General features: G+C 34.4%; 3 protein-coding genes, 3 non-coding genes and 3 pseudogenes across 10 annotated transcripts in view; 1 reads left to right on the top strand and 8 right to left on the bottom strand.

Annotated features, from left to right (window-relative positions):
• MSH4 (mutS homolog 4) overlaps window positions 1-19,503 on the bottom strand; it is a 67,723-nt gene extending 48,220 nt beyond the window's left edge. Inside the window, exons 1-6 of the mRNA XM_011355515.2 lie at window positions 18,570-19,503; window positions 12,250-12,432; window positions 5,489-5,652; window positions 4,094-4,204; window positions 1,233-1,348; window positions 197-370 (exon numbers count right to left, since the gene is read on the bottom strand). Of these exons, the coding sequence (XP_011353817.1) occupies window positions 197-370; window positions 1,233-1,348; window positions 4,094-4,204; window positions 5,489-5,652; window positions 12,250-12,432; window positions 18,570-18,801 (980 nt within the window). The 5' untranslated portion in view covers window positions 18,802-19,503. The remainder of the gene's footprint in view (window positions 1-196; window positions 371-1,232; window positions 1,349-4,093; window positions 4,205-5,488; window positions 5,653-12,249; window positions 12,433-18,569) is intronic.
• LOC111736845 lies at window positions 17,937-18,055 on the bottom strand (annotated as a pseudogene).
• Window positions 19,504-20,279: 776 nt separating the features above from the next.
• Window positions 20,280-28,097, bottom strand: RABGGTB (Rab geranylgeranyltransferase beta subunit). 5 transcript variants are annotated; one of them, XM_011355513.2, is made up of 9 exons: window positions 27,963-28,020; window positions 26,782-26,949; window positions 25,484-25,681; window positions 24,843-24,948; window positions 23,971-24,023; window positions 23,777-23,887; window positions 23,147-23,272; window positions 21,135-21,284; window positions 20,280-20,811 (listed from the first exon to the last, which is right to left on the bottom strand). In XM_011355513.2, the coding sequence occupies exons 3-9, from the start codon at window positions 25,670-25,672 to the stop codon at window positions 20,671-20,673; spliced, it is 876 nt and encodes a 291-aa protein (XP_011353815.1). In that variant the 5' UTR covers window positions 25,673-25,681; window positions 26,782-26,949; window positions 27,963-28,020; the 3' UTR covers window positions 20,280-20,670. The 5 variants fall into 5 exon arrangements, with proteins under 5 accessions (XP_011353815.1, XP_023383787.1, XP_023383786.1 ...); XM_023528019.1 differs by having other exon boundaries at window positions 26,778-26,949; window positions 27,963-28,019; XM_023528018.1 differs by having other exon boundaries at window positions 26,842-26,949; window positions 27,963-28,010.
• LOC111736883 lies at window positions 25,276-25,346 on the bottom strand. The gene has a single exon (XR_002779279.1). It is a non-coding gene; the product is annotated as a small nucleolar RNA SNORD45 (small nucleolar RNA).
• Window positions 26,444-26,525, bottom strand: LOC111736881. The gene has a single exon (XR_002779278.1). It is a non-coding gene; the product is annotated as a small nucleolar RNA SNORD45 (small nucleolar RNA).
• On the bottom strand, window positions 27,137-27,215 carry LOC111736884. Its single transcript, XR_002779280.1, has one exon. It is a non-coding gene; the product is annotated as a small nucleolar RNA SNORD45 (small nucleolar RNA).
• Window positions 28,098-36,046: 7,949 nt separating the features above from the next.
• Window positions 36,047-65,342, bottom strand: ACADM (acyl-CoA dehydrogenase medium chain). Its single transcript, XM_011355511.1, is given in 15 exon segments — window positions 36,047-36,118; window positions 37,419-37,667; window positions 44,725-44,820; window positions 45,373-45,513; window positions 48,974-49,082; window positions 51,278-51,408; window positions 56,187-56,267; window positions 56,899-56,999; window positions 59,216-59,255; window positions 59,257-59,286; window positions 59,288-59,316; window positions 59,447-59,516; window positions 59,633-59,730; window positions 62,036-62,123; window positions 65,313-65,342. Coding segments are annotated over 15 exon segments (1,365 nt in total).
• LOC111736861 lies at window positions 39,884-40,002 on the bottom strand (annotated as a pseudogene).
• Window positions 65,343-71,315: 5,973 nt separating the features above from the next.
• LOC111736818 lies at window positions 71,316-71,434 on the top strand (annotated as a pseudogene).
• The last annotated feature ends 655 nt before the right edge of the window (window positions 71,435-72,089 follow it).

The following is a 72,089-nucleotide window of genomic DNA, read 5'->3' as shown; positions in this document are numbered from 1 at the left end:
GATGCTTCTGTCATATCCATAAATATCTTTTTATAACCTGATTTTGATAAAATATCTGAGCAATTCAGTAACAATGATATGATGATTAAAAATATTTATTCAATCATTTTCCATTAAACATTTACAGAAATGTAAAGTAATTGTTCATAAAAAATATGACAATAAAATTTTGTAAGAAAAAAATGGGTGATCTTACCTACAGTCTTGATTATTAATTAGTAATTCAAGGTTTTGGGCTGATGATGAATCTATCATGGCTGTCTTTTCACTACCTTGGAATGAAATCTTCAGAGATTTTGGTGCATAAACTGAATTTTGAATAAATTCAACGTATTTTAATAAAGCTGCAACAGCTGCAAGGCAGTAATACCTGTAAGGTGACCAATGGTACATCACTATAAATCTTTAGAATAAAAAAAATTATTGCTATAAAAGATGTATTTTTATCTTAATATTAGGAAAATTATAAATATTTGCAGCATAGCACTGCTTAAGTTCAAAGAGAAAAAGAACACCAACTATTCCTAATTTTTAAATACTACATAAAGTACCTCTAAAAACATAAATTTTCTGAAGTCTGACATTTAAAGGATACTAGATTTCCAATAAATCAAGTGTTAAAAGTCAACATTCAATAGTAATTTGTGTCAATTTTTGATGTACCAGTCTAAGTATTCAAATAATGCTTAAAGAGTCTGAGGTTTAACAGTGGAGTCAGGAGGTCCTGAAGAACAGGAAAGTACATTATGATCTTGGTGAGGGTAGTCATTGTGATTAACTGAGTAAACAAGTGAGCCAACTTGGCTCAAAGAAAGTGACCTATTTAGCACATTCTAAGAGATATCTGTTTCAAAAATATCATTCCCTGTCTCATGTTGAATCTTTTAGAAATAATGGTATGAAGCAATAGGAACACAAGCTTTAACTGTTTCACTTCTGTGCCCTCACACTCCTAGTTTACTGTAGCTACTTGAGCTTTTCACTCCAAAGTAAGCAACAATCATTAGAGAAATAATTTATGATTAATTTGGAGAAATTCTATATAAATTAAGTTAGCTAGATATGCCCTGTGTATAAGTTTTAACTATTTTACTATTTCAATAATTATTCACTTGTATTATGAGCCAGGCACTTTTCTAGGTGGTAGGAATATAGCAGAGAACAAAACAGACAAAAGATCTTGTCCTTGTGGAACTCACACTAAATATTACTTCCCTTAAGTTATAACTTACTTGGACTGAATCTCCATTAGGACAGTGCTGAATTCTGCTACGCATAACTGTTCAATGTATTCTAATCCTTTTGTTTCATTGAAGTATTTCCTTTGGACAGTAGTGAAATTAACATACTGAAAAGAAATTTTAATTTCCAAATAAATTTTAAGTTTAATGCACTTGCCCAAAACTTTTTTTTTTTTTTTTTGAGTTAAAAAGGAAGTTTATTAGAAAAGGAATAACACTCAACAGACAGTGTGATCTCCTCTCGGAGGCAGAGAGTGAGAGGGACCAAAACTGCTTTCTTAAACACATAACTGAACATGAGCATGTGCCTTAAATATTATACAAAGTTTACTTTTTAATGTTCTCCAGAATTTAATAAAAACATTTCTAAGTTATTTACAAGAAAAAGAATAATTATCTGTCTTGTTAAGTGAACTAAATAGTATAGTCTGGAGCTCTTATTAGAACATGCTCACATGAAATTTAACTGACTATATTAGGAATGATAATAAAAAATAAACATAAGAGTCTCTGCCTTCTAGTAATTTTATTCTACAGCCAACAATATCACACAGGTTTTATAATCAGCCTGATATACTGTATCATAATTGAGAATGAGTAGATCCTTACAATGTGCTAGCTGAGGAAGATGAAAACATCAATTCCACCTATCGAATCTATGAAGTGATATAAACCTGAGGTGACTTAAAATAAAGAAAAAATAATGAAATTTTTTAAAAAGAGAAAAAAACATGAAGTTGTAGAGTAAAAGGTATAACTACTTTGAATAAAATAGGTAAGGTAATATAATAACACTAAACTGAAAAAGCTGTAAGACTGAGAAAAATCATAAACATAATTTGTCATATGCTAAGACTGTTTTAACCGTTATGTCATTTAATCTTCACAATAATCCTATGGCATAATTCTGAAAAGTCAAGTCACTTTTGATATCACACGGTTAGTATGTGACAAAGTTGAAACTTGAATTTAGAAGTTTTGACTTACAAATTCCATGTTCCTGCCATTTCATGCTGCTTCTAATTTAATGAAGGTCATTTTATTGTATGGTAATAATAACAGCAATATTGATTTTTCCTTCTGCTTGTCATACTTTTACCCCAAATACTTCCATGGCTTGCTATCTCACTCTATTCAGGAGCTTGGCCAAATGTAACCTTATTGGTGAGGTTATTTATGATTGCCCTCTATAAAATATCAGTCCTCTAAGAGATAAATACTATTATTGTCCCTATTGTACTGATGAAAAAAATTGAAGCTCAAAGAAGTTAACTTGCATAAGGTCACTGAAAATCAGAATTTGCAAAAAAAACAGTCCAACTCCTCTATTCTTAAGCCCTATCCTATATTGCCTTACATCTCAAGTGTAGTAAATATATATTGTTTTTACCTCTGGAGGATTCATCTATCCCACATTCTACATGGTTCTGGTAGGACTGTCATTTATAGTATTCTGTGACCCACAGTGAAAAGCACATGTCCTGGAGTTAATCAATTATAGTGTCTCTATCCCTAGAAAGAGTGATTAGCCTAACATCTGGGAACATGAACAAAAAAGAACCAGTTAGGATCCTTCCCTGGAATTTATATATGGACATTAGAAGAAAGAAGTTCTTTTTTCTCAGAGTTGGGTTAGCTGACATGACTTTAGCCTGGAACAATCAGCAATTGCCTTCTTTAAGCCTCATCGAGATAATCCACTGGCAAGTAGAAACGAAGATGAAGGTGGAGATGAGAGAAGGAATAGCATCTATCCAACCATTTGACTTTCCATTTACATAAGCCAATAAATTTCCTTTTTTACTTAAGCTAGTTTAAGATGAATTTCTATTATTTACAACCAAAAACTTAGAATGCTTAATCAGAACAAAATAACAGAAGTTGGAGAACTATACATTAATAAGGGTGACGAAAACAAGTTAGAAATAATGAATGAAAGAAACAACAGATCAAGAATCTTGTCTAATAGACAACAGATTTACAAGAGGGACCATTTCTGGCAATGAGTCAAAGAGAGCTGAGCTACATAAGATCTCTAAGAGCACCACTACAAATCTTACATGAATGCAGATACTGTATATTAAGAACAAAAAAGAACTCATCGGACCCGAAATCTAGTTTGGTTCCAAAAGTGTTAAAGTCTAAAAACACACAAAATATGGTATATTGTGAAAATAATTTGAACTTATCAGGAATTATTCCAACTGTGATGCTGCCTACTTCTTTCAGAAACAACAGCCCCCATCTCACAATGCAGGGAGATTTGCTAGAGGTAAGAGATAAACTACATGGTGGAAAGGCCCTTTCTGAGGGGAAGTGCACTGGTTGCATAATGTTCCAGAGCACTTATGTGTCACAGTCCCACAGATGGAGGCTAAAGTAGTAAGGTAAAGTGAGGTAGTACATACTAGGGGAGGCTGAAACAATTCTGTAATATACATCAAATTTCTAAAGGAAAAGTACTTGCTGATAGCTGCTATCCTCTAGAAGAACAAGAACTTCAATTTCAATTAGTCTGCCAGCACAATAAGTATAGTTTCCAGGAAACTATACTTAAGGAAATCCATGCTTTCTCTTAAGGGTGTGCCTCCTGTATACTTAAGAAACCTTATTACCTAAAACATTTTTCCTCTTAAAGTAGATAAAGGGTGCCAAATCAAATAAGTGGATTCCCTGTCATTTTCAGTATAAATATTAATAGTCCTTTAGATAAGAACTTGTATTTAGTGTGTACTACAGAGTACTAAATATGAAGTTACTCAAAATATTGTTCTTTAGAATAATATTACAAAATGGATTTTAAATAAATTAAAAAGATCTCAAATGTTACTAATGAGAATAAAATCACTTACCTTGAAATTTTCTGTGATCAGAGTAAACAACTTGGTTGAATTCCCCACAACACAAGCAGTATTTGACATTATTATTTCCAAAGGTGATAAAATTTGGAGTTTAGTGATCACCTAAAATCATTTGAATAATCAATTGCTCAAATGTAAGCTTAGGATTCTCTAAAACAAAAAAATGTTTCATATTTTTTCTGAGAGGGAAGTATTTAAAATTAATTAATAGAGATGCAAAATACAACTGTCCTAATCATATATTTCAATGAAAATGTATTTCTACTGATTGTATATTAAACATATAGCATATGTAAGTATAAAATATTATCATAAACATAGGCTATATTTTACTCATAATAGTTTGTAACATCTCTAAGCCACAAAAATTAATTTGAATTTATCAAATATGTATTCTTGAAATATTTTTTTAAATAAATTCTTCTATTCAGTATTTTTTCCATCTCCATGAAACACATTCAATAGTCTAACTATGGTGATACAATCGATATGACCATACCGGTACAGCTTAGTTCAAAAGTAAAAAAATTAAAGATGAAAAACATCTGCTTTATGACAATGCTTTTCACAATATAAGGTGTATTTCTTGGAACTACTCTAGACACAAAAATTCTTAGTCAGTTTGACTAACATTTCTGTTTCATAAAAATTTTTTCTTATTCTTTTTAAATTGCATAAAAATGTAAAGTACTCAAGAGATAAAGGTATTTAGGTGCATTTAGGTGGTTAGGTATATTAAAATTTTAATTATTAGGTAGAAAAAGGAAGCCTATGTACTGGGGAACTATAAAGGAGATTTAGAGAAAGGAATAAAAAAACACTAGAAATAAAATAAGATACTATCTTTTTTTAATAATAATAATTGGGTCAAATAACTTTTTAGAATATAGAAAGTAGGAGTAGACTACCTCTACTTGTTAAGTCACACAAATTCCCATGACATGAGACCAGTGGCCCAAATTATTGAGTAATAGGAAGTAAAGGCAAGAAGAGACTAAATTTCTGACTGATCTAAGAGATCAGTTTCCTTTAACTCTCAAAAATCAAATTCAAATACGGTTTGGTATAAATAACATTTTGAAGATAGCATTATTACATATATTATCTTTGGATGAGTCCAATAATTATTAAAGATATTAATTATAGAAAATAATATTAACAGTAATTTGGAATGTTTAAGTAACAGCAAAGCACAATTTTTACAACTATATATACTAAAAAAATTAATATCATTTGTAAAATAATTTTATCTTAATTCAGATTAACATAGTAACATACTGAATAACCTGTATTCTACCAAAAAGTAAACTAATTAGTGAAGTACTGACTTGAAAATCTGCATAGTGCCCACTAGATGAACCATTATCTAGGATTATAAATTCTTACCTTTGCATATGTTGTGTTGTCTGCAAACTGAGATAATACAATTTGTGGGCTTTTTAAATCAATACTTGCCATTCCTATTTCACCTCTGGCAAGCCCTCTCCCTTCTACGACAGCTACAATAACTGATGAGGAGTGTACAGAAACTGCAGATGAGGATGTAGCCGCTAAAAAAATTTTTTTAAAGAAATGTAGAAACATTAATAATAATTTCTTGTTTTTCCCTGAAGATTTCACGGCATCAAGACTAGGACATGGCTATTAATGTCCAAGAAAATAATCCAGACCAAATAAAAATGTTAATTCTTAAAGCATTTTGCTAAAACTTAACTTTACTTAAGAATCAATAAATTTATACATTGTCCTACTTTGAATTTTATTGAAATGAAATCATTAAAGAAACACTGAATTTGGGATTAGAAACCTAGATTATCTTACTCTGTCATAAAAGCTGTATGATTTGAGCAAATCATTTCATAATAAATTATCACAAAATAAAATGTAATAACTGCCCTGCCTAACTCAAGAGGTGGCTGAAAGGATCAAATAGGATTATATATACAAACGCATTTTATAAAGTATAAAACACTATACAACTATAAACTCCAATGATGAGACATCTGTGTAATGGATATTTTATTAATGTGCCAAGAATGTTCTAAGTTATTAACTCAGATTTACTCATTTAATTATCATAACAATTCTATCAAATAGACATCAATATTTTCTCCATTTACTTATAAGGACACTGAGGCATAGATGGAACTGGTAGAGTCAGAATTTGTACCCAGGCAGCCTCGCTCCTGAGCCAGTGCTCTTACCCACTACAAATGTTATACATAGAGACTGAGTTTATATTAGATCTACAGAAGTGAGCTTAAGTTCTGCAAAAGAATATGAACTTCCTATTTTTAATTGTAAAATAAATACCAAATTCCAGTGGAAATTCAGTATACTCAAAAGACATTTCCTTTAAACTTCTAAAAGAAAATTTAGTTATCTCTGTTATAAATTAATACTATAATGAGTATCCTTATACATAAAGCTTTTTTCTGGGTCTATTATTATTTTCTTAAAGTGGACCCTTAAAGTCAAATAAAGAAAAACCACCAATTTTAAAAGATCTCATATATATTGCCAAATTTCTTTTCAGAATTGTAATAATTTTTAATTCCATCAGCAATATATGAGAAAAAACAATGTTACAGTATTCTTACCAAAACTGACTTCTGAAATGTATTAGTATAATCGGCTATTAGACAGGTGCTTAAATTTACATTTTTAAAAATTACTATAAAAATGGAACATAATTTTAACATCTGTTTTCTGTATTTTTCTTTTGAGATGTTTATACCTTTCTAATACAATTTTTACTAAGTCTTAATGATTTCAATGTTTTTATGAGAACTTTAAGTCAATAACAAAAATTAATAGTTACTACCCTTTTTTTATATCTCAAAGATGTCTCCTTTGTATAGATAATATCTTCCTTTATATCTTCCTTTATTGCTTTTCTAAGAAACTCCTCCACTGAAATATTTGGTATGCATTACTACTTCTTTCTTATTTTTTTTAGTTTCAAGTATACAGTACATTGGTTAGACATCTATATAGTTCATAAAACGATCCCCTCAATTGCACACTCCCTCCCCTGACCCTCCATCTAGCCAACATATTAATGATAACTGCTTTCTTTATGCTGTGTTCCCCATCCCTGTGACCATCCATCAGGTTCTAATTTGTACTTCTTTAGCCCTTCATCCCATTCTCCCAGGTCCCCAAAGCCCCCTCCACTGACGCCAAATTGTCCATTATATTTGTGAGTCTGTTTTTGATTAGTTTGTTCTTTTTGTTCCTTAGATTCGCATATAAGTGAAATCATATAGTGTTTATCTTTCTCTATCTGACTTAAATAACTTTTAGGTCTGTCAAAGCAATATCTTTTCCCATCCTTTTAGTCTGTGTGTGTCTTTTAATCTGAAGTGAGTCTCTTATAGGAAACATGTAAGGGTCTTTTCTTTCCATTCATCCACTCTATCTTTTAGTTGGCGCACTTAATTCTTTTCCATTAAAGGTACTTATTGATAGGAATCTAGTTGTTACCATTCTTTATTCCTGTTTTTGATACATGTTTTTTCTTCTTAAAGAAGTCCCTCCAACATTTCCTGTAATATTGGCTTGATGGTGATAAATTCCTTTAGCTAATTTTTGCCTGGGAAGCTCTTTATCTGTCCTTCAACTCTAAATGATAGCTTTGCTAGATAAATTATTCTTGGCTGTAGGTCCTGGGTCTAATATTTTTTTGCCAAGCCCTGCATAGTTTCTTTTGAGAAATCAGCTGCCAGTCTTATGGGTGTTCTCTAATATGTAATTATTTGTTTTTCTCTTGCTGCTTTTAATATTCTTTCTATTTAATCTTTGGCATTTTAAATATGATGTATCTTGGTGTGGGCCTCTCTGGATCCCTGGTTTTTGGAATTCTTTGAGCTTCCTGGGGTTTTATGTCTATTTCCTTCACCAGGTTAGGGAAGTTTTCCATCATTATTTCTTCAAACAGCTGTTCAACATCTTGATTTTCTTCAGTTATATTGATCAGCCTGATATTTGGACCCTTAATAGTGTCCCATATGTTCCTTAAATTATTTTTATAGTTTTGGCATCTTATCTCTTGCCATTCTGATTGCATGTCCTTGGCTTTCCTGTCCTCTAGGTAGGGCATTTGATCTTTTTCTTTATTCACTTTGTTTATTCCTTTGCTTATTCCATTTAATATACTTCTCATCTCAGATAATGTGTTCTTCATTTCAGACTGGTTCCCTTTTATAATTCCCATTTCCATTTTTATGTTTTTTATCTCTTTGTTGAAGTTCTCACTGAATTTATCTACACTTCCCAAAAGTCCATTGAGCATCTTTATAACCAGTGTTTTGAACTCTGCATCTGTTAGATTACTTGACTCCATTATATCTGGATCTCTGTTCTGTTCTGTCATATGGTTTCTGTTTCTTTGTCTTCCCATTTTGGCTGCCCTTCCATGTCTGTTTCTATGTACAAAGCAAAGCTCCTAAGTCTCCCGGTCTTATTAGTGTGGATTTGTGAAGTAGGGGTCTAGTGGCATAGTCCTGAGAGGGGTTCAGCTGCAGGCCAAACTTAGCCCAAGACTCTGCCCCTTCAGGGCCACCTATTAAAATTCAGCAAGCGATCCACAGATGTCATGCTTAGAGCTGCCTCAAAAGGCCACACCAGAAACCGAGGCCACCTGGCTCCAGTGTGAGTCTAGATGCTGCTCAGCAAGGAACATCTGACTGGCTGAGGCTATACCTGGATGAGGCTAAACCTGGGTGGGACGGCGAGTTGGGGGAGGTGAGGTTTCAGGGAATCCTTTGGGCGGAGCGACCTCTGTTATCCAGTTTGATGACATCACAGCTATGGCAGCGCTGTGTCTACGCATTGGGAGGAGGGAGGGCTCAAAAGGGAACAATGGATACTGTCAGCACTTCTGTACAGAGCGAGTCTCACCTCAGCCCTCACTCGGAAAATGTCTCCTTGTAAGTCCCTGGTGACCCCTGCGCAGCCGAATCGGCACTGGTGCTCAGAGCGAGCAGGTCTGTCACCGTGAAAATCCACTCGCAGACGTGGCCCCTTTAAGAGGCAACTGCCTCTGCTGCAGCCTTTGTGTCACTCAGCGGCTCAAGACCTGGCAGCCCCGCGTCCTTGCCCCGTTGTTCTACCTTTTGCCGTTGCAGAGGGATGAACAGAGCTTCTATCATCTACGCCATTTTTTTTCCTCCCCTCTTCTAATTTTTTGAGTTGTTTTGTTCACTTTGATTTTTAACCTGGGCAGAATTCTGAGCAGTACATTTGTCGTCCACATGTATGAAATGAGTGATGATCAGAAGTACAGATTTAGACTCATACATAAACAGTTTTTAATGGTCTAGCTGGATGGTCAGGGACTTGAAAAGAACAGAATTGGAAGATGGTGACTCTCTTAGAATGGGCATAAACTTTTAAAATGTTTGTATTTCATGTGAATACCCATCAAAGGACATTCACTGTAGAGGAGACGCTTAATAATCATGTGGACAAAATGATATGCTCTGTCAAGTAGCCTCTTTTCCTAGCCATCCCATTGCTTCCACAAAAGACCCATGAACAAAGTGGCCATGGTTACAAGGATGGAGCCTATGCATGGGCTCAAAAATACAAACTTCCTCTTACCAAAGATGATCTCGTTAACCACACAGCTTAGTGCCTAATCTGCCAATAGCAGAGATCAACATTAAATGCCCCCAAAAGCAATACTCCCCAGGGAGACAGCCCACCACCTTAGGTTCATTACACTGGATTTCTTCCGTCATGGAGGGAGAAGATATTTGCCCTCATTGGAACAAACAATATTCTAAATATGGATTTGCCTTCTTTGCCCACAATGCTTCCACCATCATCACATTCTGTGAACTCACAGAATGACTTATCCACCATCATGACACTCCACATAGTACTGTCTCTGATCAAAGAACTCATTTCACAGCAAAGGAAATACATCAATGGGCTCATGCCCATTAAATCAACTGGTCTTACTGTATACACCATCATCCAGAATTGTCTGGCTTAACAGAAAGGCAGAATGGCTTATTGAAGACTCAGTTATAGTACCAACTGGGAAACAACATCCTGAAAGAATGGGTTCTGCCTTAGAGAATGCAGCGTATATTTTGAATCAGAGACCATTATATGATGCCGTATTCCTCATAGCGAGAATACACAGCTCCAGGAATCAATGGGTGGAAGTGGGAGTGGCTAGTCTCACTAGCATACCTACTAACCCACCTTAAGAATTTTTGTTTCGCATCTTGGCAACTTTGAGCTCTGCTGGAGATGACAGTCTCCACAAGGTTATTGGTTCCACCAGGTGATACAACAATGGTTCTACTAATATGGAAGACAAAACTACCACCTGGCCATTTTGAGCTCTTTATTTATGCTACCAAACCAACAGGTTAAAAAAAAAGGAGGGTGGCGGTTGACTCTGATTACCAAGGGGAAATCACATTGCTATATACAATGGAGGCAAAGTGGACTATGTATGGAACCCAGGAGATTCTCTGAGGCACCACTTAGTATTTCCAATAACAAAGATTAATGGAAAACTGCAGCAACCAAAAAAAGTTAGGATGACTAAAGATTCAGACTTTTCAGGAATGAATGTTTTTAGATCATTCCACCCTTAAAGGAGTCCAAATGTGTGTAGTAGGATACACATGGAAGTCAAGTGGTCAAAAGAGATATGCCAGTTATCAATTTATTATCACTCAGCTCCCAATTCAGCCTTCAATATAAGCTCTGCAATAATGAACAGAATTCCTATGAGTACTTCTCTTTTAAAGTATGCATAATATTAAGCATTTTCAGTACAGGATACTAGAGGGACTCTGTAGGATGAAGGGCTCTCCTGCAGTTTTCACTGCAGCACAGTGGGCCAGCGTGTAGGTATGAAAACATATACTCAAGTCACATACCCAGAATGTGCTGTCCCTTGGCAATCTCACAATCCTGGCATGTTAATATAATAACCTTCCTATAGCCCTCTTGATACAGACAACTACACTCTTCCTGTAGCCCACTCTTCCTGTTTCTTCACCCTCTCCTCAAGTTTGTCTCCCATAGTCCTCTTGATGCTACTGCCTTCCCAACAGGTAGACTGAGTGCTACAGGCCTCCTGTCCATATGAGTCTACTTTCATTGTATATCCATGTGCCAGCCAGAAGAGGTGGTACATGTATACAATGGAATATTACTCAGCCATAAAAAAAAAAGAATGAAATCTTGCCTTCTGCAACATGGATGGACCTAGAAGGTATTGTGCTGAGTGAAGTGAGTCAGACAGAGAAAGAAAAATACCATATGATTTCACTTATATGTGGAATCTAAAGAACAAAATAAATAAAACAGAAACAAACTTATAAATACAGAAAACATTTTGATGGTTCCAGATGGGATGAGAGTTGAGGGAGCAGGGTGGTGAGTGAAAAGGGGAAAAAGATTAAGAGGTACAAATTGATAGTTACAAAATAGTCATAGGAATGTAAAGTATAACAAAGAATGTGGTCAATAATTTTGTAATAACTATGAATGATATCAAATGGGTACTAAATTTATCAGGGTGATCACTTTGTAACTTATATAAATGTTTAATCATAATGTTGTAAACCTTATGTATATCAACAAAATATCTCATACATTGCTAGTAAGAATGTAGCTGACAGACCCACTCAGAAAAACAATTTATCATTATCTTGTAAATACACTGACATACCCTATAACCAAGAAATTCAACTAGATGTACTTTGGATAATGCTTACCCATGAAGACTTATTTCATTCATTTTTCCTTTGAGAAAAACTAGTAGATTTAGATAAAATCAAAATTTAAGTATTTTTTAAAAAACCACTCAATAGTATTATCAGGATAAGCTTCTAGATTTAAATAAACATCACATATAAAGGGAGACAACTTTTTGAGCTTTTATGACAGAACGGTTAAGATAATGTAGACCTGCATTTATTAACAAACTATCAGAAACTATGAAGCCTTATTAACCATGTCTAAAATTATGGATATAGATAAATTAATGTATTTATCTTTCAGTCATTCATATCAGTTACAAATCACTTCAAATGAACCTAACCACCCTAATTTAGAATTTACAAAACATTTAAAGTTTCAAAAAGTCATCTACGTCAATATTCTACTCATTTTACCTGAATATCCCATTTGCGGTGTCCAACTTTTATAACCTGATCTCTGGGGATTTCCAGCAGACAATGGAGTTTTTAGTGTCTGAAGATAATTACTACCTCGTGCAGAAGATGAGCTTGTACTAAAAGTAAATTTTGATGCAAATGTTTTTTCTGCATAAGATCTGTTGTTGCTAAAGCATGAACCTAAATTAGAAAAATTAAATATCAGTTATTAAAATTAAGAATTATATAACAACATATTAATCTCTACAATTTATACCATCTTCATTTGCTATAAAATTTCATCTGCTGATTTTTAAATATAACAAATTATGACAAATTACATTATTGATAATCTTGTACTAAAATATAAGGAAAAGTGCTTGCTAATATGGCTTTTGCTTTTACAAATTCACTAAGACCTCCTAATCTTAAAATATACCAGATACAATTACTTTGTAATTATAAGCCCACTTTTCCTTTATTGACTTCATTGAAATTCTCTCCTCAAGTAAATGGTACAAATAGTTTTAAACTCACCTGAATTCAGTTCCTTATTTATGTACTTACCTATTGATATATTACCTATTTTAACAGGTTGTCATAAAACTTGAAAGAATGTACAAAAACAGCTTAGCATAGCATCTTGGCACATACAAGTTCTTTAAAAAAAATAATGGGGCTCTTTTCTCTGATTCCCCTTGATTTCCATGCAACTTTCTATTTTGATTTTCAAACCACTGGCTTTTAGTTTCTTTTGCCAGATATTTTTTCTTCTGTTTGTCTCTTAACTATTGGCTTCCCAGGGTTCCATACTTTTTCACCATTGCTTACAAATCAACATTATACATTTTTATAGGCATTTTGTCTACTATCTTGGTTCCTATTAATTTTTATTTCCTGGCAATTCTCAAGCCTTCATATACAGTCCTAACTCCTCTCTTGCACTGTAAACCACAGGTTGGCGAACTTTTTAATAAAGGGCCAGATGGTAAATATTTTAGGCTTTGTGGGATATAGGGTTTGTCACAATTACTCAACTCTGACACTTTAACGGGAAAGCAGCCATAGACCATACATAAATCAATGAGCATGGCTCTATTTCAATAAAACTTTATAGATACTGAAATCTGAATTTCATGTAATTTTCACATGTCACAAAATATTCCTCTTTTACCTTTTCAGCCCTTTAAAAAAGCAAAAAAAAAAAAAAAATCCTTACCTTAGGTCTATACCTGCATTATTCGATATAGTAGCTACAAGCCACATGTGCCTATTTACATTAAATCAGAAATAAAATTAAAAAATCAGTTCCTTAGTCACACTAGCCACATTTCAAATGCTCAAAAGCCACATTTGACTAGTAGCTACCATATTAGACAGCATAGGTATGGAATATTTCTATCACAGAAAGTTCTATCAGTGTAGCTCTAGGTCCCCATATCTAACTACCTTTTAGAAGTAAACCTTTAGATATCGTCCGTAAATTTTTTAATGTCCAAAAGTGAACTCATTATCTTTCCCTCAAAATTTATTCTTTATTACCAATTGTAGTCAACTGTACTATCTTGTACCCTTTCACTCAAGTCATAAACTTAGGAGTCATTCTTAACTCCTCTTTCAACAATCCTAACAACCAATTTGTGATCAAGTCTTGGAATTCTTTTTTCTTAAATATTACTAAAGTTTCTCTCTACCTCCATTCCTATTAGCCCATTTAAACCTATATCTTCTCAGATCTTTTGCAAAAGTCTCGAAATTGTTCTCCTTGCCTCCAGTATCATGTCTAATACAGTATTCATATAACCAGTGATCTTTCTGAAAAAGAAATTTCACTGTCTCCCTTTCTTACAACACCTCAGTGTCTCCCCATACCCACCATATGATAAAATCTAACTCCTTTACATGGGTCCCAGAAAGAATCAGATGATATATTCAAATGAGATCTTAGATTTTTTTTTTTTTTTCCCGAGAACCATCTCTGCCATTACTAGTATGTATATAAACCTACAAAACGAGATGAAAGAAATAACCAAGGGAGCGGATATAGATAAAGAGGAGAGAAGACATCCTAGAACTGAGCACTGAGGCACTTCAATGTTAAGATAACAAGAGCAGGTATCAGAGAAGGAATAGCCAGTGTGGTAGGGAGAGAACCAACATAGAGAAGAGGCCTGGAAGGCAAGCGAAGAAAAGTATTTCAAGGAAGAAAGAGTGATAAACTGCTAATTAAGTCAACTAAGTCAATTAAGATGAGACATGAGAACATATCAATTGATTTGGCAATGTGATGATCTCAACTCAAGGAATTTCAGGAAGGAGAACTAAGGAAATATGGTAGGACTGCAAGAAAACTCCACTGGCCCACCTGAGGTTAGTGGTCATGGACTTAAAATAACACCAGTTATCAACATTATGAGGTTTTCTCTAGCCTTGCTCAGCCATGTGGATACAGATGCACATTAGCAGAGGGGTGGGATTTAACCAGTGTTGGGTTCTCCTAGGTGGGAATGATATAGGAAAAGAGACATAAGGGATTCAAAGGTATATGGAAAAATGCAATTATGATGATGGACCATGAAATTTAGGCTTCCTAACGAGGGAAGTGAGCACAGGCAGGCAGTGGTAACAGGCAGTTAAAAAGGTAGTAAATCAATGGGGGATGGATCTTGGTGAGGCTGAAGAAATGTGTAGATTTTAGAACTGTGACTGGTTCTGAGAAGAAAGAAGTGGTGCTGTAAAGAGGCTAGGGCCTGTTAATATTCTACCTAGTGCAAAACGAGACCTTTGGAATATAAGTATTTCTTGAATTATTTCAGTAAGTGGTGGTTGAAATGGCTGCTCATTTCTGGTTTTATACAACATAGAAAATTACTGTTTTAATAACATCAAGTTTCTTTAAAACACCTTTCACACCAAATCTCACTTTGTTATTATTTTTATTTTTTAATTACAGTTGACATTCAATAATATATTAGTTTCAAGTGTACAGCATAGTGGTTAGACATTTGTATAATTTACAAGGTGATCCCCCAGATTCATCTAGTATCCATCTGGCACTATAGTTACTACAATATTATCAGCTATATTCCCTCTGCTGTACTTTACATGCCCATGACTATTTCATAACTACCAATTTATACTTCTTAATCCTTTCACCTTTTTCACCCAGCTCCCCACGCCTCCTCCCATTTATAACAAAATGTTCTCTGTATCTATGAGTCTATTTGTTTTGTTTGTTCATTTATTTTGTTCTTTAGATTCCACGTAAGTGAGATCATATGGTATTTGTCTTTCTGCCTGACTTATTTCACTTAGCATAATACCTAGGTCAATCCATACTGTCACTAGAATAATTTGAGGTGAGCTTGATAAAGGGAATATTTACAAAAGTATGGACAGGATATAAGGATATCACCAAAAGGAAGTGTCTAGAACCAGGACAAAGTATGCTCCATTACCATTCCTAGGCTTAAAGGGGCTAAGGAAAGGAGTGGTTATCAGAAACTAGAAACAGAAAAGGCTGTGTCTTATTCTCAAGTTACTTTTGTACTCCAAGCCCATTCTTGAAACTTCCTTGTCTTGGTTCTCCAATTTCCTTGCCCCCTATTTTGCTTGTACCTTCTTAATCTTCTCCCCTCTGGTCTCAAATATACCAGTAATTTTCAAATCTGTATCTCTCCTAAGTTTCTCTTCTTAATCCTAGATCCATATATTCAATTGCCTTAATACAGATGTCCCAGAGATGCTTCACATTCAACATGTCCATACAGAACTCAATTTTCTCTCTAAAAGTTGCTTCTCCAACAAAATTCTTTTTCAGGAAGCAGTACTACCATTTCTCCAGTCACCAAAGCCAGAGACTCAGTTGTTGGCATGGCAGACAAAAGCTACTTGCCTCCCAGACCAAATTCCTACAAGTAATTCAAGTTTATCTGTTATCAGAAGACCCTCCTGCTCTAACCAAACAAAATTATTTGCAGTTCTACCAGCATGACATGTCACACTTCTGTGCCTTTACATGTGGTTTACTTTAAAGAATGTTCAGTTTCTCTTCTTTTCCTTCCCTTTAGCTGACATTCTGTCCTATTTATGCTTCAATACTAGCTCAAATTGCATTTCCTCTGTATATTTTCTCACTTTTGTATCCCTAATTTAGTAGTAAAGACCTCAAAAATCTGCCAATAGCTCAAATATAGTTATCTTTTAAAAGTGTATTTATTGATGTTTAAGTCTATCTTCCCAACTGAACAATAAGTTCCTTGAGAGCACAGATTATCACCCTTAGCTCTTAAAATAACTATTTCACTATTCCTCCGTAAAATGGGAACAAAAAAATTAATTTGCAGAATTACTGTGGGGATCAGAGATACCACATGACTAGTAAGAAGCCAGAACAGAATAGGTGCTCCTTAATTAGCGGATGTTCTTATTACTGCTGAAAATAGCGGGTGAAAAAGGATTTCGTGAAGGGGATTATATTGACAATGTGAACATATATTTTGCCTTGGAAAACTCGAAGTAGCCCGGTTACATTAGAAAGTAGGATAGATATTAAGAAGTGATGGAAATAAGGGCATAAAAATTGAAACAGATCCCAAATAGCCTTGAATAGCCTGCTAGAGTTCTTTTACCTGCAAATACAAACCCACTGATATAAGTGGTAAGGGATATAAGATTTTCATTTTCCCTATGACTCTGGTAACACTAAGCTTGGAAGGAATATTTAGGAGTTTGAGACAATAATTCAGAAAAAATGAGGGCCTGTAATGGCACAGAGATAGAAAGGGACAGAATTATTTAAAAAGTAAAGATACATAAGACTATATTTAGATGTTGCGAGTGAGGGAATACTTGAATTGTTGAAGTCTTCTAAGTTTAAGATTTAGGCAGCCCAATGATTGAGATAAGTATGAGAAACAGGTTGAAGAGCTGCAGAGAGATGAATTAAATTAATCATATAGTGAGTCTCAGGTATCCATTGGTCTCTCACTAGAAACTTCACAAGACAGTCTGAAATAAGAATCTAGACCATAGATGAATCGGAGCTGTGGTGATTATCACATCCAGGATGAAGTGGCCTAGAAAAAAAACTCTAGGGACAAAGCAATGATTTGAAAATTAACAAGGTAAGCACAGCAGTTCTCTGGAAGGTAGGAGAAAATTGGAAGAGTGAAATCAAGGAAACCAAATTAAGAGAATTCAAGATAAGACTGGTCAAGAATATTAAATACAGCGGAAAGGTCACATGAGATGACCATTGTATATAACATGTTACCCTACCATTAAATTGCAACGGCATGTGAAAAAAATGGCATTGGTTTTCTCACAAGTGGAGTGACCAAATATAAACGAGTTGAACAAATTTTGAAGGGCATACGTTTTTAAATATTAAACATGCTATTAACTCGAAAAAAAGGTTAAATTTAATCTATTATCATCACATCCTAGAAGGCTTGAAGACTTAAGTCTAGCAGCCAAGAGGTTCACCACTCATCACCAAACTTGTAGACAAATTCCGTCATCTGTCATACGCAGTTGACCCTTGAAAATGGACTATGAGGATCCACTTACATGCAGATTTTTTCCAAATACTATAAATGTATTTTCTCTTTATTTTTATTTTTTTTAGGCGAGGCAACCCTTAGTTGACCTCACAGATTGCAAGGACCTTGTCAGCTTACAAGCCCTTATTTTTTTATTTTTTACGCCTACACCACCAGGTCTTCCTAGGTGGTCTCTCATTCAAGTACTAACCAGGCCTGACTCTGCTTAGCTTCCGAGATCACAAGGGATCCAGCTTGTTCAGGGTAGCATGGCCATAGACTGTATTTTCTCTTCCTTATGATGACTTCCTTCTTAATGACATTTCCTTTTCTCTAGCTTGATTGTAATACAGTATATAATGCATGTATCATACAAACTACGTGTTAATAGACTCTCTTATCGGTAAAGCTATTAAGTTTTGGGAAAGTCAAAAGTTATACAGGGATTTTCCATTGGGTAGGGTTGGTGACCCTAACACCCTCCACCCCATTGTTCAAGAGTCAACTGTATTTGGGGGGGGGGGGATGGAGGCGGTTAGGGTAAGAAAGGACATCATACCAGGCAGTTCAGCCTTCCTCAAAACTGAGCCATCCACCATCGTAGCTTTGTAATAAAACCCATTTCGATAGTCCAGTCTTTTAATAACTCTGGCCATGGAATTCCCAGAGCACTCCGTTCTCGTCCTCCAAACAAACTCCAACTGAAAGTTCTCTGTGCCAACCAACCAACACTACCTGAACTTCCACAAGCTGCAGGACCCTACCCCATGAAAAATTCTCACATTAAGTCCTTGCCTTGAGCTGGCTGGGAGCTTGGCATACGGCATGGGAGACTGCTGCTGCTGCTGCTCCGGTCGCCGGCGGCTCCAGACATGCCCGTAGGAGTGAAGGCCGAGGCCTTAGCTGAAGGGTGGCTCTGAGGAGTCTCCTTGAGTCCGATATTGTAGCGGGGACCTTGTGACCGAGCCTCTACCGATGAGGGGGCACCCCCGGGAACTGAAGGTGCAGCTATCTCAGGCCTCAGCATCTTCGCAGTCTCCTCAGACACAGGAATGAAATTTCTGAGAGCACCCTCACGGAGCCTAGACGCGGGGGAAAAAGAGGCAGGACGTGACGCACGGAGCTGCAGTGCGCAGGCGCAGAGCTGCAGCACGCAGGCGCACAGGGACCCAACTTGCCGCACCAGTACATCCTTCCCCGTCCACACTTAGTTCTCAATGCCAATACCTCCCACATGATTTGGTTATGAGATTAATGAGGTTCGGCCCTCCTCAACCGCGGCTACCATCCGAACGGAACTCCTCATGGCCAATCAATGACCAATTTGGTAGCCCCATTTTTCGTATAACGTTTTCCCTTACCCCAAGGCGTCTGGTGCATATCATTCCCCACACAGCCCCAAATACACTAGCTTCTTTTTAAACGTAGAAACTTGTCTATCACTGTGCACCTAGAGCTTATGAGCAGAAACAAATTTAACACACTTCTCTACAACTCTTCAAACTTTGGTCGTGAGGCTAAATATGCCATTAACTCTTACAGCATAAACACCCACGAGGCTTTCATTACTGCAGAATTGCCTTTCAGCCAGTAAAGATATGGTTGGCTGTATACATAGTGGAACAAGGGAAAGAATGGGTTTTGCGGGGGGACAGCTTTAACAAGTTTCCAGTCTCTCACTGTCTTGGACTGTGGTTTCACACAGGTACTTAGGAGCAAACTACACAAATTCAAACTCTAGCTTCACAACAAATGACCTTTGGGAAATATTTACCTGTTTACTCTTCTTAAATATGGAATTAGCACTAACTTCATAGATAGGATTTAGAAACAGAATAAAGCACTCTGGACACTATTAGAAGACACTCATTTAAAACATTATTGAATTTATGCATTTATCACAATAAAGCAGGTATTTAACAACATAGTTCACCCACAAGCAATGACTGCATTTTGCAAAACTTCAAATACTTCTGACACCATTTTAAGTTTCATCCAAAGACTTCCAAATTCATAAACTGCAATTTAGTCAAAACTCTAGTGAATTTCATGCAAGCACCTACATTCAAGGTGTTTAACCATGTATTATTGGTCAACAATGTTGAGTGAACCACTACTTGTGTAACACTACTCTTAAAATGACACAGGTTATTGCAAACACACTTGAGAAAAATTTCAACTTTCACCTCGCAAAAAATGTTCATTAAAATACTTTATTTCACCAAGAATGTAAAAACTTTTAGAGAATAGTTGTGCTCATTTTAGTCTTTCTGAAAACACGGGTACACAAAATATTGTGGCAACTATTACTTGTCTCCTTATTAAGGGGAAAAGACCAACCATCGCTTAAGAAGCTGGCATTTTGACATGTTAAAAATGAGAATAAAGTGTAGTCCCGATTGTAATCATATTCTAAGACGAACTGTCATTTACCTAAATCACTGTGACCAACTCAGAGTTAACCATAAACCTATGAAATACTCCCAAATTTCAACAGCCATTTGGTTTTGTAAATCTTTTAATTCTTATTTAGAATGAGGCTTATCAATTTTTTTATCAGTTAACATTATCACTGACACAGACCAATTTACATGAACTATCATACATAAAAATATGAAGGAAGCACAGGATAAAATCAAGTATAACACTTGACTTCAACTAAATAGTTCTTAAAGATTACTGCTACAAAGAATATAAATACATTAAAGTATAAACCAAATATTGTACTCAGAAAAGCTGAAGACACACTAGGCCTTTATTTTACAATATGTATAATTATACAATTTATTAAAAATCAATACATATACAAAATATTAACATATTGTTTGGTAAGCACTTCAAATACAGAAATGTTAAGATGGCAAAACTATATTGAGCAACTTATGCATCAGTGAACCTAGCTCACTAGTTCAGGCTGAACATTCACTCTCCGAAGTACTTCCTCAGGCATGCAAAAAACAGGACTAACGGGTTTAATCTGTTCTTCTCCCAAAAGTGACAATCCAGCAATTCCAAATAAAGTATGAAAAGGATCAACCTATTAAGAAAATAAGAATTTACTGTTACAAAACCAAAACTTCTAAATCCCTGCTTCTGAATAATTATATTGGAGCCCATTATCTCCTTTACTTGAATGTATGTTTCAAATTTTCTGAATAAAAATGGCTTCAAATTATGGTTTTTAAACACAGGATCTCTACCATACACTTAACTTTTTGGCAACAGTGATTAACAAAAAAGCATCCTATTTCAAAGCAACACTTGGAAATATCATCCATTTCTATGTCTGGAATAGCTTTGAACCATAGAAGTAATGCAAAGCAACACTGAAACTATTATGTGAGTGTCAGAAATACTTGCCATATCTCCTGGCCTGTCTGCAAATCCTCCTGTTTCTTCATCTTGACACGCTAAGATGAAACTACGTAGTTTCTCTCTATCAATCCAATGAAGCCTTCCAATTATCTTTAGGGAAGCCAACACCCACCATGAATAGCAGACATCTGGTAACTAAGGGGGGAAAAAAGGCAAAGTTGATAATTTTATTCTCTAGTCCAGCGGTCTCCAACCTTTTTGGCACCGGGGACTGGTGCTCTCATGAGAATCTAATGCCTGATGATCTGAGGGAGAGCTGAGGCAGTAATGCTAGCACTGGGGAGTGGCAGCAAATACAAATGAAGCTTTGCTCACCTCCTGCTGTGGGCCCAGGGGCTGGGGATCCCTGCTCTAGTGCACACAGCAGGTGGCGAAGAATCAAAGGATATACTGACTTGCAGTGTTTGAAATGCTGAAACCCATAAATACAACTGCTTAGAATGAAAAGATAATCACTAGAAAAGACCAAACACTCCAATCTGCAGAAACACATGCTTTATGCTTGTTTCAGTACTTTATGACAAACATCCATCTACCTGTATTTCTACCTGCAATGAATGCCTAACTTAGCCCCTTACCCAAGAAGCTGGAGTTAAGGCTCATGAAATTCATGGTGATGTATATTCCATTTCCCCAGGTAGAGCATTTCCAACAAATACTATCCAGGTAGGCAGTATTCTTGATTAAAAATCACCTATAGCCTGGATTTTTTTAAACACGGTCAACTTGAATTTAAGAAATGCAAATGATCCTATCTTAGAATTAAGAATCTTCAATTCAAAACAGTCCTCAGTTGATTCATAAGCGCATTAAAAGCTGTCCTAGATGTTAAGTGCAGGTTCCTGGAAATCCCTACTCATTTTCTAATTGTTGAAAGTTGCCCAGGTTTTCCATCAAACCTTAACTAGAACCTACCTGTGGTTATTTCCCTACCCTTTAACTTATATAAATATCAAGCAAGCAAAACTAAACAAAAATGAAAACCACCACTCCCTATCGTATTTTTTAGGTCAGGGCTCAAGCAAGCTACAGATTGAGTCAAATCTTGACTACAAGAAAAAAGTTTGTGTAATTTTTAAAGTTTCTTTTGACAGGAAAATCATATAAAATATCAGTGTGTCCGTAATTTTATTGAAACACAGCCATGCCCACTCATTTCTTATTGTCTATAGCAACATTTGCCCCTTAGGGCAACAAAACCCTATGTCCTACAAAGCTGAAAATACTGTCTGGTCCTTACAGACCCAATTTAGAACATAATGTGTGAGAGATTAATGAAAACTGGACTTGTCAAAGAAAATTTAATTATTGTCTTTCAAATCCAAGTCAAAAATTAGTTTTTTTTTAAATTAATGATTTTAATGAAAATTTTCTAACTTTTAAAAAAATCTTTGACAACTCCATTTTTCTTTAATACCAGTAAGTCAACATGGAGATTTTTATACAAGATTTATGTGTTAACAGTAGTCTGGCTCCCAAACATAAACCTTTTAATGTATGGCTGATTCCCCTTGGTACAGGCAGGTCCAGAACTAAAAGGTTTGAAGAACTTCATTTCAATGCCTGACTACAAGGCCTTCAGAAGGGGGGTGGAGGAGGGAGAGGAGGAGACCCTGGACCCTTAAGAATTCACACGATGTGTGCATAGAAATACATTTTAAAGCTAAGTTTATTTGCCCCTTTGGCATTTTCCTTTAGATAACTCGAGAATCTATTTCAGGGTAAGGGAGACCAAAAAAAGATTTGTAAAAAGGGCAACAGAAGGCATCATGCACATCTTTTCTTTAAGTGTCTTTTAAATAGACACCAGGGTTAATTAAGCACTTCAACCCTAGCTGTTTTTCAAAGGGCATTTTTTGTTTCAGAGGCACAGCTAAAAAATACAAGGAAGATAAAAAGCTCATCACTAATTTAGAAAACCAATATTGAAAAAAGATAAAGTGGTACTCACTCAAGGTTATAAAGCTAATAGAACAGTTTATCTTAAGAAACAATACCTTCTCTGGCCTTCCATTGAGTCCACCTGAAGGTAACTGTCGTTCACAAAGCCACCAACCAAGTAGATCAGAATTTACTTGATGCAACTGATTAGTAATAGCCAGGAATCCTGTGCAACAATAGATCTAAAATTACAGACATAAAGTACATGTGTATAATTTTTTAATAGTAATACAGTGCTAAAAACTTCTCAAATTATTCAAACTCCACTTTATTTCTAAAATTTCCTGACAATCAAATAGTTCGAATTACAAACGTAATTTAAACAAATCCAAGCATGCGATTACTAAGATCCGATTCTGCAATGAAATACCATTGTCAAAATTTCTTCATAGCTAAAAGCATATTTTGACAATCACCGACATATACAATGTTCTCTGGCAAACAGGTGTGTTCAGGACAGATCAAAACAGAATATTTCCAATTGCTTAGTTCATTTGCCTGTGTCAGAGGGTTTCACCAGCAAGGGAATTATCTATAAAGCAAACCACTGTAAAAATGCTTTCCTTAATCAGCAATTAAACAACCTTTACGTAACACCTCATATATTACATTTAGTCAATAACTTCATCCATATTCAAGACACTAAAATTGCTATTAATATATTTTAATCTGTATTAATAAATTACCTGCCCAGCATGAGATTCAGAACCTGGCCTACAACCAAATCCTCCATCGAAGTTCATACATGATAAAACAAATTCAATTGCCTTTTCCACATTAATAGCATCCAGCTTTCCCTATAAACAGAAAAAAAAATGCCTATTAAATTCCAGAGGAATCATGGATGATATTTCATTCTAATACAATAGTCAAAACTTACCAATAGAGCCAAAGTTGCCACCGCACAAAAAGAGAATCTTGTATCAATTTCTCCTAAAAACAAAAGGGATCAAAATGAAACATAAATGTTCTAGAGGTTTCTGATTATAATATATAGTCTAATTTAACTTAAAAACTGAACTACCTGGTTAAATATCCAACAGTTCAAGCTTAAAATTTACTTTTAGGTCACCAGAAGGAAAGCTAAATAAACCTGAAGTGAAATCACTTTACTTCTAAGGAAACTAAGAACTAGAAAACTGCTTTGTTGAAAATATAGCAAATTATAAGTTGCTCATACAGAGCCCATAAAAGGAAGATAACAAAGCTGAAAGGACTAGAAAATTTCTAATTACAACTTACCCTATTATATAAAAGTAGATTTTCACATCCCATGAAGCAGCTGGTCTCTCCGGCATGCACTGTATTCAGCCCTACAGTAGAGATTATCTACATTTATCAAGTAAAATACTATTCCCTCCCTCCACTCAAATATTCAGTAAAGTTGTAAAAGTTTCTTGAACATTTTCCCTTTGCCAATAAGTAGTTTTCAAAAAACTTTACAAAGCCACCAAATATTGGGGAAAAAGTTCACCTACCTTATCTTTTTTAGACTGGCCCCCTCTGTTCCAGTGCTCCTGTATGCTGACATAACTAGCACAGTGCATGCTGGAACTCCCAGCAAACCATTAATTCCTGTTAGACCAGCTGCTTAGTGGGATCTGAAAAGATTAAAAACTTGAAAATCTCCTTTATAAATTATTAGCAAAGCCAATTCACTGTAAAGTTTTTGCAACAAAGCTTATTACTGTAATAAACACCCAAACATTTCAATATTGATATTTTTGGTAACATGGATGAAACTGACATTACCCCAAATATCTCCAGCAAAAGAACCATCTTCTTTCTGTAGACTCTGAACATATTCTACAACTTTATTTACGTCGATAACATTAATACTATCATACAGAGTAAGAATCTGTAATAAAAACAAACCATGTCAAATAATCTTCAGTAACTGTTCTAATGTTCAACTACCTTTTAAGTTGTCAATCAAGTATCCTTGTCTATGCATAAACTTTTTTCAAACATGCTTTCTTATATGCAATAAAATTTTAAGTATTACCAACAAATCCAAAACTTTTAAATGCATGTGTTCTATGTACAAATTGTAACAGCATTTCAAGACTTAATCTAATTTAGACTTTAAAACCTGTATTTGTGAATTTTCACTAATATCAAAATTAAAACATTTAACTCCACCTAGTGATTTTCAAATATTCATACACTAAACATTGTACCATCCAAGGTCTCAGTGTAATTTTAGAATTACATCTACTTTGGATTCAGCTAATACATGCCATCACATCACTGACCTTGTAGAATAGACTTCATTTGCAAAGATGAGAGTAACTTTTTGACATACTTATGGTTACCTTCCTCAACCTCATTTCAATTTCCCCACTCAGGTAAGAGTATATACTACCAAGACTTGAATTTTAATTAGTATTTACCTGGACAGCACTCAGAGTGTACAGAAGATGAGGATCATGTCCAATACTAGCACTTATTCCACCACACTCATGTTGACATGACTTAATAAATGTGAGAATTTCTTCTCTATTCATGCGATGCAGTTGTCCCATAAGATCCATTACAGTCAGACCCCAATAGATGCCACTCATTCTCAAATACTCAGACATACAGTATTCCTAAAATACACAATTAATGTGCCGTTTGAATTGATGCAGGGGTAGAGATTGAACACAGAAAGCTAGCCAGTTACTTTTTACTTCACTTAATCCATCACCAATAAGTTTAAACTTGTGGCTTTCAAATTTGGGGCATGAGGGGACTACTATCTTGAAAAGCATGATAAACTCAATTTACTGACAATACAAATACAGCTTTAATCTCTTCCAAAAGCCAAACGTAAGTCAGAAAAAGACCTTTCACAAGTTCGAGGAAAACATTTAAGAAATGTACTTATTAGACATTCTTTTAACATATACTCTTTATGAAACCTTTTTATCAGTAAATGATTTAACTACTTGCAAACCAAAATGGCCAATACATACAAAAGATAAAATGAGTAAGAGTGGCTAATAATGGAGCCATTAAAACAAATCAAAAAAAAAACTGGCACGAAGATTCCAGAAACAAATTTTTGCTATGGTCACCAATGCTTTATATTTTAAGGTTTTGAATCAGTGAGTGGTCTTAGTGGTTTGCTGTGAACCCAAAACCCAGTTTTAAAGAAATCAAGTGAGCAGTAGATAAAAAATAAACATTGCCCTAACAACTCCGTAACTACAAAGTTATGGGAACCAAACACTTAAGAACTTATCAACGATGTTTTCCAAGATGGTATATATAATCCAGTTGTTTGGATACTCCAGGGAAAAATACTTTTCAGTTGACTCATTCACTAATTTTCTAAGATTGTCCCAGAAAGGAAACCAAGTAAGTTTTTCAAGGTCTCAGCGTAATTCTAGAGCTCGTGTTATTACACATCAGCCATTAATTCAGGTAATACATGCCAACACATCATTGACCTTGAAAGTTTACCTCAACTCCAAAAGGAGAAACTTATTCTGCACCTTAAACCTCTTACAAATCTAGACAGGAAAGGAATCTGTCTGCCAAGGCCTCTAAGAGAGTACTGGGAAGAACCGGTGTTAAAATATTTATGTTCCTGCAACCTCACATATCCAAAGGTGTACTTCACAGCATTTCAAGGACCTATCATCAGTCCTTGGCATGCACTGAGTTGGATATTATTAAAAAACACGGGCCATAAATACTGACCTACTGATGATGCCGAATGGTCTGACTTCTTTAAAATAAGCTTTTAACATAAAACCATACATACATAATCATCTTTCTTTGAGCCATAGGATGCGATATAATCTGCATGCTTCTCCAATAATAGGGTGTCGGGTGCATCTGACTTGATGATAACATCCTTCTGTGGTGTGCCCTTTCAAAGTAAAAGTAATGATTTCACATGTTTATTTTTTGATGTTTGATCCCAGAGCATATTCGTTATAAAGCTTAACCTTTCCCTCTAATTTTAAACTAAAAGTTTTTGGCAAGATGAAAAGTGCCAAGTTATCTGACCAAAAAAAATTAAGTACTAAAACCCTGATAAACATTCAGGTATTTTTCAGGTCTCAGAGTAATTCTAGAGCTAAAGTAGTCGTAATCAATTTTAGATTCAGAATACATGCCAGCTCATCATAGACCCAAAAAACTGCCTTCATCTGTTGTTGCTTATCTTTCCCTTAAAGAGTTGAGTAAAATAACCACCATAGAATATTAAAAGCTTATCAGGACAGCTTAAAAGATTTGCACGTAGCAGAAAGCAAGCTGAAGCATTAAAATAAAAATCTAGCCTGCCCATAATTTGCAGTTGTTCGTTAATAAAACCTTATTAATCCCAGAAATTCAAGTTTCAAAGCACTTTCTACGCACCCCCAAAATTATTCCATTTCTCAATAAGTCCCTTTAGCTCCTTCTCCACGAGTTTTATTCTTAGATTCGTTAACTGCAAACAAGCCTCCCGGTTATAAGGACGCTACTTTAGTTCTCCCCATTTTTTATCTTCCTGAGATCACATTGTATTTATTATAAGTAGGTCAAGGTTACCAAAAAATTAATAAATTTCATTTAGGTCCCATTTAAAATTTACTACGTCTTGAGCCATAGATAATATACATGTATATATGGATGAAAATAAGTACCGCTGACCCGCCTGGTTTTGATGGATTAAAAAATCAGGCCTTTGAATCCTGAGGCCTGCCCGACAAAAGGAATCCTGGACAAAATTACAAGCGGCAATCGCGCCCTCGAGGTCTGCAGAAAACGCTGAGTAATACTTCGTCCACTGAGCCCGTCAGAAATTTTACAAGGCTTGTGTTTTAACCCAACCATTCTCCAATATTTAGTCAACAATCCTATCTATAGTCACTGAGCTGCTCAATGTTACCATACCCGGCCACCTCTCGACCCAGCTGGACTGCAGCGAGAAACACAGCATCACTCACCATGTCTAAAGACGAAAAGGAAACTGCGCCCGTTCCTGGGTATAGTTAGGCGGCACGCGCCTGCGCAGAAGCGCCTCTCAGGTCCCCTTTGCGGCCCGACATAGTTGACCAAATTCCTGCCTGCTCCATGGCTGCCCTAGGACCCCACCGACGGCTTATAGCTGTCGTCGCTGCCTGTACCCAAAGTCTCTGGCGACCATTTTCTCGTCTCTTAAGCACATTAATTTGTATGAAACAGTTTTAAGTAATATTTAAATATCTCAATTAATTTTAAGAAATACTTTGTTCTTGAGGCTCTTTGAACTCAGAAGATCTGAAATGGCTGGTAATTAGTAAAGTTCTTGCACGTAGTAAGTGTTCAATAAATTCTTTTTAAAGCGAATGTTAATGAAATGTTTGCATTCTCCAGTTGCATTGTCCTTTCTGGGTCTGGCTCCCCACTTCAGGAAGTGCTCATAGCTGAAGTATTTGGAAATTAACTTTCGAACAAGAAATACCATGTGCCTTTTACGACCTTTCTACAGGATTCATATTTGCTAGGTGTATTATTACAGCTATTTGCATTTGTGCTTTCTTACGTCTTTAATACTTAAGCATTTTGGGGAGTCTATTAGAAAAAATTAGGAACCTATTCCCTTACAATGTATTCAATAACCATTTGGAGAAGCGTTCTTGACAGTGACACGTGGATTATCAATAATTGAGAATGATGATAGATTTCATTATCTTTTCCTGTAATTTTGTTGATATTCCCATTTCTAGTTTGAGGCTTCATTGTTAAATACATGTAAGTTTGGAGTTATCCATTTCTGGTGAGCTGAGCCTTTTATCATTCAGTAATGACCACCTCTAACCCTCATACTTTTTATCTGAAAAAGTCTGCCTTGTTAAATATTACCGTAATTTCCCCAGCTTTCTTTTGCCTCTAAATCAGATGGGGGAGGAGTGTGTGGTACAGTGAGGGAAACCAATAGACAGGTGGGGCAGTGCTCAAAATAAGAATAATACAAGCATCAGATCCAAAAAGTAACATTGAGTCTATAACTGCTGAAGGAATGAAAAATAAGCCTCACTTCCTACTTTATAAAGGTATTCAACAAATATGTATTGAATAAATGCCTAGAATGTGCTGAATATTAATCTAGGTTCTGGGGTTACAGTGGTGAGCAAAATGGAAATATGTATAGGGAGCACATGTTCTAGCAATTCTTGTAATTAAATTCAGCAAATCTATTTCTAGATATTTCTTCTACGAATATACTCCTTTGGGTATGAAATGACTTATGTGCAAGAATGTTCATAGCTGCAGTCTTTGTAATAGCAAAAGATTACAAATACTTTAATTAGCCAGCAAAGGGTTAAATAAACTGTGGTATATTATTTATGTGGCCATTAAAAAGAATGAGAAAGCTCTGCATACATTGCTATGCAAAGACCTCCAAAATATATTAAGTAAAAACAAACTATGTATAGTATGCTACTATTTGGGAAACAAAGGAAAAAAATATATGGATATGCTTGAGAATGCACAGATTTACTATAAGTAGTTGCCTGCAGGAAAAGAAATGGGTGGCTCAGGACAGGATTTAAGAAAGGCTTACTTTTCACAAAATACTCTGGTACTTTTGAAATCTGATATATTTTGCCCCTTCAAAAAATAAAAATCTCCTCCTCTAAAGAAAAGTAGCTACAAAAGAAAACAATATTGATTTAAAAACAGGTTCATCTCTGCCTCTAGACCTGTGCTGACCAATAGCCACATGGGGCACTCGAAATATGGCCAATCTGGATTGAGATGTGTTTTAAGTATAACTATTAATAGGAGCAATAGTGACAGAAATACAGGTATGTACGGGTTTTTATTTTTTAAGAGTTTTGTTTTCAAATATCATTTTCTTCTAGAAAATGAAAAAGTATAGTGAAATCCAAAACTTTAAGAGAGTGAATTTTGTTTGCCTGGGTGTCTGACACCTGAATCTGAAGAGACACTGGAATGTGCTACAATTTTGGCAATGCTTACTGTTTCAAGGGGCTTACTTCTTTGGTTTACAGATTAACCCCTTCCACCAACAATGTAAAAGGTTAATCTTTACCTTCTGCCTAGGTAACAGAAATTTTGGTTTACCAGAATAAATTTTCTGAGCTCTCAATGTTGACACTTTGGTATCATTTTTTTTAAAAAAGGGACAGTTTCCTCATTTGAGAAACGTCTAAAATTTCTTATAATCATGTTACATTCTTCTGTGTTTGTCTCTTTAATAAAATAAGTAACCAAATTACTTTCTTAGGTACCTATAATCCTACTTAATCAAGATATCAGATCTTTGATACATCTTTTGATTTTGCCATCCCAAGGTCAAATCTTGAATTTAGAAAAATAAAATTTCAGGATATATTCTCCATTTAAATAAATGTATTTTGAAATCTCCTGGGGGCCCCTGAAAAATCAGAAAAACTATTCTTTCACTTTATAAAAAGAAAGATAATAGAAATAATGAAGTTTATTTCATGTGGTCCTCCATATTTTTTAATTATCAACACTATTGTGGGAGCTTCATAGGAAAAGTTGGTAAATAAATCAGATCAACTCAGCCTTCTTTAAATTTGTATAGGTAAAATGTTATTAATATAAATATGTCTAAAATTATGTACTTTGTTAGAAGACCCTGGAGATTTGTCAATGTTCTTATTTCCCTTATGGCAAATAATGGTTAAATTCTTGTGAAGTCATTATGCACCATGCTGCAAAGAGATTTTTACTCAATTCCATTCTGATATTATTGGATATAGTGATTAACTACAACCTTTAGTGTTGATCATTGCAATAGATTGAATGTTTATGTCCCCCCGAAATCTGTATGTTGATATCCTAATACCCCAGTGTAGTGGTATTAGGAAGAGGGGCCTTTGAGAGATAATGAAGTCATGAGGGTGAAGTCCTCATTAATGAGATTAGTGCCCTTATTAAAGTGACCCCAGAGAGCTCTTACCTTATTTCTGCCATATGAGGATACAAAGGGAAGTTAGCAGTCTGCCACAGAGAAGAGGGCAAGTACATTGATCTTGCACTTCCTAGCCTCCACAACTGTGAGAAATGTTTGTTGTTCAAGCCAATCTGTGGTGTTGTTACAGCAGCCTGAACTAAGGCATTTATCTACAGACAGTCTCTTTTACTCTGGTCCTAGCTAAAAGGCTCTGCTGTAAGCTACAGGCCAAAATTGGTGCATTCAGGAAGAGAGTCTCAGAGACTCAGAAAGAATCAGATGTTTTAAACTACTGATACTTCAATCAGGTCTCTTAGGTAGAGACTTCCAGGCTGACATAGCTTAGACAAATTTCACACTATACCAGTGGACTGAATCATGATTTCTAAGACTCTTTGATCTGGAAGCAGAATAGCTTCTTGAAAGCGGTTCACTGACCCAAGATCCAGCATAACAGTTAAAAAGAACTGTATGAACTGATGAGGAAAATTTAACTACAGTTGTTTGGAATATTGTTTACACAGTTGTAATGTTCTATTTTAATGGATATACGAGGAAACACTTTTTAATTCTTAGGCTATCTCTAGCCTTCAATTTAGTGGAGTCTATTTTTGTAAACCGGAATTTTAAAATGGCATCTGATTCTTACCGAGTCTCCAAAATTCAGAAACATTTACTCGATCTCCTTATAGTTCATGGCAACATTCAAAAGAAATCTGTACTCGTTTACCACGATGTAATTGAATGAATTGATTGTATAACTAAGGCCATACCTGGCATGTCATATTTGAGAATAATTTTCATTTAATCAAGTATGACAAGCCCACTATTAATAAACAATTTGACTTTATATGTCATCAAAGCCTACAAAGCTGTCCTGGTTTATAGGTTTCCAGTTGTGCAGAGCCTTCTTGGGGGCCCAGGAATGGTACCTGGTTTATAGGGTTCTAGTTTTTCAGGGCTCTTTTTGGACATCCAGAAACCTTAGTAAATTTTGGAAAAGCTGAGGAGAAAAATTTACCCAAATTCTTCATCCTGCTGGAGAATTCTGGCAGAGAATTTCTTGGGCTTCATTCCCTAGCCTTTAGATAGCAAATTATGGAGGCTTTTAAAAATCCAATTTGAGTGTCTTTATGAAAACTTTCAGACAGAAGTTAATCCTGTTCATGTACTTGCAAAGTAAATTCAAAGCCTACATGGTTAATTACTAAATACACTAAACCTGAAACAGCCTGCCTTTTTGTACTTAAGAATAACCCTGGCAGATTATTTATGATCACAAGGAAGAGACTGCCAAGAAACATTGTCAAAGACTTGGAAATAGATAAAAGAAGTTACCGTGTATCCCTATAGTGGAATGCTAGGTATTATCTAATGGATCCTCGGGTATTTTCTAAAGTGGTATGTACCTGTTATTATCTTTCTATTAGCTAGGCTGTTTTACAAAGTTAGAAGTTAAATTGTAAAAAATAGAGAGTAATAAAAATGAACCGTAAACTACAACTGATTTCTGCTCTGTAGAAAAGATGACCCCTTTAGATTTTATTGCCCTTTAGGTTATTAACTAGTATTATATCCATTAGCAAATTCTTTTCAGCATTTCTGACTATATATCTGTTCTTAAATTCTCCATTATATCAGCTTTAATATCTTAATAGTTCCCTTATTCAGTGAGTTAAATGCAATGTTTAACATGTTTAAAACAACAAAAACAACACTGTTCTCTGCAGAATTCAGTCTTTTATCTCCAAAGACCTTTTGTCTTAATTGATCATAAGTAATGTATTCAAATTAATAGATGTCATTCTGGAAGCCAGATAAACAGCCATTTAAAAAAAATCGGGATAGTCTTGGAATAATCTCTTCTCCCTTCATGCAAATTGATGACTCTGACAGACTCTAAACATTCATTAGAATTGCCATAAACATCAAATCTTTTATAAAACAATGTCTTTTCTAGGAACCATCAATTCACAGATGCATGCAACTAAATCATGTTCGTAGTCTATGACTACCTACCTTCTGGGCTGTAATAGCCTTACACAGCCAGCTTATATAAGTGGTGGAAAATCTAATATATAAATATTAGCTCTTATTCTATCATAGAATCAAAGCAGCAGAGAAAGCTAGACTGCAGAACAAGAGAATGAAACATGACAGGGAGAAGTAGAGAGGCAGAAAATACTATTTCATGGATTGCTAAAGACTATTTGGGTTCCAGTCCCTTCCTAAAACTAACTCCATGCCTGCCCTTCAAATCCATGAAGCACTTCAATATACAGATGACATGTGAACGACCCAGGTTTGAACAGCACAGATCCACTTACACGTGGATTTTTTTCAATAATACAGTACTACAAATGCACATTTTCTTCCTTATGATTTTAATAACATTTTCTTTTCCATAGCTTACTTTAAGAATACAGTATATAATCCATATGATTTACAAAATAGGTGTTAATCAACTGTGTATGTTCTCAGTAAGGCTTCCTTCCAATCAACAGTAGGCTGTTAGTAAAGTTTTGGGGGAGTCAAAATTATATGTGACTTTTGACTGCATGGGGGTGGAGGGGTGTTCACATTTTTAAAGTAGCTTAAGTTCATTTGTGTTACTTGTGACTAAAGTCTTAATTGGTGCATTTATATAACTGTTCAATAGTTATTATCAAGGTACTTTAATAAATATGCTCATATGGCTCTGGAATACATATTTTTCTAGAAGCTGTTTATTTAGAATTGGTAGGTAAATTTTTGCACTTATTATATAACTTCAAATCTGCATTTGGAACAAATATTTTCTATTTAATTTGTAATTTCTATTTAATACTCAGTTTAATTAGGTAATCTCTAAATCTTCTTACCAATCTCTGGCTGTGTCATTAATATACAGTCTCATAATTGAACATGAAGTCATTTAAATATTTTTGTAAAACATTATTTTTATTTTCATAATGTAGTGTGGTATAGAATATGTATTTGGTCTTTGTCCCCAAATCCCTGGCTCTGAGTTCCTAAAACCCTTGGAATTTCATGATAGGAGTTATTCATAATGAGCTCCTTTCAAAAAAAAAATCAACTTGGGTTTATGCTAATGAGGTGACTTAGGGTGGGGTTCCTCAGAAGGACCTAGTCACTAGAAAGACTAAGTAATTAGAGGGTAATGTTATGACTGCATTGTGTCCCACCCCAAATTTGTATGTTGAAGCCCTAACCTTTCCCTGTGTGACTATATTTGGAGATATAAGGCCCTGAGAGAAGTAATTAAGGTGAAAAGAGAGGTCATAAAAGTAGGACCCTAATCTAACAGGACTGATATCCTTATGAGAAAACAGACACCAGAGCTCTCTCTTTCCGTGCATGTGCACAGACAAGAGGCCATGTGCAAACATGGTGAGAAGGTGGTAGTCTACAAGCCAGGAGGAAAGGCCTCTCCAGAAACCAATCCAGATGGCACCTTGATCTTGGAATTCTAGCCTCTAAAACTGTGAGAAAATAAATTTCTGTAGTTTAAGCCACACAGTCTGGCAGCCCTAGCTGACTAACCCAGGTAGAACTTTTAGCCCCACCCCCTTTACCTCTGGGGCTGAAGATTCCCTAGAAAAACTCTTGAATCATGAGATTCAGGGGCTTCCAGGTTGTGAATACAATGACTTGCTGTGAGGACGGTGCATTGGGAGAAGGTATGAAAGCTGTGTATCTACCCCTCATACCTTTCTCTATGCATCTCTTCCATTTGGCTGTTTCTTAGTTATATTCTTTATAATAAACCAGTAAATATTAGTATTTTTCACAAGTTCTGTGAGCCATTCAGATGATCAAACCTGACAGTGGGGTCTTGGGAATACCTGAATTTGCAGTAAAATTGGACAAATATGTTGGTAGCCTGAGGACCCAGGACCTGTGACTGGTGTCTGAAGTGAGGGTAGTCTTGTGGGACTGAGCCCGTTAAACCTCTGGAATCTGATGCTAACTGTTCTGCGTTAGTGTCAGAAAAGGACTGAACTATAGGATGCCCAGTTGGTGTCAGAATTGAAAAATCAGAAGTGATGTCAGAAACACCATTTAGTATTAACATATTTTAGCAGTTTGATGTTTAGAATTACAAAGAAATTAAATTCACAAATTTTGCTTCTTACATTATCTTATATTTTCTAAGGTATTTCATTATAATCTAACAAAATATACAGGTAACTACACAGTTCAAAATAAAAATGTGACTTTTTTTCCATCATAGTAAATAAATTAAGTATATACTTTGATATGAAGCAATAAAACTTCCTGGAAAGAATACAGATACAGTGGTAAGTACTGAATGACTTTAAGGTTTTTTTCAGAATGTATGCACATAAAATGACATTGTGTACAGAAGACCAAAAGCTACCCAGAGACCAATGGAGCCATATAAAAATAACTTATGGAAAATTTTATTGATTGATTTTAAATAAGGCAAGTGAAATATGGGCTCAGAATTAAACAAGATCTTAAGGTAATTCTGGCTGTTGTATAAGGGGAGAAGATGAACATCATATTTTTTACTATTACTGTACAAAACTGAAAACAAATGCTTACCAAATTGTAACAAAATAAACTCCTCTAATATACTATCATTAAGTCTACAAAGTCACTGGCAAGCTGTTTGATGGCATCCAAATTGTAAAGTATTTTCTCAATGTAGATTTTAGAACATCCTGAATACTTTTATAAAACCACTTTTCTGTCACTGGAAAAATATTGAAATTCTAAGAAATTTCTTTTACTTTAAGAAGTCAAAATAACAAAACAAATGTATTTTTCCAGGTTAATATAATTCGAGTACAGTGGTACTGAGGACAACACGATTTTAATGACCAAATTTATTTGAGAAAAGACAAGTCATAAAGTTAAACAAAGGTAGAAAACTACTATTAGAATCAGTTCCCTATGTTTAGTGTAAGAGAACTTATTTTAAGATTTTCACTGGAAAAAAATCTATAAGCCCTTTCTCTTTCCTGTAGCTTAGTGGATTGTGTTCTATTTACTCAACAATCATATTTCTACAGCAATCTTGTTAATTTTTATACCTGCCAATGAGTTCACGGGCTATAATAAGCCTTTGAATTTGTGCTGTACCTTCATAAATCTGCAAGAAAAATAAATAAATATGTAGGTTAAATATCTTCAGTACACAAATACTTTGATTTACTCAATATTTTGGAAAGCAGTATAAGCTCTATTGTAATATCCAACTGAATAGAACCATATGTAGATTCTGTAGTATACAGTGATTGTGAAACCTGATTTTGTGAAACCTATAAAAATATAAATCTAAAAAGATCACTTAAAATTATAAAAAATCATTTACCAAAATTTTGGAGGAGTCTTAAAAAAAATCAAAGAATATTAACATTTCAGAAATTTTGGAAATCTAAAGTGTGATGTTGCTAAAATATTTCTCCAACTATTCTGAACTGTTTTTCACCAGTGGTCACTTTGTCATTTTCTATTATTACTCTTAAAACTGATTTTTTTCTGCCTTGGGAACAGAGTTGTTAACTAAAATAATGCTGGAAAGGTTTGATTTTATTCTGTTAGATATTCCTACTGGCTAGCCCTCACTTCCAGTTTGAACTTTCTAATCCTAGTGACTTGTTAGTTCATCTCAGATGGCAGAGAAAAGTTAAATGGTTGATAATAGTAATAATTATAATAATTACAGGTTCTAAGAGAGGGAGAGTATCACTAGATAAGCCTGTAACTTTCGATAAGGCACAAATTCTGGTCCTCAGTTTTTTTCATATCTAAATTGAGAAGCCTGCACTATGTCTGAATTTCTTTCTCACTAGCATTCTGTGATTCTACCTCTAGATTTCAAATGACTGTAGTATTTGTCAAATAATTTCCTGGGGGTAAAAGGAAGCAAGGAAGGAGATACTGAGAATGGGTTATAATTACTAAAGCTACATGTGTAGAACATGTGCATTTATATCTAATTTACTAAATTATTCCTAAGTTTTTCTAACCACCAATTTAATTTAGAAGACAGAATTATCTATATCTGTCTCATGTTGGTGTTTTACTCTCAAATATGGTTTTAGTCAATTCAAAAGTTGTCACACAATATGCAAAATGAAATAATTTAATTTCAAATGATATACTTTTAGGAGAGTAAAGGGTTGGTTACAGTTAGCTAGGATGTCAAGACTCAAAAGACGACTGATCCAGACCCATGTACATGTCTGTTAGCATATCCTCTCTTAAGGCATAAATACTTAAAGGTAACATTCTTGTTTGTGTTAATTACTTCTAAAAAACTTCAACTTACAACCATCTTTGATGTCATTTATTATTACTAGTGACATAAAATCCCTAAATAGTCAGAAATCTGTCATTTACAAATATTCCAGTTCCTAAAAAACAATAAAAATAATTTTTAACCTTACCTGATAGATCTTGGCATCCCTCATTAGTTTTTCTACAGGATATTCTGTATTAAATCCATTGCCTCCAAAGATCTGCACAGCATCACTAGCTAACTGATTTGCAACATCTCCAGCAAATGCCTTTGCAATAGAGGCAAAATAGGTAGTTTGGTGACCAGAATCAGCTTCCCAAGCTGCTCTCTGGTAACTTAATCTAGCTAATTCAACTTTCATTGCCATTTCAGCCAGCAAAAATGATATTCCTTGGTGCTAGAATTAAGAAGAAAAAGAAAAACTAATTTAAAAGTTTTTCTTTGGTGACAGAAATCTAACTATGGGTGGTGAACACACAATGCAATATATATGCCTTATTGCTAAATTGTACACCTGAAACTTACTGCATTTTATTAACCAATGTCACTATAATAAAAAAATTAGAATTAAAAAAATAAATAAAAGTTTTTCTCCTAGAACTTTTTAAAAAAACTTTTAAAACTAATCTTAGCTTTAAGAAGTTATACTCTGTGCTTCCTCCAATGTTAACCTGTTACAAAACCATAGTATACTGATTAGGGACAGGATTAACATTGGTATAATAGTATCAACTTAACTATAAAACTTTATTCAAATTTGGCCAGGTTTTCCCACTAATGTCCTTTTTCTGTTCGAGGACCTTATCTAGAATTCTAGTTGAAATTAGTTATTATTTCTTCTAAGTCTTTCACAGTCTGTTATGATTCCTTAGTCTTTCCTTGTCTTTCATGATCTTGGCACTTTTTAAGAATACCAATTGGTTATTTTTGTAAAATGTCTCCCAGTTTGGGTTTGCCTGATGCTTTCTTAAGACTGGAATGAAGTTATGCATTTTTGGCAAAAATGCCTCAAAAATTTTATGTATCCTTCTGAGTGACTGCTGAGACTCATTAACCCATTTCCCATTTAGGAAAAAGTGCAGCTCGCTGCCAGCGTTAATTTAACATCACACGTAGGAATGCTACGTTGACATCTTCGGCAATTGAGAATTACTATATTTTGTAAATGGAAATACCACTACTAAAAACAGAATGCTATACATAGAATGATGTCATTTGTTTCCAAAAACTATCGCTATACTAGAGCGAAGCGAAAATAATAATAAAAGCGAGACATTTCTTGGCAAACTTTGGGAGTAAGGTTAGGACTGTCTGTAATGCACGAGTTATAATGATGTAAATGCAACAGCCACAAGCGCTACTGGGGAATATTCTTGGGGCAAAAGGGAAATGGGTTAAAGAAAATTGCTACAGATAGTGAATAATACTGAGGTATTAGACTCTGACAAGCGAAAGCAAGTGCCACGATGAAGACAAATAAAAGATGCGTCTTACATTTTAGAGGTCCATAGGAGATATAAGAAAATACTTTCTATAAGAGTAAATATTCTAGGAATTGTATGACTAAGGTATGTTATAGAATGGAAATATGTTCACCATATATATCAATAAGTGAAAAGTTCAAATATATGTTATAGTTACAGATTTGGAAAAATATATTCACGGAAAGAGGGAATATAGAGCAAAATGTCCACTGTAATTAACTCTGGACAATGGGATTATAGATGAGTTTTATTACTTATGTATATTGCATCATATAAAATAAGTTATTCTACAATGAGCATGGAATGAACATATATTTTAAAATAATATACATTAAAAGAAGTCCTCTAGGCATTCAGAAATAAGAATACCAAGATTATTAGAAAGGTGCTTTGTGTAGTAGGCAACATCAACGTGAGTTTTGAAGATGAAAAGGTTATAAAAACCACACAATCTATGACTGTGTATGGACTAATATAAACCAAAAATCACACAAAAAAATAAAAGTGAGCTGTTTAATTTCAATATATTTACCACATTTACAGCATAAACCTCATCACACTATTTTAGAATGTGACAGGTTGTTTGAGATTGGCATGGCAAATTAAATCTTAGAGGCGGCATTTATTAACCAATGTGAATAATTCCTATATGGAAGGAGAGTAATACCTTCCCTTATTTCTACCCGCCGGAACTGTGCCCAGTTTTCTAAGCCAGTGATTCTTTCATGTTTATGTGTGTTTTTAATTTTTTGGTTTTATTTGCACTCTATTTTTTGAATAGGTAATGCATCCATCAGTTCAAAGTTCAAGTTTTCCTCCTACTTCTATTATTCCTACCCTCCCCGCTCACCCCGTGTTGATGGTTATTTTGCTTTTCGTATCAATAAATCTGATGCTGTCTATATCAATACACAAAGAACTTCTTTATACTTTGCATAGCTGCAAAGCATTTCACTGTATGGATGATCAACATTTTGGTTGTTTCTATATTTGGTTATTTCTACACAGTGCTGAAATGAATAACCTATACCTATGTCATATTGCACATATGGGAGTATATCTGAAAGATAAGTACCATATGAAATGTAGCTGTAGATCCAAAGGTAGGTACTTATTTTTTTTTCTTTAATGCCTACAGCACCTGGTATTCCTAGGTGGTCTCCCATCCAACTACTAACCAGGCCTGACCCTGCTTAGCTTTTGAGATCAAATGAGATCAGGCACGTTCAAGGTGGCATGGCTGTAGACCAAAGGTAGATACTCTTGATATATATTGCCAAAATGTAGTTCGTAAAAATTTCACCAATTTACATTCCCATTGGCAATATATATTAATGCTTATTTCACACCACAGCCTTGGCAACTTGGTATAAAATGCCCATGTTTCTCTTGATTTAAAAATCTGCGGTGGTGTCTAGTTTATGTGTTTTAAGCAACATTTCTGATGAGTCATATTCAGTTGCCCTTTAGCCTAAGCTATGAGAAACTCTGTTCTAAACCCAGCTCAGATTCCCTGTAATGTGTCTAGCCCACAATAGTCTCTCCTTTTGGTTTCTGTATCCCTGTCTGTAGCTCTCATTTTGGAATTTAATCTTATATTGCTCTATATTATTTCTTAGTATTCATTTTATGATATGTATCTTATCTCTAAAGTAAAGTTAAAGGCTCCAGAGGGCAGGAACCTTTATGTCAAACCTCTTTTCTATCCCTAGAAATAGCACATACAGTGTGCAAAGAGGACAGACTCTTTAAATAACTGACTAGTTGGGTTCAGATCTTGGTTCCATCATTTATTAAGTGGGCCTATGGTTTTTACATGAAATAAAATTGGACTAATAGTACCTACTCCACAGTATTGTAAGGATTAAATAAGTTAATACATATAAAGCACTTAGAATAGTAACTAAAACAGAGAAAGCATCTAATTATTATTTTAATATAATAAGTATTCTATTACTATTTGTTGAATAAATGAAATAGATGTTCACAGCATAGAACACATCCTAAGTGCTAGGAATACAAAGGTTTCCAAAACAGACACTCTTTGCAAAACAGACACATTCTAGTGAGGAAGAAGAGACAATAAACAAACACATACGTGATATAATGTTGGGTAGTGAGAAGAGCTATGAAGGAAAACAAGTGGAATTAGTGTATACAGTGTTGGAGGTGTTATTTTTTACATAGGGTGATCAGGGGTAGATTCTTTGGTGAAATGAATTAGGAAATAGATTTAGGGGAAAGAGTAAATGTAAAGACAATAGGAAAAGGCTAATAAAAGACCACTGTATGGATTTTGGATTTTAATCTCAGTGTCATGAGAAGATATTGGAAGAATTTTGAACATAAAACAGTTATAGAAGAAGGAGATATAAATGTATTTCTTCTATCTTATTTCAATCTCAAGTCTCAACTAGCATTCTTCTTCTCGGCCATTTTCCTATCAAGAAATGGAACTCATGGGGAAAAGTTATTGCTAATTAGCAATAATAATCAATACAAATGAGAGTTATTCTTAACAGATTCTTTCATACCAGTCCAGAACACTCCAATTTGACTAGACAAGGAGTAAGGCAATTACTGCCATTAAGAGATTCTATCACCTTGTAATTTACCAGTGTTCCTAGTTTTACTCATTAGCAAGAAAAGGTACCATCCTTTGTTTTCTGCAGCTTGCTTTAGCCACATTAAATTAAGCAATATGAGAATAAGCATTCACTTAAAGAGAAGTGATATTAATAAACATGGTACTGAATAAAAGCTGTGATTACAGTGTTACTCTATACAGTTCCGTAAAACAAAACACCCCCCCCCAAAAAAAAAATAACCAAACCTTTTCTAATTCCTACTTTTTGGAGATTAATAAACCAAAGCTATATGTAAATTGGCCCTTAGTATTTACTTTAGCCTAGGAAAGAAAAGACTAATGGTGAGGAATCCTGGAATTACAAACATGCTCATTACATTAATAAGAAAAAATAATTATAATACATGATAATTTCATCAATTTGGACTGTATAGAAAAAATGTTTTGGCTGGATGCTTTATCATAAAATGATGAGTCTTAGTGTATCACTGAGTAAAAAAGTAGTGGTGTCATATGCCTCTAACATAAAATACAGCCAATATACTCAGAAAGTAAGAATAAGAAACAGAAATGGTAAAAATAGAATCAGAAATAACTAAGAACTATGCAAAGGCTGGTTATTCTGAAAGTGAAGGGAAAAAAGAAACTTCAACAGTTTTCTTTTAGAAAGTAATAACTCCTAATGTGTTCACTTAATATTTTAATTTTAAATGGAAGAAAATAAAGTAGATTACATAGACTGTTATAGATGAGTCTGGAATATCCACTTATACAGACAAAAAAACAATGTAGATGGAACTAAACTAAGCTTTATCACAAATAAATGAAAAAATGCATACTATATAGTTACAATTTTACCTCCCTCTCCCCCATATTCATACCACATCCACACTCAATATAAAATCACCGTATTTTACATTTTTTTGTTTTAAATTTCTATATGAAAATATAGATATGTGGTGATATATCCTTGTATATTTCTTAATATCAGACATGAAATGGTTTATCAGTTATTCAAGTGTGGACTGCAAATATGAGGTGACTTTCTTATTCTTAACGCTATATACTGAGAACTCAGACTCTAGCAGATTGGAGTTGCAAAGGACACATAGATAGGGCAGGCACCCAATAAAGGGGTGACAGGAAATTATAACATCACACCACTATATCTATTAATTAAGAATATAGGCAATCTGCATTTTGCAGGGTAATTAAGAGAGAAGTAAATCTTCAGGAGAAATCAAATGATAAAAGACTACTTTGAGTAAGTAGTAAAGCAAAGACTAAGTAAGACTTTTCTATACTTACTAATAAGGATCACGAAGCAAAAATATTCTAGTTTAGATGGTAAGGATACAGAAAAGAATCCTCAGATCCCATAAGAAAGAGAACATAAAAGAATATTCCATATTGAATTGAAAATAGCCAAAAGAACTAAGAGTGGTCATCAGATACTTGGTGAGGAAGACCTAAAACTGATGACAGAGCTGGATTGAATAATATTTATAGTTGTTATCCATTTATGATTAAGCTAAACTTAGTAATAAACATTTTACCGAACTGTCTATATGTAGTTCTGGCAACATGAATGAGCTAATATAAACTGTCTTTTTGGCCATAAACACAAAGAAATACTTGATTTAAAAAAAAAAAAAAAAAAACTCAAAGGAAAGAAACGAATTTCCTGGTGCCTCCAAGGAGGAATTTAAATCCTGATTGTGAAAAAATGACATAGGAAAGGGAAAAAATCAGACTGAGATTTAGGTTCAGTGGGAAAGGAACTGGAGTTTTAATGAATAAGAACAAGAGACTTGGATGTAAGCATGAACCAGATGAGTGGCTAAAACTGAGATTCCTTGCATACAAAAAAAGAGCTCTTTGGAAAAAAGCTTCTCTTTCCAAAGGAGGAATTTAAAAGTCTCTCTGCAGGGCAGGAGAGCCACAAAGCTTCTCTCTTCCCTAAGACTCTGGGACGTTCAAAAAAGAAAAAGAAATGAGTCCCTTAAAGTGTAGAATCAATGTATATAGCCTCTGTGGGTCAGGATTATCCAAATGGAGAAATTAAAAAGAAAACAAAAAACAAAAGGCTCTTAGAATGGTGATATCTCTGGGGTACCTGATAAAAGTATGAAAAAGAACAAGTATATAAAATGCTTTCACAATGCATTGAACAAAAATAATACTTGCTGCAGATAAACTTAGAAACAAAAATGGAGGCAATAACTGCCCATAAAAGAGATAGAAGATGCAATAGACCAAAAGATTAATACTCTAAGAACTTCAGATAACAGAAAAAAACCTGAAAGTTACTATAAAGAAGTATTTTTATATAATTAAGGAGATAAAAGGATAAAGAAGCTATGTTGAAAAACCAGGCCACCAGAAAAGAAGTGGTAGAACTGAAAAAGAACCGCATATAAATTCTATAAATAAAAATAGTCATTAAAAATCAGAACAGATGGATTAAGTAGATTAGGCACGGGATCAAAGAACTGGAAAGCTGTCTGAGAAAATTATCTAGAATACAGATAGAAAAATAAATTATGAAATTGAGGTTAAGGGACATAGAGTAGTTGTAATCCAAATTTGATCTGTGGACCAATGTCAGTCCACAAACTTACTGGTCCATGGTATAGTAAGTGATAGTTAAGTATTTAGAAACTTTTACAACAACTTGATATTGTTGTGACATTTTAGAAAAATAATGATACACAATTGACTGGAAATTAAAAACAAACTGATTTTTCAACACAGATAGTTCAAGAATCACTGACACATGGGGATAAAAACAGGAAGTGTTCACTATATAACCAACCTATACAGAGTTACAGAAGGGGAGAATATAGATAGTAATCTCTTCATTATTTGAAGAGATTAGAGTTAAAAATTTCCCTGGAAACTCATGGAAAATATGACTAAAATTATTTGATATTCAAGAAGACATGGAAAGTAGCATGGATTAAGGCATAAAATGGGAGTTCTGGATCTGTGATTTATAAATTGTGTGACCTTGGACAAATGATTTAATCTCTCTCAGCTTCAGTTTCCTGATCTAAAATGGAGATTATAGTACTAGGAAAACAAGGGTAGTACTGGGAGAATTAGATAATATATTTAAAATGTGTAACACAGTATCAGGTACACAACAGACACTCAATAAATATTAGCTGTTCTTTTTTCTCTTTAATTAATATAATTCTCTGGGTGGACAACAGTTAGTGGCAGAGTCTAAAGAAAAATCTGTTCTTATAACTCATACTGATAGATCACATTATCTTACTACTAAAGAAAAAATAAATTAGGTTGTACTTAAAAGATAATTTGCAAATATTTAGATGAAAATGAATGTATTTTCATTTTAACAAAGTAAATATTAAAATTACCTCTACAAGCAGTTTTCCAAAAGTTCTCCTCTCCAGGGCATATTTGGTAGCTTCATCCAAAGCTCTCTGTGCTAGTCCCACAGCATTAGCTGCTACCTAGTATTTTAACATTTTACAAAGCAAAAATTCAGATTGTCTTTAAAACACATCTACAGTGGCTATTTGCATAAGATTCTAAATTAAGGATTATAGAGAGAAGAGGACCTAGAGTTTAAGGCAACAGAGGATTGGGGAGGAGATATAAGCATTTAAGTTTATATTATTTATGTTAATGGAAGGCATTGTGAGGCATGGGATCATGCTTAGAGACAAATCATTCCTTCTGTTTAACAAGGGAAAGTTTCTTAGGGGAAATAGTCCTAATGAGTGAGAGAAGAGGAAATGAGTATATATCAGCAGGAATGACTAAATTAAGTGTAAACTGCTTCTCTGTAAATCTAGCAGCAATTATAGTAATTCTGTATTTGCTAAAATAATTCCTGTAACAGGCAGCGAGAGTTGAATTCCAAAAATTAAAAAAAATAATATCCCTACATCCTTAATAAAAGCAGATATCACAAAAATATATACACCAAGCATACAGTGTTAAAATAAAACTAGTGAATGTAATAAAAGATCCTATAAAGATTATCAAGTCATAATACTTACTACAGGTCTGGTTTTATCAAAAGTTTTCATTATAATTTTAAAACCGGCTCCTTCACCAAGTAAAACATTTTCTTTAGGTACTCTCACATCTTCAAAGACAAGTCCTCTTGTATCTGAACATCGCTGGCCCATATTTAATTCCTAATGAGGAAAATAATATATATATATTCAGGAACATTTTTTGAACTCGCATGAAATTTTGCTTAAGCCACTGTTTATGACTTTCTGCAACTGTCTGAAACAGGAGTCAACAAACTACGGCTTGCAATGCCTGTTTTCCAAAGAAAGCTTTATTAGAATACAATCACACTTATTCATTTACATATTGTCTATGGCTACCTGCTTGCTACAATGGCAGAATTGAGTAGCTGTGATGGAGACCATATAGCCCTCAAAGTCTCAAATATTTACAATCTGGATCTTTACCAAAAAAAGTATCAACCCCTAGACTGAAATAACATTTCATAAACTTTGAAACCAACACTTGTCTAAAGGTCTACTGTTAATATTATAGCAGACTGTTAATATTAAAGCAAGCAAAGTAAAAAATTCGTTTACGACTGTATATTCCTATATCCCCTTCTTACACTGCTTATTAAAAATGAGCTGAAAAATTTTTTTTTCCTTAAAGCATCATTTCTGCAACTTCCTCTCAAATAATTTAGCAAGTAATGCTGTTACACACACACAGACACACACTCTCACACACACACAATGAAGAAATAAAGGAAATATAGCAAAATGTTGACAATTTGTGAATCTGGGTAAAAGGTATATAGGTATTCGTTATACTACTCCCAACTCTTCTGTTGGTTTGACAAAAAGTTGAGAGCATGTAGCTACTTTGGCAGTTTCTTATAAAGTTACACATATACTTACCCCATATCTAGCCCTCCTAGGTATTTATCCGAGAGAAATGAAAACAAAGGCCTACACATGAATGCTTTTATAGCAGCTTTATTTATAATTGCTAAAAACTGGAGGACTGTCCAATTGCTGAATGAATGGATAATGGATATATGGTACATCCATAGAGTGGGATATTACTAAGCAGTAAAAGAGATGAATTACTACTGATCAGCAGCAACATGGATGGATGAATCTCAAAAGCACTATGAAAAGTAAAAAGTCAGACAAAGAAGGCTGACATTATTATTCCACATGACATTCTGGAAAAACAAAACCTATATGGAAATCAGATCAGTAGTTGCTTTGAGTTGGGAATAAGGGAATTGACTAAAAAAGAGTACATGAGAACTTTTTGGGGTGCTGAAATATTCTGTATTTTGAGTGGGGTGGCAGTTACACAAACATTTGTCAAAAGTATTAGAAATAGATATGCAAAAAGGGTGAATTTTTTATATGTAAATTCTGCCTTAATTAATTTTAAGAAAGAGAGAAAACAGAAATTCAGCTTTTACTCAGTACATTACTTTGCTAGCCCCATTAGTTAACCTAAATTAAATGTCCCTAAATTAAATGTCCCCAATCAGATGTTTGCCAAGTGCTTTTCCTGACATTCATAGTAAAAAAACAATATAGCCTTCAAATATAAAATGAAATTTGTCTATAGGTTGTATGTACATGGAAGCAGACTGTTAATATTAAAGCAGATTGTTAATATTAAAGTACCTGGAAGCAGACTGTTAATATTAAAGCAAGCAAAGTAAAAAATTGAAGACAAAGTTACAAATAATATACAGTTTGACAGAAAAAGAAACCAATACCTCTTTGTCCTTATAAGTCAATAAACTCTAGTAAGGTAGACCTTCACTAAGATACAATGAGAAAACTGTTTATGAAAACACCGTTTACTCTCCTATTTCTCAAATTCACCCCAAATACCAAAACATTTAAAACCAAAAAGCTTCCTAGACTCATCTCAATCCATATAATTTCTAAAACACAAAATGTTTTGAAAAACATCAAATTTCACAAATTTGTAAGGTCTTTTACTTTCTAGAGATGGCCACAAATTTGGTCTAACTTTTCTGGCAACTACTTTTAAAAAAATAACATGGATAAAACATAAATGAAAACAAACCAATTGCTTGGAAGAAGCACGACTATACTTAGTACTTATATTTTGTTATATACAACAATCTCATTATAGTTTTATCTGTAAAGTGCAGTCTACCTTTAATATCTACTTTTCAAAGAAAATATAGAATAATATAGTGCCAGAAACTGCATTGGACAAGTTTCTAGGACATCTTACTACTAATCTCAACTCTGCCTCTAAGTATGTAAACTTAAATAATTTCACTTGGATGTCAATTTCAGTATTTGGTAAACAGACTGAAATAAGTATGTATCAAGTTATCTTCCATCTTTAATATTCTACGACCTAAAAGAGAAGTAATCCCTCTCATATACTCTAGCAACATGCTTGCATTTTAAAGAGGCTTGAGTAAAACAGATTCTGATGGCTTTTGAAACAAGATTACACACTATGGGCAGTGAACACAAAATGCAATAAATATATGCCTTACTGTTGAACTATACTCTTGAAATTTACTGGATTTCGTTAACCAGTGTCAACCATAAAAACAAAACAAAACAAAACAAAACAAAAACTTCTTAGGAAAAAATAATCTAAATAAAATAAAACAGGATTATAAAAACATATATGAGTGGTTCAGAAATTTGCATAACTTGGTCAATTCAAATTAGTCTTTCCAGTTCAGATTATGTCCCCCTTAGTCTATTTAATCTGACCAGATAATTTGCACCTTTCTCCATCTGGGAGGAAGAAAATATATACATATAACCTTTAGTAACTCTTACTTAAATTCCGTAATTCCTCCTTTACTTTAGATACAGACATTATTTGGTCATTTTCTTTTTTACAAACTGATTTTGCAAAGAATTTTACAGCTGTAAAACTGAGTCTCTTCCTATTCTGTTTTAATCTTAAATCATCCTTCCTTAAAGTAATTAAAGATTACTTTAATGACTTCATTTCTTCTTTGATTTGTTAAATTTTAAACTCTTTTCTTTTTAGTCTACTTTAAATGCTACTGCTAAATTATTTCTTCACAGATCACACTTTCCAAATATGTTAAATTACTTTTCTTATTTAAATAAAGTTTTTCTTGCCTTCCCACATTCAAGGCTCTTTCCCATTTCCACACTTCTCAGGCACAGATTTTTAGTGTTGTATGACCTTGGAAAATCAATTTATGTCACTTTATTTTAATCCATAAAATGTGCATAATGCCACTTATTCTATGTAAAAGGTTGTTATAAGGATGGAAAAAAGTGGGTAAGTCTTGAAAGATCTAAAACTCTATTACTGGGAAGGCCATATAAATGACAGTTTGATTTCTGCTTCATTATCTCTCACAACTGTTATTAGCATTCTCCACAGACTGGCACGATAAAAGGCCACTCTTTCAAATAACGACTTGAAATGATCATTCTCAACTTAAAATCTCTAGCGATATATAGATAACATTTTGATAACATCAAAACACAGCTTTATTTTTATTCCAACTTAATACAAACAAAATATTTTCAATAAAGGAAACAAATAGTTATTTTGAAATTTACGGTAAAATAATATTTGAGGCCTTTAATCACTGATAAATATACACTTTACCTTTCTTCCAATCTGCAATCCTGGAGTATCTGCTTCTACAATAAATCCAGTAAAGGCTTTAGTAGCAGGAGCCTTAGGATCCAGATCAGAACGAGCCAATAAAAAATACCTAAAAATATATATATATACACACACACACACACATACATGATGATAATGATATTAACAGATAATACATGGTGATTGCTATCTCAGTTAACCCTCCCAACAATCCCAATTATTATTACCCTCTTTTCCAGATGAAGAAATGAAGAATCACAGAGGTTTAAAAGCTTGCCTAAGTCACATAGCTATGATGTGGTGGAACTAGTATTTCAACCCAGGTCTACTTCTTAATTAATATGGTATTTAATTTTTGGTAATATGAGTTGCAAGTAAAAATTCCTTGTATCAAGACACTACAATATAAAAAGAAAGCATGTGCATGTTGAAACTGACACCTTCCCAAAACTAGTTCAATTCTTTAAGGGATAAGCTATCTGGAAAAGAAGGGCAAACAGGACTGACTGCCTGTGAAAAGGAATTATATGACGTAGAGACTGCTATGCTCCGACTACTGACCTCTTTGTGTAGTGAAATCAGTACTTTTGTTATAGCTGAATGCTTATGAGTATTTTTTGAGTTTTCCCTCCATAAGAATTTGTCCCAGAAAGATTTTTAAATGAAACAGCAGGAAAAAAGCCAGAACACCCAAATAGCCATGTATCCCATATTCTAAATACCCTGGTATAGGAGAATTTTCTAAAAATTCCTTAAGAAATTTTATTTTCTATGTTTAAAACTAATAAGTTATCATATGCTCTATAATTTTATTTAAGAGTAAAAATATAGTAAAAATTGTTTAGTTTCATATATTACCTAAACAGGATTATACACTATGGGCAGTGAACATGAAGAGTTGTACTTAATAAGTTCTTAAAATAATGAAAACTTCTAATTACATTGTTAGATTTCTCTCAACATGTTCAATTTCAATTGTTTCTTCTCTTTTTTCTTACTTGCTGACATTATGATACCCTACTGAGAGATAATGATATCCATAATACTGGACCCTCACAAAGGGATTGATAGACACATTTAAAATAAAACAACTTCCTGATAGGCTCATTCCCAGGAATAATGCTTTACTTGCCAGAAAACTGGACTGCAAAGCATACAGATGTATTGAATCAGAATTTCTGCAGATGAAGAAAGAGAGCCCACTCAGTTCATTATTCCAATCACCAGAAAGTTCTTCTAGAAAGTCTCTATTTATATACCTGTAGTGATGGATAAATACCTTATTTCCATGACAACTTAATATGTACTGGACAGCACTGCTGAAAACTTGTCCTTATGTTGAGCTATATTCTACATTTGTCTAACTTCTACTGACTAATTCTAAATTGGCCTGAAGCAAATGTGCAGACCTGCTCTTCTGATATTATTTCAAAAATTTCAAAATTCTTCTAAAATAACCAAACCTAATTCCTATCGTCTTCACAGGACATGTTTTCTAGGTTTCTCCTAATTGAGACACTTACTTGATTCTGGATTTATTCCATTTTGTCAATGCATGTCCTAAAGTGTTGCCCAGAACTGTTACCATTTTTCAAACCCTCTTGTTGATGCTATACTTGTTACTTCAGCATGATATTACATTAGCTTCTTAAAGGCATATATATAACACTGTTGCTTTCAATTGAACCTACAGTTATTAAATAAACTTTCATCTTTCTTTCTACAAATAATGCTATCAAATATGTTTTTCTTCAACATTTTAGCTTTATACACGTGATTTTATGATCTTTTGTTGAACATCATGTCATTATTTTTGGACCTACCTATTTGGAACTTTTAGATTTTATTAAAGTAAAATTCTGTCTTCTCTAAAAGATAATCTAAGTTTTAAGACAGCCATTGCTTATTGCTCAGAATAAGAGAAATGTACTTTATCAATGGTTTTCTTTTTTCCTTAGTCTTAAGGGAATGGCTGCAAGGAGGTGCTGGTGTAATATATGGAGAAAGGAGATAGTAAGCCAGGTAGATGGGAATTCTAGCTTTCCTAATCAGATTCAACCGTAGCCGGTGTTTTAATTTTATTTTACAGATTAAACTTTGGGTTAATTTGAAGAAATAGTTCACGGCTTAAAAATAGATTTTTGAAATCACTGTGCTATTTATAATCTTTTATGGACCTTCTAGTTCCATGAATAAAACTTATCTTAATTATGGTAGTTTCATAATAAAGAAAAAGATAGAGGACAGATTCTGAATACAAAGTAATTAAGAGGGAAAATACAGAGATGTTTTAAAAAAACATACCAATTAGCTTGTCCTCCATTGGTTATCCACATCTTCTGACCATTAATAATATATTCATCTCCTTTCTTTTCTGCTTTGGTCTTTATACCAGCTACATCAGAGCCTGCTCCAGGTTCTGTTATACAGCAGGCCTGGAATATATGGAAACAAGAGAAAAAAATTAAAATTAAGAACACAGAATCAGGAGGGTATTTTATTTTTTAAGCTAGTATTTTAAATATTTTAAAATACCTAAAAAAAAAGATTCTTGGAAAATCAAATAAATTGCTCAAATGTAAAAACATTTTATCTTATAATTTAAACAAGATGTAGGAAACCAAGCCATATCAAAAATGAAAATGTTAGATATCTCCAAGTTAAATTCAATTTAATTTAATTGAATGTATTCATTTAGTCAAACATATATTGAGTAGTATCTACTACTTACCAGGTTATGAACTTGATAATGGAAAAACCAGAGATGAAAGACATCTTGTCTTCAAGGTTTTCACAGTGTTAACAGTGGAGATGAATACTATATTGTAATTATATATCTAAGTATTAAAGTAATACACAATAGGCTTGAGAAATTAGCTTAGCTTTAGAGTGTCAGGAAAAGCTTCAGAGATGACGCTTAAATTAAGTCTCAAAAAGAAAAAGGAATTCTTTGGGGGCAAGGAAAAGGAGAAATGTGTATTCTAGGCAGAATAACACATGCAATGATACCGAGATAAAAAGCAGGGTTACGCAGTGTCTGTAATACAAAAGTAGCAGAGATCTATAACATGTAAACTCTGTGCTTAGAAGAGAATGGAAGGAAATGAGTCTGGAAAGAAAGGAAAGAGATGATAACGAACACTTTATATCATACAAGAAGTTAAAATTTTATCTGATGAAAACACAGGAATCTCTTTTGGCTCTTAAACAGAGTGATAAGATGTAAGCAGGTATTGGATAAAGGGGGTGGTGAAAGGCAAGCATTAGGTAGTTGAAGTTCATTCAAATTTATTAAGTGACAGGTACTGTGGATACAAGGCCCAAAGACACAAGTTGTTTGTCCTTAAGGTATTTGTAGTCCAAAGAGAGAAATCTTAACAGTTCATTTTAATTCAAAATAGGGGACATAGGGAGATTAGAAATGATTATTTAGACCTGTACAAAGGTAGGAGGGGGATGAATGGTAAAAGAGGGTGAAAAGAATAATAATAAGTAAAACTCACTGGAAGAGATAAGTCTTGAAGTACAAATAAGAGAGGCAAGCAGATCTAAGGCATAGAAGAATGAAACAGCAGTAGTACAGGGGAAAGAACTGGAAACTCCAGTTCAGTACTAGAATGTAAAGTGTGAAACTGAAAGCCATGAAAAGAGGCTAAAAAGGCAGGAAGGGACCTGGTCATGGAGGCTGAGATATATGCCATGCGAAGAAGGGTATACTTTTATGCATTTGATAAATTTATTGAGCACTTACTATTGTGCCATGGAACCTTAAGGAACTCAGAATGCCCTAGACTGGAAAACTGAGGAATATATGCATTTTTCTGAGCAAGTCAGATTCTAAAATGGGTGTATAAACTAAAAAGTATGTTAGGTACAACTGCCATTGATGAAATGGAACCATGTTTTTTGGTTTTGTTTTTTGGTAAATCCAGGAGAGAGATACAGTTAGATTTACATTTTAGATAGTTAATTATTACAAAAGTATAAAAGATAGATTTAAGGGGGCAGGGGGAATAACGACTTCTCACTATCTTCTAGGTGCTATTCTAAGTACTTGACTCATTTAAATCTCACAATAATCCCTATCACTAGGCAACCCATCTCACAAATAAAGAAAGTGAGGCACAGTGAGGTTAAGTAATTTGTGCTAGTAAGTGGCAGAAGTACTTATAGAAAATTAGACTTAGAGACACAAATTAGGAAGCTTTGCAGTAGCATATCTAAGAAATAAAGAACGCTTTAACTAAGACAAGCAAGATAAAGGAAGAGAAGATGGAGTTGAGAATTGTGGTGTGAAATTCACAGGATGTGATGACTAAATAGGATGTTGGAGCACTAAAGATGTGATGACTCAATTTTTTTAGTTTAGGCAACTTCCAATTTAAGATAATCTTGAATAGAAGGAGTTCGGAAGAATGGGAAGAAAATAATTTGGTTTGGGATGCATTTATTTAAAGTATTTAAGTCTAGCCAAGAAGAAATGTCCTAAAAGACAAGTGCATATAGGAGGGTAAAACTCAAGGGAAAAGTCAGGGCTGAAACTAGAGTGTTAATAGACTAATTAATGAATACTTGAAAACTTAACACCAGATAGGAAAACTTATTTGGTAATTTAAGTGAAGAGTAAGTTATATAAATCAATAGTGCCAATGCTATAAAAGTATAGTATCTAAAATAAGAGTGATGCAACCATCCTACTCTTATACTCACCAGACTATTCTAGAGTACTGTATTTAGCTCTAGAATATTTATCAGTCAGTGATTATGAAAATGATAATGGGACTTTACTGTGTTATATGAAGAAAAAGGGGGAAAAATGGTGTAAATAGATTAGAAAAGATAAGATCTGCAAGATTCAAATATACAAAGGGCTATATATAGCCAAAGGAGAGAATTTAAACTGATAGGAGAAAACTATAGTGAAATCATTCGCACTTTTATTGAAGACCTATTATGGTGTGAGGTGGTGAAATTATAACTAGAAATGGCAGTCCTTTTCTTCAGGAGCATGGAATCTAGCAGAACTTTCTAATGGCCAAGGCTCCCAAACAGAGCTGCTTCAGGAGGTTGTGACTCCCAGGCACGAAACATGAGTAGATGGCCTTCTCACAGGGTGCTATAGAAGGGCTTCAAGTGTCATAGGAGTTAAGTAAATTACTCTCCTACCTAGAGATTCAAAGATGTTTTTAGCATCACAACAAAAAAAAAGGTATTGTACAAATGAACTATCCAAAAAAGATAATGCTTTAAAGTACCAACATTTTATTTTAACCATCTTTGGGAATTTTTTTTCCTGAGATATGTTATGACGCATTTCTCTGTTTTATAATAAGGCAAAGTTTTTGGAGCCTATGAAGTATGTGAGCCTGTGTGGTTCTATATAAAATGTCTTGTCATGGCTGGTTCTTTCGAGATGGAGCCTATGAAGTATATGAGCCTGTGTAGTTCTATATAAAATGTCTTGTCATAGCTGGTTCTTTAGAGATGTTATTTAATTCTTTCTTAATAATTAAAATTAATTTCATAATACTCTTTATAACAGAAGCCATCTTTTTTGTTACCACTGCAACTTGTTCTCTTTCTTATAACACTACATGTTATTATATAGAGTGTTATAGTCATTTATGTATTTTTCCCTGAGCTGTATCAGAGCTTCCATTTGGTGTGCCTAGTGACTATTAATAAGTGTTAAATAAAATAAATGTTGCTAGCGTTTGTCATCCTCACTATTCTATTTTGACTTACAACACCTAAATACTGCCATTCAAACTAGAAAATCAAGCTAATTAATAACATTTTTTATATATAATTATTTATTTATGAAGCATTATTTATTTACTTATTTGCATAATTCTATGCATAATAAGTTAATACAGTCTGGATAGGGATCTAAGGGTCTACCAGACTGTTAAATTCTTGTGAGCAGGAGCCCCAGTTTTCTTCATTATTTTATTCCCAATCTACCTGGTACACAGTATTCAAATATTTGAATGAATGAATACAGCATTATAACTTTGTTAGTAATAATACTACCACCTTATATTTGTATAGTTTACAAAGGAATTTTGCATTTATTCTCTATTAAAATTTTTTTTTTGCCTTATACTCTAAAGGGAATTGAGGTAGTTTGTCTAATACATGGTTTTTTTAAAAAAATCAGGGTGAAGTGAAAAGATAGAACCAGAAAGAAAAGGAACACACTACATTTTCAGTTCAAATAATTACTAATGATGGACTATAAAACTGGCTCTATGCTTCTTACCAAAACAAAAAATACTAGTTATTACCTTAGGAGTATTACCTTAAGTGCCCTTAAGCTGAAGTCTAGCATATAGCAGGCAACTCAGATACTGAATAAAGTAATGAATGAATGGATAGCAATTTAAGAGAAACTAAGTTTCCCAAGGTCATTAGGTATGGAAGAAATTTCTCTAATATATTTTTGCAAAAGGGACACTGTGAAGATATTCTTATAAAAACATAAACTTTTAGTCATATCTTTACTAAAGCCCTTTTAGATATTATACTCCCTATTTTCAGAAGAGACTTTGAGCATAAGTGACTTTGTAAGATCACATTGCTATAATATGGCTGAGCCAAAACCTGAAGCTAGGTCTTGGGATCCCAAGTTCAGTGTTGTTTCAGTTACAGGCCAGCTACTTCCTAGCTCCATTAAAAATGCAAAGTTTCGTTACAAGAATTTTTTTCACCATTATTAGCCTTTTACAGTGACTTCTAGGTTCTGAGACTGTTTGGTCAAAAGAGTTCACTGAATGTCTTGTCCATAAATTCAACAAGTAAATCAATATCTTTTCAGTCACATTTATTTCTCATTAGTTCAAAATACTTCTAGTTCAAATATCTACTGTTGTATATTCAATCTGAACTTCTGACACAACCACTCAGTTCTTGAACTGCAGAGTGCTCCATCAAATAGATATTTCCCCCGCTGGAAATAAGCTAGGAGATCATTATGACACTTTTCTAGTACCCCAGAAACATTATAAGTAGGTATCTTTCTTCTGGAAATAAATAAGATGACTAAGATTATTATGATTATTTTCTTGGCATCCCCGAAACATCAATGTACGTAAATACATTGTTAACTTTTGTCTTAATGTGTTATAGCCCAATGTATAAATTTAGATTGAAAGAAAGAGCACTTTGTTTCTTTCTTAAAATGCAAAATAAAGCAGCAGCTGCAAATACTCACACTTATTAATGGCTCCTCAGTCATCCTCCCCAAATACTTCTTTTGTTGTTGATCATTTCCAGCAATAACAACAGGCATTTGCTACCAAAGAAAAGTGACATTAAAAAAAAAAGATATTTGTATCAGATAGGTAAATCCAAAGATACAATAATTCTTTAAAAAGAGAAGTATTTTCCCCCAATGGGTGAGTCTAAAGAACGGCCCTTTATTCTGCCTCTATATTAGAAAGCTAAAATAATGAGGAAATAAATCTGCTAATCTAAGCATTTTCATAAAATTAAGTTACATAGGACTTGATATACAATGTGTAAAACTCTACTTTAGTAAAATGCACAAATGAATTGAATTTAAGATAAATAAAGTGGTGTATATGATCAGGCCTCCTAAGAATTGCTCAGTAAATTTCAGCACTGTTAACAGTGGCAGCAAGCCATCCAGATCCTTCTCCTGAATGCTGGTTTTTGGCCTTGCCCTTGCCTAAGAATTTTCAATGAAGCAGCAGCCAAAGTATATAGTTTCCCCACAATGACAGGTAGAACTCCAAGTATTGGGCACAAATTCAGAATCCTCAACTCTTGAAATAAGAAATCCAGGCTTCACTGCAGAATCTTGTGTCCCTTTTTAAAAAAAAAACTGTTCCACCAACTAACCTAACCTACTAGTACTGTCTCATTAAAAACAGTTTAAGCAATTAATTTTCTAAGTAACTTACCCCCAAATAACTTCCATCAATAGCAGTGTGTATTCCTGTACATCCATAAGCCAATTCTTCAGAAATTATACAGGCATCAAAAATTCCAAGTCCAAGACCTCCTATGTTATCAAAATGTTTTCAGAGTCCATTATAATATGTAGTACATCTCAAATGAAAATAATTAAAATAGTTCACCTAATTGGTTTTATTTTTTAGGGAGTCTTTAAATGTATGAAATGAATTTTTTTTTTGGTCTTTATTATTTTTGATTGTTTTTATAAATTCCTTATATATTTTGGAAATTAACTTTTTTGACATTCAATATTAGCTTCAGGTGTCTAGCACAGTGGTTACAGCATAGTGGTTACATATAATTTACAAAATGATTCCCTGCATTATACTAGCACCCACATTGCACTATATAGTTATTAAGATATTGACTATATTCCCTATGCTGTACTTCACATCCTCATGACTATTTTGTAACTACTAATTTGTACTTCTTAATCCCTTCACCTTTTTCACCCAGCCCCCCAACCACCCTCCCATCTGGCAATCATCAGTTTGTTTGTTTTCTCTATTTATTTTGTTCTTTAGATTCCACATATAAGTAGGATCTTATGGTATATTTCTTTCTGACTTATTTTTCTTAGCATAATACCCTCCAGATCCATCTATGTTGCTGTAAATGGTAAGATTTTTCTTACAGCCAAGTAATATTCTATTGTATATATATACAACTTCTCTATCCAATCATCTATTGATGAACACTTACAGGTTGTTTCCATATCTTGACTATTGTAAATAGTGCTGCATGAACATAGGGGTACATATATCTTTTCGAATTAGTGTTTTGAATTTCTTTGGAGAAATACACAGGAAGTGGAATTGCTAGGTCATAAGATAGTCCTATTTTTAATTTTTTGAGGAACCTCCAAACTGTTTTCCACAGTGGCTACCAATGCGCAATTCCATCAACAATGCACAAAGGTTCCCTTTCCTCCACATCCTCGCTAACACTTATCGTTTTTTTGATTTATTGAAGATAGCCATTTTGACAGGTGTTAGGGAATATCTCATTGTGGTTTTAATTTGCATTTCTCTGATGATTAGTTGATTAGTAACACTGTACATTTTTTCTTAAAAAAGGCCATCTGTATATCCTCTTTGGAGAAATGTCTATTCAGGTCCTTTGACCATTTTTTAATTGGATTATTTGTTTTTTTTGTGTTGAGTTGTATGAGCTCTTCATAGATTTTGGATATTAACCCCTATCAGAGGTATCATTGGTAAATATCTTCTCCCATTCAGTAGGTTGTCTTTTCGTTCTGTTGATGGTTTCCTTTCCGTGCAAAAACGTTTTAGTTTGATATAATTCCATTTACTTTTCCTTTTATTTCCCTTGCCCAAGGAGATATATCAGAAAAAATATCACTAAGAGCAATGTCGGGGAGTTTACTGCCTATGTTTTCTTCTAGGAGTCTTATGGTTTTGGGTCTTATATTTTAAGCCTTTAATCCATTTTGAGATTATTACTGTATATGGTGTAAGAAGGTGGTCCAGTTTCATTTTTTTTGCATGTGTCTGTTCAGTTTTCCCAACACCATTTACTGAATAGACTGTCTTTACCCCATTGTATATTCTTGCCTCCTTTGGATAGATTAAATGACCATTTAGGCATTATTTCTGGAATCTTTATTCCAGAAATTTATTTCTGGAATCTCTATTCTGTTCCATTGATCTGTCTGTTCTTATGCTAGTACCATGCTGTTTTGATTACTATAGCCTTGTAGTATAGTTTTATATCAGGCAGTATGATACATCCAACTTTCTTCTTTCTCAAGATTGCTGTGGTTATTCAGAGTCCTTTACGGTTCCATATTAATTTTAGGATTATTTGTTCCTGTTCTGTGAAAAATGCTATTGGCAGTTTGATAGGATTGCACTGAAAATCTGAAGATTGCTTTGGATAGTTCAGACATTTTAACAATTGGAAGTAATTAAAATAGTTTGCCTAATTAATTTTAAAAGGAAATTTGCAAATATAATATCTATAACCTAAGAAACTAAAAATGTGTTTTGGCTAGCACAGTAACAAATTATACTTCTCTAAAATAAGTTTTAAAATTTTCAAAAAAATTCTCTTGGCATTTGTAATCTGGACCTGTCCTCCTGTTTCAGCTTGATTTTGTAAAAACTTGAGTCAGCTCTAAAACTTTGACCCTTTGACCTGAGGAAAGGAATGAAAACCACATAGAAAAAAAAGTCAATATAATTAAAATCAAAGATAGAATTAAAATGCAACAAATCGACCAACTCTAGAGAGAGAAATTACCAAAGTTTAGAATCAAGTTAAGGTTGGAACCTGTTATAAAAAAGGAAAAATGCCTCTAAGTGTTGAGTACAAGGCTTCTAAAAGCAGGCAAATACTGAAGTCTGAAAAAGGAGACAAAGGTAGAAAGGCAGTATTTAATGGTAACAAATATTTGAAAGAATGACTGAATAGAGCTTTATAATTTTTCTTGTTCATAAGCATTCTAGGATTAAAAATGTGAAGGAAGCTTACCACAGTGCTCTGGAATGTGTGTATTCATTAATCCAAGTTCCCAAGCTCTTTTAATTAGGGGGACAGGATACTAAAAGAAAAAGGATTAAAGAAAAAAGCCAGTTATTTTTAAAATCTAATAACCTGATTATATAATCTTGTAAAAAATATAAAAGATTTTTCTCTCCTTAAAATAGATATACCTACCTTTCCAGTTTTATCATAATCTGCAGCAACTGGGATTATTTCCTCCCTGGCAAATTTACGAGCAGCAGCTTGAAATTCTTTCTGCTGTTCAGTGAATTCTAAGGGGAATTATTTAGAAAACATTAAAGTAGGACAATGACTTGAGGAAACAAGTCCTATGGAATCAGTATGTGGAGATTTATACTTATAATGGAGATTTTTAACCCTTGATTAACCAGAAACTCAAAGACAACAATATACTACTTTGGAATTAATCAAGATTTCAGTGTCCAACATAAATAAATCTATGCCAAAGGAGGTAGGTAAAATTTCTAGCTTTACAAATAAGTAATAGATATAAACTTGAGTTTTTCTCTTCTACTTGGTAAGGTCAAAAAATTTTTTTTAACTTATAACTAGTTCCTAAGCAGATTTATCAAATGTTTACTAACACTGAAATGAAACTATATAAGACATGTTCTGATCTCAAGAATTAATCCAACTAGGGAGATGGAATATGCTCCATGACCATAAACCAATAAAACTAGTTCTAGGATATCACATAAGAATATCAATACCATAATTTCAATTTTATTCCTCCTTTAAATTCAGAATTTTAAATTTATAAATTAGCAAAAATGAACTGGTAAAAAGTGATGGGAAAGTTTCTCAAAAAGTAATAACATAAAACTCTGCTGTAATGCTATAATAAATGGTGTCCAAACAATTCCGTTACATAAAATATGGGGTTGTTATAAAATTAATGAAATAAATATGGTGGCTGGACTGGGACAGGAGTCAATGACTACTGAATTTTTTCAAATCTACACTATCACAGAGCTTTAATGTAGATGCATCCAACCTCAAAGGACAAGCAAAATTTAAAAGAGATATAGAGAATTTTAGGCAAGAAGACTACGAACAAAAATAAAGATGTAGGAATGACCAAGAATGTTTAAGACTATACTAATAATTTTTATAGGGATGTAAGATATAAAATGTAAGATATTAGAATTTTGGTGTTAAATTTTATAGTCTACAATCAAATCTCATTTTATAGAGAAGGAAACAAAGGCCCGAACTGAGAGAATGACAGCCCCATAGATTTAAAATGAATTAGCAGTAAAAATATTTTTAGAGTTTCAGTTCAGCATTCTCCCCCTTACAACTTTATTTCTAAAATTGGTGCCAGTCAATATCAAGGTAATGAGTGGGTAAAAGGTAGGGAAGGCAGGGATATAGTTTATATTATTTATTGAGAACCTACTTTGATCCAGCCACTATGTGCCAGGAACTTTACATATATGATTTAATCTTCAAATAAATCCTGTGTAGTTATTGTCCCCATTTCATAGATAAAGAACCGAACACAACTGGTCATAGGTGTTATCCCTATTCTTTTATTTGAGTTTCACAATCTCTCTCCTAAATACTTGTATCTATCTCATCCTCTGTCACTCAGCAAATCACTATAGATTTCTCCTGCTAGGCTATTATAATTAAGTATGAATCTATATGTGACAAAGCAAAACTAGAGAGCAGTTATACCAAACCTATGCTAATATCCAAATAAGGAATTAAGAAGACCCAGTGCCCCAAACTGCTATCCTCACATTGCTTGAGAATCTTCATTTAATTCCGTTTAAGAAAAACTTTATGAAGAAGCAAACGATCTTAAAAAATAACATAAAAAACAAAACCCTAGAGAGCTATAAGTTTGTCATTTGTATCTGGGTGTGAGTTAATTATCTCAGCTGCCTTTTAACTATTTTGAGACCAAGTGAACTGAGAAAATGGATTTTTAACTAAAAAAAAAAAAAAACCAAATAGGTAATAATTTTGAAGAAGCAGTTAAGAGGCAAAGGATGCCAAAGATAGGGATTTATATACATATATTTTTTTTACCCAGGATCTTCATTTTAAAGAAGGGGAAGATAAATCATAGTCCTGTTCCCTCTGGCAGCACAGGGCTCCCTGATCTCAGAACATCTACTAGCACCAAAATTGCAATTCAGATATGTTATGATCAAAACAGGCTTTGGCTTATTAGCAGGCACCTAGCATCGTTTACCTAATAAGTGTTTAAGAAGTATTTGTTGCATTTGCATTCAAATTTCTAAGTTGAATACTATTCATGTGTATCAATAAATGTTATTTATTTTGGGCTACATACTTAGAAAGAAGGGTAGAAATATATATGTATGCTAGTCACACAGATCTACATGTAGGGTAATTATGCTGAAGAAGAAAACGAGATCAGTAAGAATAGGGGTGACTAACTGTGAACAATTTGTGGAGGGTGACTGATTCTATTCATTGACAGACATTACTAAGTTTGTTGGTAAATATTTTCCAGACAAATATATATATACAACTGCACATAACATATAAGTTTAAAGTCAAAAGACAGAACAAAAAATATACCAAAATTAAATCCTGATCGTGGTTCATGTTGTAGGGAAGCTTTCATATGTTGTGATCTCCAGGCAAAATGAGAAAGATTTCTCAGGACCTGTAGAGAACAATTTATTAAAATAAATTTGATTAAATTAAACATTAACCAAGAGAATGCTGATTATTATGAGTACAGCAACTTGTTTGAGCATACTCAAGAGCATAATTTTTAAAGTCATTAAATGCTTTCAACTATTATTTGATTTCTATGTTAAATAAGACAATTACCAGGTATCTGAACACCTATCATAAAAGAAATGTTTTTTTTTTTTAAGCAATGAAAATAAAACTAATCAGTAGTATTCGCACTACTATGGTGGAGTATTTCCAAGGCAAATGACAGGAAGAGTAGTAGACTTAGGACCACTATTCTGGAAATCTTACCTACAAGCTCTAGGACATTTGTGATGGAGGAGTTGAGGTGCAGGCAACAATAGGATGGTAGTGTACTGTGTACAAGAGAGTTGCAGAGTCCATGTACTTTGATACCCTGTCCCTGTGAACCTCCCAGGTATGCCTCTGGGAATCTTCCACTTGGAGGATCTCATTTTCTAAGGTATCTCACACTATTTAACAAATTAGCCTCGTTCTATTGATTCTGCTGTTATCTATAAGCATCTTTAAAATGTTCTAAGCCAAGGGTCAGCACACTATGGCAGCTGTCAGTTTCAACAGTTTTGTAAATAAAATTTTATTAGAACACAGCCACATCACATTGTCTAGTGCTGCTTTCACACAGAGTGTGTAGTTGCCACAGGGACCATATGGTCCACAAAGCCAAAAATACTTACTGTCCCTTTACTTTTTTAAGTTTGCCAATTATTCTAAACAATAAACTATTTGTATTAATATCTGAAATACTCATATTTCTCCAAAAGGATATGTTTTAAAATATAACCATATATATACAAATTATTCTTTTGCAATTCATTTTTATACTCATGACAGTTTAATGTACACAAAAGTAACCACTTGGATTTCTTAAAATTACCAAACTGAAAAACATATTGGAACTCCTGAGTAAATGAGGACTACCATAATTACATAAATTATACTTCAGAAGATTTTGATGGAACTACCCCCAGGCAATGCTAATAAGTTAGGCACTGAGAGAAAAAGAGAAAACGAACAAATATGTTAAAAGATCAAGAATTGAACTTGTTTGTTTTTCAAAATCTATAAAAAGAAACTGTCCACTTTATAGATGACAACTTCAATTTATACAGAGAATCACCTACATTTAAAGTATAACATACTGTCAAATATCTTAAATAGCTCTTTCAAAATAAAAACACATTTTATACTATTCTTCTGAAAAAATAATTACAAAGAGTATGAAAAGTCACATTTCTCTGCAAATTTGCATTAATTTTATTTTGGAAGTAAAATATGGTTTCTCTGGTCCTCATCCAGTTGTCAGAACAGAAACCCATTCTTTAGTCACACTGCAAGTATTAATTCAAAGTCTAGGTCAAGCCTAGGATTAGGCACTATTTTTATTCTTATTTTTAATATTAAGAAACTGAGGCTCAGAAAGGTCAAGTAACATTTGCCACAGTCGCTCTGCTACTGGGTGGTAGAATCTTAACGTTTACTATCAAGAGCCCATGCCATCAACCATCTTGCTGTACAGCTCTTTTAATTTCAAGTCTTCTAATTGGTTATTGGATTCTATAAAGAAAATATCTCACGAAAATCAGACCCTTGTATGTGTTCAGACACCACTGCGCAAAAATTAAACCTCACAAAAAAAAGGGTTAAATGGTCTGCTGAAAGACTGTAAATAGAGTATATTAGTGGACTTAAAATAATTTACAAAAAGGTTACATGATTTTTCAGGAAAACATTTTATAAAACAAAGTACAAAAGTAGATACAGCCAGAGAACAATGCCCATTAACGTGTTATGTAATAAGGTTAGCCGGAGAGGTGGAGTAGTAGACATAGTACACTACTTGGACTTAGAATTGCTGCATTTCAGTTTAGATTTCACAATATTTTTAAGACCTTGGACCAGTTACAAAATTCTCGTAGCTTCTTTTTAAAACTGGAAAATGGGGCTAATCTTAATTCACCGAGATGATTAAAATGAGATGTCTTGGAAGCATTGTGACGTGTAAGTACTGGCTTTATTCCTTTGGGCTTTCTGCCCGGAACAGAATTCCAAATCTCCAGACAGCAATTTTAATCAAGCATCAACTTTGCAATAACAACATAATTGTAATTAAACACTCTTGCATATTCCTTAGGAATATAATAAGAGTCATAGTTTTACAGGCATGTCAAAGAAGAAATACAAGGGTATACGTTTTCCGGATTGGGCTTTTGTATATCCTTTCTTGAAAAGACTGGGAAATCTTTTTTTTGTTGTCAGTTAAATTTTATATACCCTAATTTCCGCCTTCAAAGCCCATCAACTTTATATAGCAGTGACGAATATGGGCCAACGACACATTAGAATTATTCTAAATTCTAAAACTGCTACTTTTTTGGTCAAGGACATAACTTTCAACTCAGTTATAAATGGCATCTAAATGGCAGTCTTGTGAGAACGCATCAATAATATTTAATGACTGAGACAATTTAGAATCTGTGCGACACAATACTAAAACATTTAGACAAGCTTCAAGGAAAATTCTGCGGTCAGTTGTTCTTTTTTTCTTTTTAAATATACGTAACCTAGAAGCATCGTTCATATTGCAAAACCAAAATGCTTCAACTATATTAAGTATCTCAAGGAGCAGCTGCTCCATTTTCTTTTTCCTGCGACTTCTTCGCAGGCATCCAAGTCAAGACTATCTTAATTCTGCACTTTCTAGTACACACCAATTGCAAAATGACATTTACTTTAAGATTTCCTTTTGGGCTGGGGCTATAGCGCGGGTACACCATTTTCTCGAAGAGATACTATGCCAGTTAGCAAAAACAGGGCCATGGTTCTCAGACTCACTTAGGTAAACGGTGGGATTCCCGGGGGAAATATCTGGAAGGTTCCCTAGCCAGAGAAATAAGTTATTCTAAAAAGTTTACGCCACAATGTAGGAGGAGGCACTTGCCAAGAGGATACGGGAAAGTCAAAACCCAGGATACACTGTCTCACTGTGAGAGGAGGGGGTGAGCGTGAAAGCAGGATCAAGGTCTGGAATCCCTGTTCGCAGCCTACGGGAGAGCCATGGCGTTCCGTCTATGCTCCATTCCTTAAGCACTCCAACCTCCCCAGCCCCACCCAGCCTTGTTCTCCCTTTCACCCTGCAGCTTCGCAGAAACAACGCAGCCATGTTGACTCGAAGTCCGGCTACCAATTCTCTCGCACACCAGCCAATGCCAAGACGGGGACTCTTCGGATGCAGGAGACTAAGAGACCCGCCTAAATCTCGCTACCGAGACGGACGTGCGCTGGCCAGGGCGATGACGGAGTAGCAGGAAAACAGACTGGGAGGAGACTGCGTGCGCAGCTTAGCCTACCGCATGCTCCGTCAGTGACCTCGCCTGCGCTGTCTACGTGACTTTGAGAAGGGATTTAACGTGCTCCGAGGGTCAGACGTGTCCCGACAGGTAGTTCCCGAAAAGGCTTCGCATTCACTGGTCCACTGAGTTTAAGACAACGCGTCAACCTAGGGGAAGTTGAGGCTTACAGTGGTGCGAGGAAGGAGCCCGGAAAGCGGAACGGCAACGGGGCGCGGGAGCTGGGTGGGCTAGCGGGTTGGCGCGGGGGCAGGCCAGGAATCTGGGTGAAAGGGCACCGCCTCCGGTGGAATTTTAGAGGAAAAGCTTCTCCTTGGGTTTCAACGGTGACCTTAACTCAGACAAACCTGTCAAACCTGTCAAACCTTAGTCATTTATGCTTTAAGGATTCAAAGTATACTCTCAAACGCTGGACCTAAGGCAAAAGGATGTTTTGTTTTTCAGAAAATTTACACAAGCAGGGGATTTTAATCAGATAAATGCAACCTTTCCAAATGTTACCAAGAATGTTTAATTTGCTACTGCCCACGTGAGTGGATGTGGAAACTGTCCTTTGAAGTAAGGGTGCAAGATGAACCCATCTAACTAAAACTCCTAGCTCAGCCAATGAAATGTTGTAAATGAATGCCTGAAGAATTCTGCTTAGTCACCCTCTCTTCCAGTTAGACTCTGAGTTCTGAGATGGTAACTGTGATGTTACAAAAGTCAAAGATTTGTAAAACTGTACAGGTTTGGGTAGCTCTTTGTGAAAGCTGATGAGAGCCAGGAGTGTAAGTGTTGCTGATAATCCCCAGGACTTCATTTTCTTGCTACCATCCAAGTTTAGGCACTCATCACTCACCCCTAAATCTTACTAAATAAACTTTTTTTTTTTTTTTTTTTTTGCCTACTAAAGGCCGGCCATAATCTCATTCTGATTTAGCTGTTTAATTCCTGTATTCTGTTATTGTACCCCTCTACAAGAACCTTCCACTTTGTGCTCTGGGAATTTATAATGTATTTATTCAGACTGAGTACAAGGCAGAATGTTAAGTACTAACCTCATAGTGAAAAGTACCAGGAAAATTCAGAAAAGAGAACTTAGTTTGCTCTGTAATCAGCAAGAAAGCCTTCAAAGAGATAAGTAAAACACAAAATGGACTGCTAAAGATGGGTAGGGTTTGGCTGTGCATGTCTTTTTTCAAATTTCTTATTCTGAACATTTTAAACATAGAAAAAATGAACAAAAGAAATAGTCATGCATATGCCCATCACTTGGATTTTTAAAAATGTTCTTGTTTGTGATATTTGTCTTATTTATGTATTTGTATGTACATATGTGTGTGTGGTTATTTTTGTTTATTTTTGTCAGAACCATAAGTTGCAGACATTAAGACACTTTACCTCTAAATACCTTAGCTGTAATCTTCTGTGATGGCATTGTCCTTCATAACCACAAAACTTTTTTCACACCTGAGAAAATTCATCATTCTCTAATATCATCTAATATCTAGTCAATATTTAGATTTCCCAGTTATCGCTCAAATGCCTTTTGTATGTATAGCAGTGTTCTTGAATGATATCATTTTGTTATAATGATGATGATGAGGTGCTGTAGGAACTTAATTCATGTTTATATCAATTAGCCTATGGTAAAATTGGTATTGTTATACATCATTTCGATTAAAGTCGCAGATTCTATTGACAATGTTAACTAAAGACTTAACTGTAGTTTGTTTTTGAACCAGAATCCTATTGATGGTTCCCTATTAAAGCTGGATTTTAACTTTCTTTGGTCTCTTCTCTTTTCTTTTTTTTTTACCCTTTTTATTATCCCCCTTCCCCGCCCCTGCCAATTCCCCCCCCTGCCCCCACCCATGGATGTTGATGTTTCCCTTTTTAAGAACTGGATCTCTGAAGACGAGGCATCCCCTCCCACATGCTCACACTGTGATGGTGGGGGGCGGGGGGGCGCAGGTGTGAGCCCAGGACCTTCTGTGTGTAAAGCAGACACGTGCTAATCACTGCACAATGGAGCCACCTCGTTAGTCTTTTTTAACCTAAAACTTTTACCCCGATCCCTTTACTTCCCCGCCCCCATTATTTTGATTTTTTAAAAGAAACCAAGCCAGTTTTCCTGAAGAATGCCCTCATTCTGAGTTTTCCAATTATATTTATTTTGCTTCTAGACCTTGTATTTTCTATAAACTGCAAGTTACTAGGTACTTGGGTACCTAGTTTAGATAAAACATATTTGACAAGGATACGTCTTAGGTCATACTGTGTACTTTATATTGTATAACATTTGGAGGTGTTTAATGTCAGATTTGTTCCACTATTATGGGACATAAATTCGATAATTTGATTAAGGTGCTGACAGGCAGTTTTTTTCTACGGTAAAGGTATATTTTTGCCTTTGCAATTAAGTAATTTATTGGATGATATTGGACATTGTGACAAATAATCTTTTTCCTAAATTTTGCCCATGGTAGACATGAAATCACCTCTCAATAAATACCTTTTTAATTGGTCATTGTTCTACAATACTTATTCCATTTTTAAGTGACATAAATATCTCTCCAGAGTTCCTTTGTGTCTTGCCACCTCCATTTAACTCATGGGAATATGACATAAAGACAGGCCATTCTTTTGGTTAGTGGTTCTTAACTTTGACACTTTGCATAAACAAACATAAGGTTAATCTGAGAATCCTTTGGAGTTAAAAGAAAAAATTTATACGTATGCATACATTCCTGAGGAGAAGATCCTAGCAGGTAGGAAAGTCAGAGTTTATGAGTTCAGATGCCAATAATTTGGTAAATGTTATGGAGTAGTTTAAGGTTTTCTTCTGATTATTTCTGTTTCTCAGTGACATAGGAAGTATGGTTAGTAGCAGAGGATGAGCAAATGTGGAAATTTGAGGAAAGAGTGGAAAATTGTGTAAGTAAAGACTATTTCCTCGTTCCTCAGGCTTTCTCAGAATGAAGATATGAAGGGATGAGGGAGAGTGCAGAGGTAATAGGTTCAATGTGTCAACATGCCTAGTGAGTTTTAAAAAATTAATGGAACTGGAACATTGGAGAGAATGCTGAAAGATAGAGGGTAGAAGTTAGGTGGAGGAGTGTAGTTATAGTAAAGGCAAGGTCTAGATTATCATCATGGGAGTAAGTAGGTGAAACAAAGCAGAGAACAAGGTTATTGTAGGAAAGGGAGTCAAAGAACTGAGAGGCCAGCTTAATGGAAGGATCATCTCTGTGGATATTAAAATTATAAAGAATTGTAACTGCAGCTTGGGATAAAGTGACCTTGAGCAGAGTGCAAAACTTAGTAGCATCCATATTTTTTTTTCTCTCAGTTAAATAGTAAAAAATGATAATAGAATGATAAGCTGATATGTTTGGTGTAAAACATCATGATTTTTTTTCTCTTCCAACTCTTTTCAAATAGTACTCTTATTCTGTTTTGTGTAGTAATAGTGATAGAGCCAAGCATACTACAGTGTTACATGAAAAATGATTTCATAAGGAATCTACGATTATATCTCTGAAAAGCCTCTGGTAGTCGGTTAAGGCTTTGTGAATCTTGGCACTGAAAAATCAGTTTTCTCCTTTAGTGACTGTTCTGTTTTTAGAGCAAAGGTCCTACTTTAAAAATGTCGATTCCACTTTAAGCACTAGATCGAACTATTTGGCTTGGATCCCAAGAACTAATTCTTATGATAAGGTTTTTCTCTCTTAAAGACCTCTTTCTTTTATGTGTGAAGGATTATTCTGTATAATCATTTTTAGGTGAGCCTCATGAGATTTAGTCACATTGGAACCACAGATTGATTTTGTTAACTTTCAGGCTCAGAAATTTGATATGGTTGGTTTTTCCCAAATAAGATCAGAGTGTAAAATCAGATTCTATTTTTGGACCACAATGGGTAAAGGAGCTGAGACTCACCAAAAAGGGCAAAACCAGTCTTTTACTATCTTGTGTACATTCCTCAAGCCAGAAAGTTGAGAGAAACAAGTTAAGGACAAGGGTAGGATTTCCCATCAGATCACATGCATGGTGCTTAGTAAATGTTACCTTCATAGGGAAAAGTCCTTTAGAAACAAGAAGTAGAGCACAACCCAGAGTTCAAGGGAGAGGACTATTCTGGGAAGATTCTAAAAGAAATTGAAAATACCTCAGTCTGAGCAGCAATAGAAATAGAATTCTTACTTCGACCAGAAGTCTGCATAGCATGGTCATATAAGGTGATGACCAACAACAGACCCACAGGCTACCTGTGGGTACTTAGTTTATGATTTAATTTAAGCATGAAATTAATCTACTAGCGATGTCACACACTGGCTGTTCTCATACCCCTTTCTGTGGGAATATGCCCTGCCTAGGGTTTGTGCTCTCTAAAGCATTTGTTTTCTGAACTATGTGTGAACCTTCCTGCCTCTTGTCCATAGCTGTTTGGACCAAGGGATGGGCAGTCTCACCAGCGAAAAGTCAGTTCATGAGCTGATCAGTACTTTTTGCCCATGGCATGGCACAAAAATATTAATTTAGGCAATCAGATTGCCTGTCTTGGGAATTTGAATCAAAGAAATAGAGAAAGACGTATTTGTTGGTGGTGGGCAACTGGCAGTTTACCAATTAGAGAGGTTGTGATGGTCACGTGCAAGTTAAAAGTTACAGAGCAGTGATCCCCAGCCTTTTGGGTACCAGGGACTGGTGCTCCTATGAAAATCTAATGCCTGATGATCTGAGGTGGAGCTGAGGCAGAGATGCTAGCATTGGGGAGCAGCTGCAAATACAAATGAAGCTTGCTTGCCCCACCGCTTGCCTCTTGCTGTGCAGCTCCTTTCCTAACAGGCCACTGACCTTTACTGGTCTGCGGCCCGGGGCATGGAGACTGCTGTTATAGAGGTACAGAAACTATAACCATTGGAAGCCAGTAGGTCGAGAGAGAACAGAGTAAATGAGTAAAGAAAACCAGAATCACCAGGAAAGAGAGAAAAATAAAAGACCGTACATCTTCAAATGGAGATGATTAAATTAGTTATTTCTAAGACCTGCCTTCCAGTTTCGATTGTCATTAGACCCTGTTATACTTAGGTGACTTGTCCTTGGAGTCTTATAAGAGTCCAGTTTTATCTTTATAGGAAAACTCCTTGAGATAGATTGAACAGGTATTTGTCCCTTGTAACCAGAAAAACCAGAAACCATTCCTCTTTTTCCAAGGATCTATGCTAATTAAGCTAAATTGTACCTAGTTATATTCTAGTTCTATAAACTCATCTGCTTTTTGGCTCTTAACAGCTTTATTAAGGTATAATTGATGTACAATTAACTGCACATATTTAAATTGTACCATTTGATGAATTGTGACATATGTATATACCTATGAAACTGTCACCACAATCAAGATAACAAACTTCCATCACTCCAAAGTTTCCTTATGCTCCTTTATAAGCCATCCTTCTCTTCATCCCTGTTCCCAGATAACCACTGATCTTTTTTCTATTACTGTAGACCAATTCATGTTTTACAGAATTTTTTATAAATGGAATCATTCATTATGTATTCTTTTTTGGCTGGCTTCTTTACCGTAGTTTGAGGTTCTTCCATATTTAGAGTATCACCATTTTATCTCTTTTCGCCGAGTAGTATTCCATTGGATATACCACAATTTGTTGATGGACATTTAAGTTGTTTCCAATTTGGGACTATTACAAATAAAGCTGCTATAAACATTTGTTTACAAGAGCCAACATTAATGTTGTAGAAAATAAACAATAGAATTAACAAAATTAAAAGCTGGTTCCATCTATGGCCATGCCACCCTGAACAACCTCAATCCCATCTGATCTCAGAAGCTAAGCAGGGTCGGGCCTGGTTAGTAATTGGATGGGAGACTACCAAGGAAGACCAGGTGCTGTAGGCATAAAAATAAAAAATAAATAAGGGATTGTAAACTGACAAGGTCCTTGCAATCTGTGAGGTCAAGGGTTGCCTCGCCTAAAAAAAAAACAACAAAAAACCTGGTTCCTGAAAACAATGACAAAATTAACGTGCTTTTAGCAAGATTGATAAAGAGAAGAAAATGTTTAACCAGTTTTAGAAATTGTAAGATGACTACAGATTTATTGCAGATTTAAAAATATTACAAGAAAATGCAATGAAAAGTTTTATGCCAGTAAATTCAGAAACAAAACATATTTTTCTAGAACTATATAGAAATCACCAAAATTATATCAAAAAAGAAAGAAAGCTGGAAGAAAGCACTAACCATCCTTCCAAATATCCTGCCTCCAGATGGCTTGTGCAACACCTAATTCTTTGTTATGTGAATATTTTGAAGCAGGATTGATCTGTAATATGATTTCGAAACATAGTTCCCATGAGTCTAGTTATTGTTTTTCTAAATGTATTTATATTTTTCAAGATTTTATTTATTAAAATAGATTTCTAGATATTAGAAATCTTAGTGTTTACTATTTATCTGATCTTATATCCAATTGGAGGATCTGGGTTCCAAAATGATAGCAGCAGCTTTCTGGGGGAGGGACTAGGGCAAGGTGGACTATGGCCTTTGGTTT

This window comes from Pteropus vampyrus, unplaced genomic scaffold (genome assembly GCF_000151845.1).
Source record: "Pteropus vampyrus isolate Shadow unplaced genomic scaffold, Pvam_2.0 Scaffold22, whole genome shotgun sequence".
NCBI classification, from domain to species: domain Eukaryota; kingdom Metazoa; phylum Chordata; class Mammalia; order Chiroptera; family Pteropodidae; genus Pteropus; species Pteropus vampyrus.
The sequence above is the reverse complement of the archived record's forward strand: the minus strand, read 5'-3'. Positions and strand labels throughout refer to the sequence as shown.

Bases quoted from the DNA above. Each gene is read 5' to 3' on its own strand.
- RABGGTB (XM_011355512.2), bottom strand. The intron at 24,949-25,483 runs GTAAATACTAAT...TTTTTATTACAG, and splicing joins ACACTCTGAGTGCTGTCCAG to ATTCTTACTCTGTATGATAG. The intron at 23,888-23,970 runs GTAAGTTTTGAC...TTCTGTTTATAG, and splicing joins TGGCAACTTTGGCTCTATTG to GGAAAGCTGGATGCTATTAA.